At 44.7% G+C, this 71,663-nt stretch overlaps 1 protein-coding gene and 1 pseudogene across 3 annotated transcripts; one reads left to right on the forward strand and one right to left on the reverse strand.

The window, feature by feature from the left end:
- Positions 1–11,366: 11,366 nt before the first annotated feature.
- On the forward strand, positions 11,367–47,295 carry AZIN1 (antizyme inhibitor 1). Of its 3 annotated transcripts, XM_047783488.1 has the most exons (13): positions 11,367–11,506; positions 16,492–16,629; positions 24,448–24,592; positions 32,413–32,610; positions 35,380–35,553; positions 36,436–36,608; positions 39,278–39,412; positions 39,890–39,971; positions 40,292–40,366; positions 41,214–41,373; positions 43,176–43,291; positions 43,755–43,969; positions 44,919–47,295. In XM_047783488.1, exons 4-13 carry the CDS (start codon positions 32,509–32,511, stop codon positions 45,025–45,027), a joined length of 1,341 nt encoding a protein of 446 aa, XP_047639444.1. In that variant the 5' UTR covers positions 11,367–11,506; positions 16,492–16,629; positions 24,448–24,592; positions 32,413–32,508; the 3' UTR covers positions 45,028–47,295. The 3 variants fall into 3 exon arrangements, with proteins under 3 accessions (XP_047639444.1, XP_047639443.1, XP_047639445.1); XM_047783487.1 differs by lacking the exon at positions 24,448–24,592; XM_047783489.1 differs by lacking the exons at positions 11,367–11,506; positions 16,492–16,629; positions 24,448–24,592 and adding an exon at positions 33,340–33,520 and having other exon boundaries at positions 32,471–32,610.
- A 10,952-nt stretch (positions 47,296–58,247) lies between these two features.
- On the reverse strand, positions 58,248–59,065 carry LOC125128782 (uncharacterized; annotated as a pseudogene).
- Positions 59,066–71,663: the final 12,598 nt, after the last annotated feature.

The raw sequence follows: 71,663 nt of genomic DNA on the forward strand, positions 1-71,663 counted from the left end.
TCACTCACTTGGCCTCTGGTCCCTGGCTGTTGGCTACAGACATTGGTATTTTACCAGGTAAGCGTCTCCATAAGGACACTTACAACATGGCAGATGGCTTCTCTCTGAAAGTGAGTGAATGACGGAGGGCACTTAATATGAAGCAAGCCCCATTCTTCCTGGAACATAATCTTATCACTTTTGGCAAATTCTACTTGTTAGAAACAAGCCAATACGTGTAGTCCACATTCAAGGAGAAAGAGTTACACAAGGATGTGAATATAGGAGGCCATTTTAGAGCCTGCCTGCCAGGATTATCTGATAGTTACAGGCTTAGACACTCACACTCATTCCTTTACTTTTGTAGCCAGTTCACCTAAATTGGCAATTCAATAACTACTGAATCCACTGAGCTGGGCACAGGCACAGGTAAGGCACAAAGAAGGCAAAAACCGCAAATCATTGCATTTGGAGTGGATAAGCAATGAGATCAGCTGTATAACACAGGGAACTGTATCTAGTCACTTGAGATCGAACATGATGGAAGATAATGTGAGAAAAAGAATGTATATATATATGTGTGTGACTGGGTCGCTTTGCTGTACAGTAGAAAATGACAGAACACTGTAAATCAAATATAACAGAAAAAATAAAATCCTACCAAAAAAAAAAAAAAGTAACTAGATATTACCAAAAGTCTCCTGGCATCATCCCTGTTGAGAGCCACTGGTTTCATCCAGTGCCTGGAAAATATAATTTTTTTTTTTCTTTTTAGGGCCACACTTGCAGCACATGGAGGTTCCTAGGCTAGGGGTTGAATCAGAGGTACAGCTGCCAGCCTACACCACAGCCATAGCAACACAGGATCCAAGCCGCGTCTTCAATCTACACCAGAGCTCATGGCAACGCCAGAGCCTTAACCCACTGAGTGAGGCTGGGGACTGACCCACAACCTCATGGTTCCTAGTCAGATTCATTTCCACTGTGCCACAATGGGAATTCCTTTTTTTTTTTTAATATGCTTAATTTAATGTTCACCATTATTATTATTGGCCACTGAAATCTAGTCTCCTTAGATGGTCTCTGGCCCATGTTCATATCTTGCCAACCCCACCACCTAAGAGTTATTTCTACTTCTAGTTTCCTATGTACTAGCAGGACTCTGATTCAAGATATGTAGAATTATGGTACTGTCAAGAGCCTGATAATACCTAGAAATGTGTCTACTCTGCCACACTGAACAGATAGACCCAACCCTCTGAAAATGTCACAAACAAAAGAGAACTGTGGGAAGGATGGAACTGAGAGAGGAGTTAACCTGAGGCAGTCTGGGGCTAAAAAGAGAATGGAGGTCAATGCTGAAAGGGCTCAAGAGCACTAGGAAGATGGTACCATTCAACCACTGCAATAACACATGAAAAGAAATAATTATATATAGTCCTATCAACATGGGGCTCACAACTCCTTGACTGTAGACCTGTTCTGAGATGAAGTGTGTTTATGGATATAAAAATGCCTAGCCTATGACCTGGCACATTATAGGCTCTCAATAAAGATCATCTAAAGCTGTCAAAACAAACAAACCAACACCAAGGCAAAAACCAAATTTACCTAGAGGGAAAAGTCATAGAAATTTCCAGAGAGCAAATTATGCTTACATTGATTCTTAAAGAGTAAACATGAATTTATCAGGAGACAAGATGGCCAAGTTAGAATGATTATAATTGGGACTGTGGTGTTCTATGTACTGAGTGGAGTGGAGTGGAGTGGAGTCCTATTCTATTCTATTCTATTCTATTCTATTCTATTCTATTCTATTCTATTCTATTCTATTCATTTTATTGTTGGCTGCCTCTACAGAATGGGGAAGTTCTTAGGCCAGGGATCAAACCCAAGCCACTGCAGGGACAACACTGGATCCTTAACCTGCTGAGCCACAAGGGAACTCTCTCATGTACTAATTTTAAAGCTGAGTAGAACTGTGTTAGGCATGAAGAAAATATTACCTAATTTGAAAATCTCCAATGTTATAAAAACGTGAAATAGGAGTTCCCATCATGGCTCAGCAGTAATGAATCTGAGGATGCGGATTTGATCCCTGGCCTCTCTCAGTGGTTAAGGATCCGACAGTGCCATGAACTGTGGTGTAAGTCACAGATTGGGCTTGAATCTTGCGTTGCTGTGGCTGTAGTTGTGGTGTAGGTTGGCAGCTGTAGCTCTGATTCGACCCCTAGCCTAGGAACTTCCATATGACTTGGGTGCGGCTCTAAAAAAAGCAAAAAACAAACAAACAAACAAAACAAAAAAGTGAACATTGAGCAATTCACAGAATTTTTTTTTTCTTTTGCATTTTATTGCCATACCTGCAGCATATGGAAGTTCCTGGGCTAGGGCATGAATCCGAGATGCAGCTGCCAGCCTACACCACAGCCACAGAAAAGCCAGATCTGAGCTGCATCTGTGACCAATGCCATACCTTGCAGCAATGCCAGATCCTTAAGCCACTGAGTGAAGCAAGGGATTGAACCTACATCCTCATGGATACTAGCTGAGTTCTTAACCCACTGAGCCACAATGGAAACTCCAACCCAGGATTCTATCATTTGATTTCAAATACACCTTTTGAAATCCTAATATTTTAACCCAGTCTTCAGATATTGATATCCATTTTACTAAATTAAATTAGCATTCCTAAGTTTCATCTGTTTTCTAAATTTTTTTTCTTTCTTTTTTTTTTTTTTTTTCCTTTTTAGGGCCGCACCTGCAGCATATGGAAGTTCCCAGGTCATATCAGAGCTGCAGCTGCCAGCCACAGCCACAGCAATGCAGGATCCAAGCTTCATTTTCGACTTACACCACAGCTCACAGCTCACAGCAACACAGGATCCCCAACCCACTGAGTGAAGCCAGGGATGGAACCCACATCCTTATGGATACTAGTCGGATTCACTTCTGCTGCACCACAACAGGAACTCCAACCTAAAAAAATATATATTTTTTTGTCTTTTTGCCATTTTCTTGGGCCGCTCCTGCAGCATATGGAGGTTCCCAGGCTAGAGGTCTAATCGGAGCTGTAGCCGCCAGCCTACACCAGAGCCACAGCAACGTGGGATTCGAGCCGCATCTGCAACCTACACCACAGCTCATGGCAACGCCGGATCCTTAACCCACTGAGCAAGGCCAGGGATCGAACCCGAAACCTCATGGTTCCTAGTTGGATTCGTTAACCACTGAGCCATGACGGGAACTCCTAAAAATATTTTTATGAGCACAATGATCAACTAAAAGCTTGCATGAAACAATTCAGAAATTTCTTTTAAGATAACAATCTAGAATGCGCCTAGGAAAAAACACAAAGACTATTCTCTCACTTTCAAAGCTATTATCCTATAAAGCTGAAATTCTAGTTTTATATTTCATTGTTGATTTTATGGATTCTGTGAGCTTTGTAGGCCCCCATAGTTGACCCACAGTCTAGGACCTTCTTGCTTTCTTCTTCTATACATTCAGTATTCTGGATACTTAGGATTATGAGGATGGCTGAACTTCACATAAGCTGGTTTGACAGTTGACCAAAGTGGCAAAAATGACAGAATATTAAGGAACTTTTCCAAGGGCTTCTCACCTCATGACTAGGGCCTTCACTGCAGAATAGGCAATCCCATATTCTTCCCTGCAAGTCTGTGTTACTCTCTGGGGCTGTCTTACTGTCCAGGCTTTGGCCTAATCTAATCTGACTCCCCCGACCCCGGTGTAAGCAACCAGAGGGCAGAACAAGTATTTAGAATAATATTGATTTTGCTTTTCTGACCATTGATCTCTGACAACTAAGAGGTTTGGCTCATCATTTTAATATGGTATTACCAACCAAATGTTGGATCCCAATGCTTGATCGTCATGTAACTCAGCTGCCAGTGGATACAGTGCCTGGGAAGTAAGAGGCATGCCACAACACAGACCCTCTGTGTTGAGTCATCTCCCACTCAAGGGCTGTTGCTGGCAGCTGGATATTTTATTTAGGAATCAAAACGCTGTTAAGCACTATTGTTTTTATGTACAAAGAACAATGACCAAAACTGTTTTTTTTTTTTTTTAAGGCAGTCTTGATGTTGTACTATTACAGTATTCCTCATTTTCTATTCCTTCACTTTCGTTGAAAAGCAAACACTCTTTTCTTGGTAATTAGGCACAGAAGTCCACATAGACACCCTAGTTTTTCTGGGGCAGTTCATCTCCATTTTCATGACTATCATTTAAAATTTTAAAAATATGTATTATTCATTCTTCTCAAATTAGACACGGGCATTTTCATTTCTTTTTTTCTCCCCCACTGTAGCCTATGGCTTTCCCTGGGGAGGAGGAAGAATCAATAATGGCCAATCACAGCTACAAAGTATCCTACTTTTAGTATGAACAAGCAAAGCATTATAAAGAAATAGAATTTCTTCATTGTTAAAATGTAATCATCATATTTAAAGGTAAAATAATGCTAAATTTTGCCTTTTTTTTTTTTTCCTTAGGGCGGCACCCTTGGCATATGGAGGTTCCCAGGATAGGGGTCAAATCAGTGCTACGGCTGCCCGCCACAGACACAGCCATGCCAGATTCAAGCCACGTCTGTGACCTACACCACAGCTCACGACAACACTGGATCCCCAACCCACTGAGTGAGGCCAGGGATCGAACCCACAACCTCATGGTTCCTAATCGGATTCATTTCCGCTGTGCCATGACGGGAACTCCAAATTTTGCTTTTTTAAAAAAAATATTTAATGAATATGTTTGTTTGACTTTTATTTTTTGGTTAAGTAAGGAAAGTGTCTAAGAGGTCCCTCTTCTCCAACATCCTCCCAGGGCAGATGTCCCCTCTGTATCTCTGAGGGAGTCCAGTGAGACAACCTATAGCACTGCCTATTACTACATTGTTACAAAGTAATTAGAGGTCTATGTGTAAGGCGCCCTTCTGGGTGTTCCATCAGATTAGAAAAAATAAGAATCAAAATCCCTGCCATAAAGAAGTAGAATACCACTGTACAACTATAAATGGAATAAAATTCATTGAGAAAAAAAAGAAGCTTAATACCTTGTTCACAAAATTCAGACAATAATTACAATAACATCAGACAAAAATGAAAAGGGCCGTAGAAAGGCACAAACCAATCACTCATGGAAAGTCAAGGGGAAAAATGAGATAGCATGTTTTGCCAATGGAACCCATGGTTACTAGTTCTGCTGTCTGCATTGATTGCAGTTTCTCTTGTCTACTTGTAGGGCTTGACATAGTCTATACACCAGCCCAAGAGGCAATGTAGTTGAGGGGCCTGAAGCTGGGTCTTGGGCATTTAGACATATTGGATATAAATCTGGACCTTCTCTTTTTTACCTGGGTGACCTTGCTAAACTTCTGTTTTGACTATACTGTACTTCCTACTATACTTACTACAGAAGTAGTAACTTCCTATACTTCTGTTTTTTTCATTTGTAAAATGGGCATGGTAAGACCTATCTGATACGCTTATTGAAGGATTAAATAATAATATAAGGGGCTGTAACATAGTATCTGGCACTTGGTGCATAAAAAAATCATACATTTTGCTTTTACTTTTTAAAAAATGTTTCCCTCTGTTTGTTTTCCAATACATCTCTAACAATTTTTTTTCTTTTTTGACCACACCTGCAGTATATGGAAATTCCCCAGGCCAGGGATTGAATTCCAGGCACAGCAGCAACTTATGCCACAGCTGCAGTAATGCTGGATCCTTAAACCACTGTGCCAGGCTGGGGATCAAACCCTTGCCTCAGCAGAGACAGCACCTAATCCTTAACCTGTTGCACCACAGCTGGAATTCTGATCTCTAATATTTTTATTATTCCTAATAATATGGTATTTTCTAGACCTCCTCACTTTTTTTTTTTTTTTTTTTTTTTGCTGCACCTGCAACATGTGAAAATACCCGGGCTAGGGATAGAACTTGCTCCATAGAAGCAACCCAAGCCACAGCAAAGACAAGACCAGATCCTTAACCTGCTGCACCACCAGGGAACTCCTAGACCTCCTCACCTTTATGGTTATCCTCTTCCAGACTATCTGGCTTTTATTATCCAGTACATGTGCTAGAACTTTACAGCAATAAAACTGTCCCCCAAACAGAAAATCTACAGTTGGGGTCTGACCAAAATAGAAAACCAAATTGCTACCTCCCTTCTGACCTGTACTTTTGTTAATGCATTAATTCATTGAATGTCCACGATTACTACATTCAAGTTGTTTTGGTTTGGTTTTCCTTTTTAGCAATTCCACGCATCTTTATTGATTCATGGCAAGCCTGTGGCCATCTACCTTCCCTGGTACTATTTAGATAATGAACAATCATGCCGCTCCCGTCCTATACTTGCACAATTGATTTTTTGAACTTAAATGAAGACCTTTTCCTTTCTTTCTCTTGTGTAGGCCTGGATTCTTGGTTGCAAGCTAGCCGGTGCTAACTTAAGACAGATGAACGTCTCTGTTGTTCTAACTAAAGAGTAAGAGAAACGGACAACCGAGTGCTGACTCTGCCTTCTTCATAGTAAGTAGCGGCTTCACTTTCTCATGCAGATTTCTCCCTGGACCCTTCTGCCAGCAGCTCCTGACTCATCGTGCCATAATTTGGGCTGTAGGTGAAATGATTCCCTCATCTCGTCCTCCCTCCAACAAACATGCGTCCATTGCTTTTGAGCTGCTGCTGCTCCCAACACAGAGTGAGAAGCTGTCAACCCTAAAACAGGTTACTGTGACCTGGGAAGCCAAGGTTGAGAAGATGGCAATTCCCAGCAGAACTCAGGGTGTGGCAGGGAAGATGTTCTCCCAAACGAACAAAGAATATGCTTTCTAAAAGAAATGAAGGTGACTTAGAATAAGCCAAGTAAGGCCAAGATAACATGAAGATTTTCAAACTTACTGTTATAGATGGTTGAATGACACAAAAAGATTTTTGTGAAATCAAGTAATTATTCTCCCTATTTTAGTAAAGAAAGAATTAATCCTTTATTATCTTTACTGTATGAGCTTTTCCCCTTTTAGTTAATATTAAGTAAAACAAATTTGATATGTTTATAAGAGAATTTGTAAAACTTTAGATTAAATGACAAAGTCATCTAAAATTCCTCATTAAATAGTGGCCCATACTTACTTTTATTAACCATCATTTAGGTGTTCACATGATATCACTGAAACTAGGTTATTTATTTTTAAAAAGAGCAAATCATAATTCAAGAACAGATTTCAGAAATCCTAAACCAAAAAGTTTAGATTTTCCAGGCAATCCTTTTGAGATAGAGAGAATACAAGCCTATCTCAGCCATGTATTACCCAACAAACAAAACACGTACCAGATCATGCCTGAGGGCAAAGTAAAAATGAGATTAATTTTCCAAGGATTTCCTAACTTGCAAGGATTAGAGGAAGATATGAGGGTGGAAAACTCATAGGTCACATCCATTGATATTTAATTTGTAAAACTGGATTACTGCTTTGCCCTCTTACATAGGTTTCAAAACAGTCCTCACAACAGTGAGTGATTTGTTATTTCTGAAAGTATTAAAAGACTTGCTTATCCAAGAAACCATCCAAATCATCTGGAAGAGGTAAAATGCTGACCCATATCTAATGACATACTCAGCTAGTAAAATGAAAATAGAAAAAAATTCTTTTCCCTTACATGTATCTAGGCTCTATCACCCTTTGCTTGCCACGTATGACGTCTTATAGTTCAAATTATCCTGTGGACAAAGATATGGGTGATGAGCATGAGTGACTTCAAGTCAGTGCTGGAATGCAGGGCACCTGGACTAGAATGCCACATAACCCTACTGACCTGATCCCTAAATTCTGTGGGAAAAAAAATTAATAAAAAGTCTTCCTCCAAATTAAGTGATTCCTGATCTGAGGTGAAGATCAACTTAGGTAAAGGAATTGTAACTCTAAAGGATTATAATAACAGATTCTTAGCAAATAAAGGATAGCATCTTATAGCAGATCTGTTCAAAGAGAGCATGGTTTATAATCTGAACTATGTGCTCAGCAAAGAAATTTGGAAACGCTAATTTTCACTAGTCCATAAAAGTCATAGCATCAGATTCTCGATCAGCAAGTTAGCTTTTTAGATTATCAGTGCACAAAAAGATGTGGTGGACAAGTGAAATATCATAACATTTTATTTTCACTTTTTAAGAGCTGAACCTTCGGCATATGGAAGTTCCTGGGCTAGGGGTCCCATCAGAGCTGCACCTAAGGCCTATGCCACAGCCACAGCCACAATGAATCAGAGCTGCATCTGCAAGCTACATAGCAGCTGAAGCAAGGCTGTATCCTTAACCCACTGAGCAAGGCCAGGGATCAAAGCCACATCCTCATGGAGACTACATCGGATTCTTAAACTGCTGAGCCACAGTGGGAACTCCCATAGAGTCTTTTTAGGGCTGCACCTGTGGCATATGGAGGCTAGGGGTCGAACTGGAGCTGCAACTGCCGGCCCATGCCACAGCCACAGCAATGCTAGATCCGAACCTTGTCTGAAATCTACACCACAGCTCACAGCAACTCAGTATCCTTTACCCACTGAGTGAGGGCAGTGATTGAACCTGCGTCCTCACGGATGTTAGTCAGGTTCATTTCCGCTGAGCCACGAAGGGAACTCCTCCCATAAAGGTTTTTTTGTTTGTTTTTTGTTTTTGTCTTTTTGCCATTTCTTGGGCCGCTCCCTCGGCATATGGAGGTTCCCAGGCTAGGGGTCGAATTGGAGCTTTGGCCGCCGTCCTATGCCAGAGCCACAGCAACTTGGGATCTGAGCCGTGTCTGCGACCTACACCATAGCTCACGGCAACGCCGGATCCTTAACCCACTGAGCGAGGCCAGGGATTGAACCTGCAACCTCATGGTTCCTAGTCGGATTCGTTAACCACTGAGCCACGATGGGAACTCCTCCCATAAAGTTTTAAAATTGAAATTTTTTTGGTGGGGGGGCACCCACAGCATATGGAAGTTCCACAGCTAGGGACTGAATCCGAGCCACAGCTGTGACGTATCAGCTGCAGCAACACCTGATCTTTAACCCACTGTGCCACAGCGGGAACTCCCAAACTTTCTATTTTCAATCCCACTGATGCTAGAGTAATCTTTTAAAAATATCTTTGATTATATCATGTCTCTGATCAAAAGGTTCCAGAATGAAGTCCAAGCTCTGATCCCTTCTTAATCTCATCTTTTATTTATTTTTTTAGAGCCGCACCTGTGGCATATGGAGGGGCATATGGAGGTTCCCAGGTTAAGAGTCCAATCAGAGCTACAGCTGCCAGCCTAGGCCACAGCCAGCAGGATCCCATCCGCATCTGTGACCTACACCACATCTCATCTCACCGCAACACCAGATCCTTAACCCACTAGGACAGGGATCAAACTCACAACTTCATGGTTCCTAGTCGGATTCATTTCCGCTGGGCCAGGACAGGAACTTTAATCTCATCCTTCTTAATCTCACCTTTTCAATCTCATTTGCAACCATACCCCACAGCTGGAACCAGAAAACTCACTCACAGTTCTCTGAATTGGCCCATTTCTGGGCCTTCTCTCATGTATTTCCCTTGTGGAATGTCTGCTCTCAAAATCTGGCTCTATCTTTCCCCAGCAGCCTTCCTCTTAGCTGCAATCATTTCCTCCTTCCACTAGGTTCCATGCAGCATTTTATCTATTTATCTGTCAACAATTTAGTTATTTTATGTAGTTGTCTTATTTCCCCTGCTAGACTATAAAGCAAGATCTCAAGTGGTGTATTCATTTCTAGCCTTCCTCTCTCCACCAGGGGGTCTAGTAAAGTGCTGTGTTTATAAATGTTCTGAGGCGAAAGAATTTTTAACGAATGAAAATCAAGAGCCAGCAGAGCGAAACACGGAAATGTGAAATCAGGAACAGAGTCCACAGCTTCTGATTTTTACGTATTACTTTCATCCCAGAGCCCATATTTCAGCGTTGCTACCTTTCCACTCAGGAATGCTCTCTCTTCCTTTGTATCTGAAGATTTATTAAGCAACCACAGTGCCACTCAAAAAGTAGAGACGGTGGGAAGTACAAAAAGAAAAAAGTCAGGATCTTCATTTCAACTTGATTTTGGAGGGATGTCAATACATATTTCATTTGTGCCCTTAAATCTGAATTGCAAGGCGTTAGTCAGGGTTTCCGATCAGCAGGGCGAAGACATTTTTTAAAAGATGAGAATAAATTAAAAGTTATGTATGTCCTCCTAGGTTCGCCAGTAAAGTAAGTTTGTTATGGAGTAGTAAAATTAAAAGCACCGCGAAATGAGACTTAAGGGATTAATGTGCTCTTGTAAATCAGCAATGCCCTCTCCAACACTGGTCCTTCATTAATGACTTAATGAATGACTGCACCAACTCTTTAAAAAAGAAAGGCATAAAAGCCACACTCCTTTAAAAAAAAAATTCCTACTGCACCACACTGCAACAAGCGAACAGCGGGGACATTTCCACGCGGTCGTGAGCCTCTGCAACCACCCGAACACTGGGCAAAGCCGTCCTGGCCACTAGGAACTCGCTTCCAAAAAGGAGCGCCGCATCCCGCGGGGGCTGGAGCTTCACCCTGGAAAGGCAGTTCTCAGGCACAGCCTACTAAGCCCCACAATGCGGATCGCTCTCAAAGGGGGAGGCTCGGGGATGGCTCACACAGGCCTCCCTTTCACCCTCACCAGGCAGTGCACGCGGCGCACTCGAGAAGCCCCAGAGTGCGCTCGGCGCCGCGGCCGCTGGACGCAGCTCCCAAAGCTCCCGGGCCCAACTCAGGCGTAAACGTAGGCGCCCAAGGGGTGGGGGCGCGGGTGATGCAGCACTCAGGGATAACCTCTTCCCTTCTCCCCCGCCCGCCCACGACCGCGCCGCAGGCGTTCCACGGGTTGGGAAGCTGCAGAGGGCGAGAAGCGCTTGGAGGTCCGCACCTGCACCGCGGGGTCGCGGTCGCCCCGCCCCGCCCCTTTTGCTCCCTCCGCGCCTTCCCCCTTTCTCTTCCGCCCCCTCCCTTCTCTCGCGGCCGCTTCCCTGCTCCGCCCCGCTCACGCCGCAGCCCGGCCGGCTGTGACATCACTAGACCCCGCCCCCTTACCATAAATACTGGCGTCTCCAGTACCGCCTTCCCACACACTCTGGCTCTTCGCTTGGCTGTGGTGTTTCTTTTCTCTCGCCTGTTCTGCTTCTTCTCATTCTTTCTCGCTCTTCTGCTTTGCGGTGTGACGAGGCCGAATCCTCTCCGCACCCAGCCGCCGTTTTCCTTCTGACCGCGCTGTTGTATTTCTCTCTTTCGGCCGCCGCCGCCACTGCTACACAGCTGGTGTCGGTGCCGCGCTTTTCCCCCGACGTCGTCCCCGCAGCCTATGGCCCAGGCCGCCTTGGGTATTTCTGCTCAAGGTAACCACATCCCTCTTTAAAAATTCCGCCGAAAAAGAGAAGACGCTTTACCCGACTCTTTGGGCCGTTATCTCACGTGAGTACCGACTGGAGAGGCGCGGGCGGGGCCGGGGCGCTGGGCTGGCCTCGGGCAGCTGCCGGGTGCTTTGGGCTGGGCCCCGCCGCCGGGCCAGCGTCTCCGCAGCGCTCCGCGGCCGGCCGCCTCGAACATGGCGGACGGCGGCGTGTGTGGCGGCTGCCGGTGCCTCCGCGGCGGCTGCGGCGCGGCGGGCTGGGGCGGCGGGCACGCCTCGAGGCCTTTGGGCGGACGCCGAACCGGGACCGAGCCCAAGCCGCCGCTGTTGGGGCAAGGGGGCGTGTGCCTGTGGGGGCGCGCGCGGGGGTCTTGCCCCCCGGGGGTCGGCGTCTCCTCCCGGCGGCGTGCGGCCCCCACCCCGCTCCCGTGGTGCATTGCTGTTTCCGGGGAGGGGGCCGGGCACAGCCCGGAGGGGCCTGGGTCCCGTCGCCCGGCCCCGAACGGCGCCGCGCCTTCGCCTTCGGCAGCCCGGCGGTCGGCACGACCGGCTGCAACCGCCGCGGCCTTAGGTTATGAATGGAGCGGGGCGGGCCCGGCGCCGGCCTCCTATGACAGCTGCCGGAGGAGGACGGGTTCTCGAGGGTGCGGGGAGTGCGGCCCCCCTCTGCTGGAGGAAAGCTGACGCCGCCAGGGGCCCGGCGGCGGGGAAGCCCCGGTGTCAGGTAGCGAGCGCGAGAGGCCTTTGGCCCCTTCTGGAAGCCTCGGGGCTGCCGCTCCGCCCCCCTGCGGCGCTCTTGATTGGGCCGAGTCGCCTTCACTCACCCCAGCCACCTCCTGGAGCCCTAGGATTAGTCACTATGGCTTCGTTTTCCTGTCCGCGCCACGGTTCCTGGGCAGAGAGAGGGAGAGCGGTAGTCTTGGGTGCCTTATCAAGTACTGTTTTAGCAGTTAGTGGTGGTGTCGTGTTTTAACTCAACCCAATGTATATCCTGAACGTTTGTTTTCTAGGCTAAGCTGCTAGTTAACGGAAGCCTGAAACGGTCGGGGACATAGTTTTCAACCCCTAATGTTTCAGGAGATTTAACTGGATTTTGTGGTTGCGTCGTGGTTACATTTTAAGGTGTGTCCCGTTGTGTTTTCATGGTTGAGCCCCCAGCTTGAATGGGAACCTGAGGAGTCTCAAGAGAGAAACTGATGATCAGGAAAAGTTAATGGAGACAAGCCTGGCAGAAATCCTGCTAAAGATTGCAGGGCAAGGCCCTGATGATCTTTTGATTACTTTTGCAAATGTAGGCGAGTGCAGGTTCTGAAGGCAAGTAAGCCCTGAGGAGTTTACATTAAGTAGGAGAGATAGGCTACTGATGATTTTAGGTGATAGTACGAGCCCTAATCGTGTAATCAGCGCCATTACTCTTGCCGCCCAGGTTTAACTTAATTTTTCAAACTAAAGAGGCAAGATTGTACCCTCACGTAGAGTCAATTAACAATTAACACTTTGCTTTATTTGTCATTGAACTATCTAGCCATCAGTCCATCTTACTTTGTATTTCAAAGTAAATTGGGGACACCAGAAAGAACCCTTCACCCTTCCAGCTTGAGTATGCACATATCATTAAAGAGAATTTCAATACTAAGTATTCTTTTTAAGTAATTGTTTCAGTAAAACTCACATAACAGCAGAATGCTCAAATCTTAAATGTACCATTTGGTTTTTGACAAATACAGCTGTGTAATCCAAACCTCTATCAAGATGTAGAACATTTTCACCCAACCCAGAAAGTTCTTTTTTCCCCTCAAACTCCATCCCTCTCTACCCATTGAAAGAGGCAAGCATGATTCTGACTGTTTATTAAAAAAAAACAACAACCTCAATTCTAGTTCTCCCTGTGCTATTTGACAAGATGTAGCAAGACATTTTCTTCAATTAAGGAATTTGGTTGCAGTGTTGTATCTGATCCAGTAATATAAACACCATTCTAAATGAGAATACTTTCTTTCCCTAGATCTCCTTTTTTACAAATTTTCATTTACCCTCTCATGATTTATTTATTTATTTATTTATTTATTTTTGGTGTTTTAGACCACACCTAAGGCATATGGAAGTACCCAGGCTAGGGGTCAAGTTGGAGTTGCAGCTGTCAGCCTAATCCACAGCCACAGTAACAGGGAGATCCGAGCTGTTTCTTCAACCTACACTGCAGCTTGCAGCAACGCTGGATCCTTTAACCGACTGAGCAAGGCCAGGGATTGAACCTGCGTCCTGTCCTCATGGATATATTAGTCAAATTCTTAACCTACTGAACCATAACAGGAACTCCACTCATGGTTTATCTTAGCTATACGAATGGACATTCTGTTTATTCTGTGTGTAAAAGGCTTTGTTAGCCTCCCTCTCCTTTCTTTCTTTCTTTTTTTTTTTTTTAAATGATGGCATTCGGAAGTTCCCCGGGCCAGGGATTAAATCCCAGCCGCAGCTGTGACCTAGCCAGATAATTTTAACCCACTTGCATCGGGCTGGGGGGTCAAACCTGGTGCCTCTGCAGTCAGGTTCTTAACCCACTGTGCCACAGCAGGAATTCCTGATACTGCTTTTATTTACATTGAAATGTACCTTTTAGGGTTGTGGCTCGGTGGATTAAGAATCCGACTAGTATCCATGAGGATTGGGGTTCAAACTGGCCTTGCTCAGTGGATTAAGAATTGGAAATTGCTGAAAACTGCGGTGTGGGTCACAGATGTGGCTTGGATCTGGTGTTGCTGTGGCTCTGGCATAGGTCTCGGATGTAGGTCTGATTTGACCCAAGCCCAGGAACTTCCATGTGCCGCAGGTGAGGCTGTTAAAAAAAGAAAGGTTCCTTTCCAAGTTGATTTCGTTCTGTTGTCTTTTTTGTTAGGTAGAAGTGTTTGAGAGATCCCGAAGAATGTTCTTGAATGTCTGAAGTTGAATGGCTTTAACATTTCATAACTGCAGTTGGGTCGCGTTAAACAGAAAAAGAACTATGGATATATGGGGTTTATGTGTGTGAAAATGTCTCAGCCAGGATAATTATCCTATTCCTTAGGGTAATTGAGAATAAACTCTATCCAGCATGAGTCGGCTTTTAATTTATTTTTAAGACTACCTGGGTGTGGAACCTTTGTTTTGGAATACTTAGCTGGAATCTAATGTAATGTTACATGTTGGCATGGTTCTTCCCTCATTTTCCATAAGGTGTCATTAAGCATGTGAGCAGATACCCCAAATTGAAACAACATTTTCCCTCTCTCAAGGGTGCTCCATCCTAGTTGAGATGAGAGATAGGCTTGAGATGTGCCTAGAGTGCTTTGAAATCTCAGATTCTTAAAATTACTAACTTTCATCATTTTTTTTTTTTTCTGGTCTCCTTACCACCCGTCTTCTAGCAAATACTGTTAGGTTGTATTACTTTAAAAGTAGCAATCATTGAATTACAAATAGAAGTAAAGATGTAGTGGTTTAGTTTAGAGGTGATAAGTCTGTCCAATCAAACAGTAATAGGTAAAAACCATTTCTAAAATTTGCTTTGCAGAGTTCCCATCGTGGCGCAGTGGAAACAATTCCACTAGGAGCAATGAGGTTGCAGATTCGATCCCTGGCCTCACTCAGTGTGTTAAAGGATCTGGCGTTGCTTTGAGCTGTGGTGTAGGTCGCAGATGAGGCTTGGATCTGGTGTTGCTGTGGCTCTGGCGTAGGTCAGCAGCTACAGCTCTGATTGGACCCCTAGCCTGGGAACCTCCATATGCCTCGGGTGTGGCCCTGAAAAAGACAAAAACAACAACAAAAACAAAACAAAAAACCGTACCATTTTGTGCCAAGCATGTTTGCATTCATATGTTGTTCCTAGTTACAGTAGAGTGACTTAGATCTGGTAGGTATGAGGAGGAGGTAAACCATAGGCGGTTGTATTAGCTAAGTCACAACATGTTTTTTTATCTTTTTAAATTTTTTTAGGGCCGCACCTACGGCATATGGAAGTTCCCATGCTAGGGGTCGGAGCTGCAACTGCTGGCCTTCACCGCAGCCACACTGGATCCTTAACCTACTGAGTGGGCCGAGGATTTAACCCACATCCAGATACTAGTCAGGTCCTTAGCCCACTGAGCCACAATAGGAACTCCAAAATGTTTTCCTTACCTTCTTAAAATGTCATAGGATTTTATACTTGAGCAGAGAAAAACTTGAAATTGGGAGAGTAAAACAAGTATTCTGAATCATTTCAGACTAATGGATCATGCTAGAGTATTTTACATTTGCAGCCTTGCATACACACCAAGTTGGTGAGGGTACTTGGACACTTTTAAGTTTTAGGCCACTTAGAAATTCGGGTTTTAGAGCACAAATACAAATAAAAACAAAATTAGATGAAGGCTGGAAACTGAGTAGGAAGATGAGAGCAACTTGGTAAAATGACCATGACCTCAAATTATGTGAATTTTGTATTCTTAGCAGATTGGAAGTGCTTATTACCACATAAGGTACTTATCAAGTACTTCTTGGTACTTTGATAAAAATCCTTTGAAAACATCATTTCATGTAATGTGACCCTTTTTTGGCCACACCCACAGCATGTGGAAGTTCTCAGGCCAGGGGTAATCTGAGCCAGGAACGCCTATGTAATGTAATTTTAATGAAACACTTTTAAAACTGAAACTTCTTCCCATAGTTAATTTTTGTGAATTTAACCTCGAAACACAAGCTAACATTTTTTTTTGTCTTTTGTCTTTTGTTGTTGTTGTTGCTTTTTCTTGGGCCGCTCCCACGGCATATGGAGGTTCCCAGGCTAGGGGTCGAATCAGAGCTGTAGCCACCGGCCTACGCCAGAGCCACAGCAACGCAGGATCCGAGCCGCGTCTGCAACCTACACCACAGCTCACGGCAACGCCGGATCGTCAACCCACTGAGCAAGGGCAGGGACCGAACCCGCAACCTCATGGTTCCTAGTTGGATTCGTTAACCACTGCGCCACGACGGGAACTCTAACATTTTTAAACATAGTACTTAATATCACTACTTTTTTTTCCTTTAGGGCGAACTTTCTGACCAAGTATACAACTACCCAGAGGGCCTAGGAGAAGTGCTGTATAGAGAGCAGTTCGACTTCAACGCTGAGCCACCTTGGGAACCTAGCTGATGATAGGGGGGTTCCATCTCCTAACTTGTCCATGTAAGTATTTTCATATTTCACAAGAGTGGTGGAGGGTCTTGTAAAATAGAAGTAAAGGAAAGTTCTTGTTGCTCAGTCTCTTTCAGAACTTATATTTACTACTTAAAAGTGCAGTGACTCTTAAAGTTGATTCAGTTGTGTGCATTGTTTAGTAGTGACTAGGTCACTGTATTACTGTACTTAAGTACATACTGTGGGCTAAGTTTTAGGAAATCTTACTAGTCCAGATTTAAATATAAGTTGGGGAGGATTTGGGTTTTTTTAAATTAGATGTGGACAGTAGTTTATCACATTATTGAATCACATCATTTAATTTGGTGGATTGAAAAAAAGACATTTTTAATTTTTTAATTTTTTTTGTCTTTTTAGGGCTGCACCCACAGCATATGGAGGTTCCCAGGCTAGGGGTCAAATCGGAGTTGTAGCATCTGGCCTATGCCACAGCCACAGCCACACAGGATCCGAGCCATGTCTGTGACCTACATCACAACTCACGGCAGCGCTGGATCCTCAACCCAGTGAGGCCAGGGATTGAACCTGCGTCCTCATGGATGCTAGTCAGATTCATTTCCACTGAGCCACCAAAAAAGACATTTTGAAAAAGAGCAGAAGGTTCTGTTTCCCATTCCACTTACTGAAGCTGTATCCCAGAGCATGGGATATAGGAGGTGACTCTAGCTATGAGCATCTTGACAGATACAATGTTATTTCTAGAGTTTATATTCTTTTTCACAAAATGACTTTGTATAATACTTACCTGGTGGAAAAACTGGTTGTTTTTAGAGGACTTGCTGAGAGATGATAGATGTTGTCTCCCAACATCCTGCCTTTCCCAAGAGATTTTCAAGGATAGTTTCTTACTATACCTGATTTTTTTTGCTTTTTAGGGCCACACCCGAGGCATATGGAAGTTCCCAAGCTAGGGGTCAAATTGGAGCTATAGCTGCCGCCCTACACCACAGGATCTGAACCGTGTCTTAGACCTAACCACAGCTCATGGCAATGCCAGATCCTCAACCCTCTGAGTGAGGTCAGAGATCGAACCTACATCCTTGTGAATCTTAGGTTCCTTAACAGCTGAGCCACGGAGGGAATGCCTCTTTTGAGTGTTTTAATTGCCCTTTGTTTATGCACTGTGGTCTTTTGAACAGTAGCATTAGCATCACCTAGATAGACTTGACTTTCAGCCCCCACTCAAACCTGAATCAGAAATCTGCATTTTAGCCAAGTATATTATATGCATATTCAAGAAAAGTAAAGTTACCACCAGTTCAGTGCTAAACCAGTTTCTCTTAATTTTTGCTAGTTATCTATTCTGTTTCTAGCATATCTGATTTTCTTCCACGTTGGCTTGGAGATTTAAAGCTTTTCTGGGTGGGGTGTATTTGAGTCCATAGTGGGGAGTGGATTCTTTGATGAAGATTTAAGAGCAAACTGCAAGGCCTTATTAAAGAAAAGGCTTCTTCTATTTCAAGTCTCTTTAATAGAAACAACTTTGTATTATGTTTATTTCTGTTAGCATTTCCTCTTAGACTTGAGAAATAAGCTGATACATTAATAAATGATTCTGCCAAATCAGGGAAACTCTTCTTTTTCTTTTTAGGGCTGTACCTACAACACATGTAAGTTTCCATACTAGGGGTCAAAATCAGAGCTGCAGCTGCTGGCCTATGCCACAGCAACACTGGATCCAAGCCGGGTCTGTGACCTATACTGCAGCACATAGCCATGCTGGATCCTTAATCCACTGAGCAGTGCCAGGGATCTAACCCCCATCCCTCATGGATACTAGTGTGTTACTGCTGAGCCACAACAGAAACAGTCCGTTTAGGATAATGAATATATTTTAGAACACAAAAAGTCTATAGTTTCCCCCTCTTTTTTTGTGTGTGGAGTGTAGTGTGGATGGGCACAGATAGAAAATGCAGGTTCTGGCAATCAAAGTGACTGACTTACTATACCCAGGTATAATGTGTATTATGTTAAATGAAACTATTGGTGCTTTGCTATAAAGCTATAGCCACAATCCCTTATTCATATAATTCCAAAATCTGAAAGTTAAAAATTTTTATAGCTTCCTTGATGTGACTTAACTTGATTTGGGAACAAAACGTTGACCTGAATCTGAGTTGATTTGAGGCTATTTTTATTTTGACTTATCCCATTTAGTGTTAATATTCCTAAATTTTGCTACAGAAATATTCTGGACATGTTGATTCATGCCTCCTGGAAGGTGTTATATAATATGTTTAAAGTATGTGTTCTAAACTGCCATTCTAAAATCTTGAGAAATTTTGAATTCAGTGAGATATCTGGCCCCAAGATTTTCTGGATTAGAATTAGTAAAGATGGCAAGAGAGTCTACATTTCAGAAATGTGCATTTCAGACAGCAATAGGAGTTTATGATACTAGACATTTGAAATCCTATTTAGAAAATTGGAAATCACTGACAGGACTTAAACATGCTAGTCTTCATGGAAAATACTTGGCACATAGCATTGCAAGATGTGTGGTTACATTAACTCTATTTGAACTGTGTTATACTCCATTACTCCAGTAGGATTTCTGTGCAGGTAGTCTAAACTCTAGGATTTGGCTTCATTTATATCAAGCAACCACCTGAATTTTTTGCTTTTTAGGGCCGCACCTGTGGCATGTGGAGGTTCCCAAGCTAGGGGTCAAATCAGAGCTATAGCTGGTGACCTACATCATAGCTCACCGGATCCTTAACCCACTGAGCAAGGCTAGAGATCGAACTTGCATTGTCATGGATGCTAGTCACAATCATTAACCACTGAGCCATGATGGGTGGTTATCTTAATTTTGAGATAGTTCATTTCATTATCTGGAAACTTTCTAAGTTGCTTACACAGTAAGGTTTTTTTATTTTTTTTTCTTTTGAATATATTGTGTGGTATAATGTGTGAGCACTGTAAAAATATCTTAAATGCTTAAGCTAATAATAGATTAAAGACTATTCCAGAAGAACAGAAGCCAGCTATTTTTTGTTGGCAGATCTGGTGCAGCCATTGAATAATCATTAATTAGCGTATACCTTTTAATGTTTTGTATCTAAGAATGGGAAATTGGTTTGTTTAAACAGACTCTAAAAATTTTAATATTCTTGTTAATATTTACATGTGCTTTAAAAAGGGCCTGCTTTACCTAGATTTGAATTGCTTTAAGGAAATAAAATATTCTTTATGAATTTACATGGTGGCATTACTTCATGTTTCACTGTTAATTGAATAGAAAAGGTAGGTTTTTGGATCATCATGGAGAAATGTCTAAGTTTTGGTAAAGATTCTGTGATGCAAGCAAATTTGGCAGATCTTTTATTAATGGTTGTTGGTGCTCTTTGACCACGAAGATGAATAAAACAATCATGGAAATACACAGATTTAGAGACCAGTTTTTAAAGTATGTATATGCATACAGTGATGGTGATGCTTCATCACTTGTGTAAAGTAGCAAAAATCATTTCATATAAACCCAATGGGAATAATAGCATGTTAATGGATAAAAGGGGCCCTAGGAAACGTAGTATTTATTCTTTAGGTAAATGTAGACTCTTTCCTGGGAGGGCCAAATAGATTGGAAAGCAGTGTAGATCCTTTTTTTTTTTTGGTCTTTTTAGGGTCAAACCCGAGGCGCATGGAGGTTCCCAAGCTAGGGGTCAAATGGGAGCTACAGCCGCCCAGTCTGTGCCCTACACCACAGCTCATGGCAATGCCAGATCCTTAACCTGCTGAGCAAGGCCAGGGATCAAACCCCATCCTCATGGGTACTAGTTGGGTTCATTAACCACTGAGCCATGACGGGAACTGCAGTGTAGACCATGGGATAAAGTGGTTCTTACATTGATTACAGAAGGTTGTAGAACTGAGAAAATTAATAGTCAATACCAATCTGTGTTCCATTATACTCCCCTTCTTTGGTTTTATTTCAGAGTTTTTGAGTTTGGGTACTTCATTGCCTTCAAAAAAGCATTTGGAGATGTATCTTATGTAAACTAAAATCTAGGTAAATGGTCAGCTATTGTTTTAGGCTGGCAAGCATAAAGAGGCTGTTAATATAAGTAAAATGCTCTCACATGCTGGTAAGGCCTAGAAAACAGATACTCCTGTCCTTTGTTTCCACTCCAGGGTCATCCATGTACACTTAAGCAATTTGTCACAAGCTAACAGATTTGGTCCTTTTCTACAACCCAGTGAATAATGTGAAGAACATTTTGTCAGGAATGGAAAATATTTGTTCAGCAAACTGAGTTGGAAAGATTATTAGGCTGTTGAAGTTCAGCCTGTCCAGGCCATACTCAGCCACCATGAGGTCTTAAATACCTGTAACTGAGTGACTTGGAACAGGAGCCAAGATGATAAACCTTTTGGAATGCTCTGCTCTATGCTTTTTGCATTTTGTTCACTATCTTAAGTACACATTTTCATTTCTCTAGGATTTACTTGGTGTACAATTTTGTTACCTTTTGTTCTTTCTCCTCAGAGTTACTTGGGGGTATCACGTTTTTTTGTGTTTTTATTTTTATTATTATTTTTTGTCTTTTTGCCTCTTCTGGGGCCACTCCCACGGCATATGGAGGTTCCCAGGCTAGGGGTCTAATCGGAGCTGTAGCTGCTGGCCTACACCACAGCCACACCAACTCGGGATCCGAGCCGCATCTGCCACCTACCCCACAGCTCACGGCAATGCCAGATCCTTAACCCACTGAGCAAGGCCAGGGATGGAACCTGCAACCTCATGGTTCCTAGTCAGATTTGTTAACCACTGAGCCACGGCGGGAACTCCTTTTGTGTTTTTAATCTGTGATGTGTGTGGACTTGATCTTAAGAAGTTTAAAATTTTCTTAAAAAACAGCATCCTATAGAGCTACTCTGTTCAGTCCAGGTAGCTACCAGCCACGTAGCTGTATACATTTAAAGAATTAAAACTAAATAAAATAAATTCAGTTCCTTAGTTGCTTGAGATACATTTTGAGTATTTGAAAACTATATGCTGCTAATGGCTATTGTTTTGGACAAACAAAAAACATTTTAGTCATGAAGTTCCTGTTGGACAGCCTCACTCACTCTAGGATAATTGTTACTGTGAATGTGAGTAGTATTAGCCATGTTAATCTTAAAATATCGATAAGAATCATAAGAATTATATTCTCTTCAGATTTGTCTAGTAAAAACTTCCTTAACTGTAAGAGTTTTTCAGTTTTATATATATATATTTTTTTCTCTTTTTTTTCTTTTTTTTTTCTTTTTTTTTTTTTTTTTGGTCTTTTCTAAAGCTGCACCTGCAGCACATGGAGGTTCCCAGGCTAGGGGTCTAATCGGAGCTGTAGCCGCCAACCTACGCCAGAGCCACAGCAGTGCCAGATCCGAGCTGCATCTGCGACCTACACCATAGCTCTTAGCAATGCTGGATCCTTAACCCACTGAGCGAGGCCAGGGGTCGAACCCGCAACCTCCTGGTTCCTCAGATTCGTTAACCACTGAGCCATGACAGGAACTCCCCAGTTTTATATTCTAGTTGAATTCTTTAGTAGTCCGGCATGTTTTTAGGATCCAACTCCCAGCTATGACTTTATGTGCTATACAGGCTGAAATTAATTTAGATTTATGTTGAATATATGACTTTAGATTATTTTTTATCTAATTTGTGTTTTTACTACAAAGATCCCTCTGCCTAGGTTATGAAGAGCTGCTAAATAAGTATGGTATTTTCTTAGCTCATCCTCTAGGTAAAACATGATTGGCATGTTACATTTAGCATGACGCAAAGTAGATTAAGATTAACCTATCCTAGTATGTTCAACATGGACACAATAACAGAATAAATAAATAATACTCAAATTTGTTAATCTTGAATTGATGAAGAGCTCCAGCAGGTAATTTTTTTTTTTCCAAAAACAAAAAAACGTTGGAAAATGAGCAGAAGGCTTGCAAACAACTTTTCACTAACAACCCAGCAGTTTCTAGGTCCCAGGTATGTGGCCCTAGACTACTGCTACTACCTAAATTGCCAGTCTGCAAGACAGACTCTCATGCAAGAATGTCGGGTAGCATGCTGCTTAAGTTCTTAAGGTGTAGATCAGCTAGTTTGCAGACCACAATTTGAGTAATGCTCCCTTTGGGTACATAAATGATGGCAAGAAATTATAGTGCTTATAATAATACAGCAAAAAAATGGGAAATAACCCATAGGTCCTGTTTGGATAAATATGTGACTTATCTACAAAGAAAGTACACAGCAGTGCAAACTGACTTGACTCTATCCATATCTATCTGCATGAAGCACTTGAAAATAAAGTTGAGCAAAAGAAGTCATGGTAGGCAAACAGCTGATTCCATTCATAGTGCAAAACCAGTAAAGCCAATGTTCTAGGGGCATATAGAGGAATGTTGACTAGAAAAGTATGAACATGCTTTTACTCTAGAGGAAATGCAACAGCTGCTACTGGGTAAAGATGTATAGGGGATTCTAAGGTATTCACTTGTCCTTAACCTGTATTTACTGCAATAATTATAATGCATACTTGCTTTATATGATGAGAAGTTTTACCCTTGGTGAGGTGTTAGTGAGATTTGCACTAAGGTAATCAAAATAGTAAAGTGCATTTATTTCAAGGCTTATTCCCTTTGCTGCACTAGGACAGCTAGAAAGCTTGAAATTAATATGATTATTTAATTTATTTGTTACTTTACAGTAGTTATCTGTAGTGTTACTACATTCTAATTACCATTGGGATTTACTTCTGTATGGGTACATGCATACTCAAGAAAAATTTTAGTTGTTTTTTTTTTTTTAAGCAAAAATCTTTTTACCTTAATTTGAAGAATGGAAATGTTTTGTGTTATGTCTCAGGCTGTGTTGTTAAAAAAAAAAAAAAAATTACTTTTCACATCAAATAGTCAAGACTTTTTCCCTAAAAAGGGAGCCTGATCTTGTCAATTTCTTATACAAAGTACATTGTTGTGAAAAGCCTGTGTTTCCATTTTCTCATTAAGATGTATTTAGAATCGTGAGGCATTTTATTGGGAAGCCTTTATACAAGCATTTCAAATTTAGTTTGTTAGGCTCATTTATTTCCTTTAGGACTCTCCCCCCTTGCCCCCGTATATTTCATGTATATTCTTACCTGTTTTTAAAAAAATAATCCTTCAGCTGTCAGTCACCTTTGTGTTCTTCCACTAGAGTTACGTTTTTTTCAACTTTATCACTTAAAAAACTTCATCTGTTTATTGCCATTACTGGCTTCACTCTTGCTGTCAACTAAAGCAACCCCTGTCCTGATTATCCAAAGTACATCATTTATTTATGGTCCAATACAACAAAAGTTTATATGGTTTTATGAATACACAATTTGTTGAAACTTCTTTCTGACTACCAGTTATAGTATGTAGATTTCCTGAAACTACCCTCCTGGAAGCCTGCTCCAGACCTTAGGTTTGTAGTACCAAAATCATCCTTCTCTTGTATCCAGTTATTTCTAAAGGTATTCTGTGTGGTAAGTAACATTTTTCTGTCAGATGTGGAATGCCAAGATGACTTTCACAGCATTGTGTCTATTTTAAGCTGAGCTGAGTGTTAAGTTGTCAAATGCCTATGTAAAAAAAAAATAAAGGTAGAAGTGCCCCTAGGCTTCTTTAGAGTAATAGTAGTGGTATAAGTTTCAAAATATCTTTAAGTTTTCATTTTTAATGAGTAAAATTTCTTTTAGAAATTTGGTGATGTGTTAAGGTTGGGTTTCCTGCTTAGATGTCTGTGAAACAGTACTCTCAACCTTTCAGCTCTCCCTGTTCTACTTCCAGGGAGGTCTTCACTTCAGAAATCCAAGACATATTCATCCAGCTTGGTGTCAAGTGGGCTGTTGCTGCCAGACATTATCTTGTGATTATTTGAGAGATGTATCAGTTTCTTCTGAAGTACAATCAACTGTAGAAGCCCTTGTAGCAGGTGTGTAACACGGCAAGTGTCCAGCTGCTGCAACCATTCCTCTTGGAGCTGCCCTCTCGATGGCATGAGGACTCAGGACCTCGTGAAAGGCTCCAGGGAGCAGTGTGCGGTTTTGGGAGCTTTTTCTTTCCTTGGCAGCTCTTTATGAAAAATGTATCATCCCCAAACACCAATATGAAGGTGTAAATAAGGAATGTTAAATATTTTTCTTCCTAGCTGTGATGTCCAAGAGGAAATCACCTATTACATAGTATTGTGATTGCAGCAATTGTTTTAGTGTGAAACTGAGATTCTTTTCACTGTATTTTAAGGTGTTTGGTTATGAAAATAGCCTAAAGGCTCTTACTAGTAGAGAGCACATCCTAGTTAGTGTCATTAAAAATGAATTTTGGAGCCTTTATTAAAAATAGGTTTGCTCTTAAGTTACAAAGCATTTTGAAGAGAGCCCAAGATTTACATAGAAATGTTTGGCATTACCTGGGTTTGAGTCTGCATTCTTTTTTTTTTTTTTTTTTATCTTTTTAGGGCTGCACCTGCAGCAGATGGAGATTCTGAGGCTAGGGGTCGAATTTGAGCTGTAGCTGCACGCCTACACCACAGCTCACGGCAAAGCTGGATCCTTAACCCACTGAGTGAGGTTGGGGGTCAAACCCATATCCTTATGAATACTAGTTGGGTTCTTTAACCACTTAGCCATGATGGGAACTCCTGAGTCTGCATTCTTAATGGAGAGGTTCCTGGAAATTCCCTGTGGCATGGATTACCTTGGTGGATCTGACATACAGTATAAACTGCTCACCCCCAGTACATGCACAATTTTCATTCTGTCTTTAGAACATGTGTGTCACACATTTTTGGTTTAGCATTATCACCAAGTAACTATTTATATATTTATTTTTTTGTCTTTTTGCCATTTCTTGGGCTGTTCCCTCGGTATATGGAGGTTCCCAGGCTAGGGGTTGAATTGGAGCTGTAGCCGCCAGCCTATGCCACAGCCACAGCAACACGGGATCTGAGCCGCGTCTGCGACCTACACCACAGCTCATGGCAACGCCAAATCCTTAACCCACTGAGCAAGGGCAGGGATTGAACCCACAACGTCATGGTTCCTAGTCAGATTTGTTAACCACTGAGCCACGTGGGAACTCAAATCACCAAATAACTTTAAATATCTCTTAAATTTTAGTCAATTTTGGGGGAGCATTTTTAGGGCTGCACCCTTGGCATAGAAGTTCCCAGGCTAGGGGTCAAATTGGAGCTGTAGCCGCCAGCCTATGCCACAGTAACACCAGATATGAGCTGCATCTACGACAGACAGATCCTTAACCCACTGAGCGAGGCCAGGGATCGAACCTGAATCCTAATGGATACTAGTCAGGTTCTTTACCGATAAGCCTCAACAGGAACCACAGTCAAATATTTTCTTAGTGCCTTATAAAGCAGAAATGTAGATCATAACCCTTTTGCAGCAGTGGAGCTTTAAACTATTTTTGCTTACATGTTAAGAAAATTTCAGGAAGACTTCTTAGGGTATGATTGTGAACTGCTTTTTTCCAGCTCTTGCAGTGAGATTAGGGATAGAAAGTACATACTTAAGAGCAGCCTATACTTAGCCACCTACTTGAGCCTTTTCAGTCGTTCAAAATACGGGGTTCCAAGTGACATTTCCTTTGAGTAAAGGGGTTTGTTGGCTCAAAATGTGTTAGAAACCCTCTTTCCTGAAGGTCTTTGTGTTTTTGTGGGTTCTTTTGAAGAATTATTTTATTCCTGGGCATAGCTTTTAGTGTTTAACTGATAGTTGAGCTTACTTTTACAGTGATCACTTGCATATCAAGGCTTTGGGCTCCTTTTGAGAATGTGAAAGATGAATCATCTTTTTCAGCACACTTCAGGGAGTTCTTCCCTGTCATCACCATAACCCTTAGGTTTAGAAATTCCTCATTCGTAGAATCTGCCTTTGTCCATCTGTTTCTTAGCACCTCCTGTGCGTTAGGAAATTAGCCTTCTTCCTAGGGAACATCTGAGAAAATAAATCAAGATAAAGCTCACTTATCTCCACATTTACCATCTTTTATGTATATAGAATATTAGTATTTATTTATTTTTATTTTTGAGGGCCACTCCTGCAGCATATGGAAGTTCCCAGGCTAGGGATCTAACTGGAGCTACAGCTACCAGCCCACACCGCAGCCATGGAAATGCCACATCTGAACCATGTCTGTGACCTTCACTGCAGCTCACAGCGACGCTGAATCCCCAACCCACTGACCAAGGCCAGGGATGGAACCCGCATCTTCATGGATGCTAGTCTGGGTTAATTTCCACTGAGCCACAACGGGAACTACTCTTTTTGTTTTTTAAGTGGCAGCACCCACATCATTTGGAAGTCCCTGGGCCAGGGTTTGGATCTGAGCTGCAGCTGCAGCAACACTGGATTCTTAGCCTGACCTGGGTCAGGAATAGAACCCACACCTCTGCAGCCACCTGAACCACTGCAATTGGATTCTTTGGGCCGCACCTGCAGTATATAAAGGTTCCCAGGCAAAGGATCAAATCAGAGCTGTAGCTGCTGGCCTACAGCAGGGCCACAGCAACACAGGATCCCAGCCGCATCAGCAACCTATGCCACAGCTCATGGTAACGCCAGATCCCTAACCCACTGAGCAAGGGCAGGGATCGAACCCACAACCTCATGGTTCCTAGTCAGACTTGTTTCCATTGCACCTCACTGGGAACTCCTGCATTTGGATTCTTAACCCACTGCACCCCAGTGGGACTTAGTATGAGTTTTTATCAGTTATTATTGTGGTGCTCAGTATAATTAGGTAAAAGAAAAAATACTGCATTTACGTCTGTTTTTAGGGGTTTCAGGTGTGTTGGTCTCAACCTTTTTGTCAGGTACTGCCAACTAGGAAATTTTATTTTATTGTTCTATCACAGTCCTTTTGTCAGGTAGCTAGAGATTGGTATAAATTAACCCAAATGGTTACTTCAGAAGGGAGAGTTAATATTTCAATGATGCCCCATTCTAAATGTACTCTAAATCTTTCTCCTTTAGAGCAGGGCGTGCTTTCCCATTTTTCTTATTCATGTTGGTAGTACATTTATTTGTCAGCTATTTTAGTTTGGCCATTTATTGTTTAAAATTATTTCATTTCTACAAGTCTGTAGTGACAGTAAGCAGGTGGTAAATGGTTGCCTGAGGAGGAGTTGCGGATTTATTGCAAAAGGGACATAAATTTATCTTTATGGTGTTTGTGATTACACTGTTACATTTGTCAAAATGTGGGTGCATGTTATTGCATGTAAACTGTTAATAAGATAGATGAAAAGAAAACATTTTCAAATACAGGGTTTACCTGAAAATTTGGAGAAAAGGTATGGAAGGAACAAGGTCGAAATGTGGAAAATTTAAGAAGGAAGGTTTAAAAGGCCATGAGTGGGCATGATAGGATGTTTTGGTACCATATGTGAATAAACTTATTACATAGAGCGTTAATGAACAACTATGGGAATTTATGCCTGAGAAATGGTTATTTGATTATAGGGGTATAATTAAAGCTCTATCAAAGAGACTGAGTTGTGTTGGATTTCCAAAATAAGGGAGTTCTGTGTTGTCTAAGAATAGGAATGCTGGGAGACAGGTTTTTCCTTTTAACATACAGGAAAACTTCATTTTATTGCAGTTGGTAGTAATGCGTTGTTTTTCTTTCCTTCCGTCCTTTTTTGTGTGTGTGTGTGTGTGTGTGTGTTTTTAGGCCCGCACCAGTGGCATATGAAAGTTCCCAGGCTAGGGGTCGAATTGGAGCTCTAGCTGCCAGCCTATGTCACAGGTATGCCAGATCTGAGCCATGTTTGTGACCTACACCATAGCTCATGGCAGTGCCAGATCCTTAACCCACTGAGCGAGGCCAGGCATTGAACCCAAATCCTAATGGATACTAGTTGGGTTTGTTACTGCTGAGGCACAACAGGAACTCCAATAATGCATTTTTAACAGGTTGAAGTTTTGTGGCAACCTTGTGTTGAGCAAGTCTATCTGTGCCATTTTTCCAACAGCATTTTTCAATTGAGGTATATACATTGTTTTTTTTTCCCACAGTTAGTATAGTGTAAACATAAATTCTGTATGAACTGGGAAATAAAAAATTTTGTATAACTTGCCTTAGGGAGATGATTGTTACAGTGGTCTGGATCTGAACCTGCAGTATGTTTGTGTACTGCAATGTATGTGCCTGTAATTTGATCGTCAGCATTTCTAGACTAGCCTAATTAGTTCTGTGTTTCAGTGTCTTCATGAAAAATGAATGATACCATCATTGGTTTTAAGGGGTTAAGAGAATGTTGTACAAAATATTTGGCACACTGCTACTAAAAATGTTTGCTTTTAGGAGTTCCCATCGTGGCTCAGTGGTTAACAAATCTGACTAGGAACCATGAGGTTGCAGGTTCCAACCCTGGCCTTGCCCAGTGGGTTAAGGATCCAGTGTTGCCGTGAGCTGTGGTGTAGGTGGCAGATGCGGCTCGAATCCCGAGTTGGTGTGGCTGTGGTATAGGCCAGCAGCTACAGCTCCGATTCAACCCCTAGCCTGGGAACCTCCATGTGCTGCAGGTGCAGCTTTAGAAAAGACCAAAAAAAAAAAAATTTGCTTTTAGATATAAGCTAGTTTAGCAGGCAGAGTGTTGAACCTGTTAATTATGAGTTTGAAAATAGTTGGAAAAAATATCCTTATTGTTATGACCATAATCATACTACTCTAGAAAAAGCTATCAAGAGTATTCAGGTTAGACTAGGGTGAATGGACCTGATGTTTTTGTAACTATTTAGGATTCTGATGTTAGAGGAAAATTAGCCTTTCTAAAAACACTGTAGCTACAGGAAATTTGAGGTTCATCTTGTCCTGGCTTTAAAAGCTAGACATGAAGGAATTCCTGGTGGTGCATTGGGTTAAGGGTCTGACAAACTAGACTTTGCATTTGGTAGTAGTTGCCTGTGATGGTCCATAATTGTGAACCCAAGGTTCCCAAGTAAATATTGCATATAGAGTAGAATATACTTAGGAAAATCATGAGCTGAAATACTAGGTTAAGGATCTTGATTATTTCCCCACCCCCCACTTTTTTTTTCTTTTTTATGGCCACACCTTGTGGCATATGGAAGCTCCCAGGCTAGGGGTTGAATTGGAGCTGCAGCTGTTGGCTTATACCACAGCCAGGTCCAAGATGCATCTGTGACTGCGCTGCAACTTGTGGTGATGCTGGGTCCTTAACCCACTGAGCAAGGCCAGGGATTGAACCTGCATCCTCATGGACACTGTGTCACCTGACACAGTGCCCGCCCCCCCATCCCTCTCCTGTGCCCCACCCCCAGCCACACAGGAACTCCTGATTAAGTATTTTTATCATGAATAAATGAGTAGCCTTTATCTGTTCTGTTTGCTTTAGTGCATAGTTGAATATCCACCTAAAATTCATGTTTCAAATGGTCTTAAAATAAACTTAAATGTGTATCCTCAAGCCTAAAATGTCTACTTTCTGGGCACAGATTTGTCATTTTTGGTGTAACAATTTTTAAGTAATGTCCAGGCTTTGATTTTACTTGTATAAGTATTAGGTCTTAACATAGATGCACCTAAGTTAACTCCTTGGATGAAAGTGTCTTCACCTTGTCATTTTCTACCATTGCCTGAAAGAGCTAAACTAAATGTAGTTGATTTCTTGGAAATAAAGCTGTTAGTGTTTTTAAAATATTATTTTACATGAAATTTTACTAGTGCTATGGCTTATTGATGAGTTTGTTTTGGCAATTTCTAAAAGCTGACACATAAGAACCATTGAAATGGAGTATATTTTTAGGACAAGGGCCGTCACCCAAGGAGAACTCTAACATAGAGCAGAGGGAGGGGAAAGGGAAAAAGGGGGAATCGAGGACACAGGAAAAGCTGTGCAGGTTTTAAAATAGTTGCCAAAAGCTAGCTGGCAACTATTAACTGTAGCAGACAGAAGTCAGTCCCAGGCAATAGGTAGCATCCTGTCTATAGGACCTGTTTTTTTATAGACTTTATGTTGTTAAATCTTTGCCTAAAGTAATCTAAGGACCAGTGAATTCAGCAAAGAAGATAAACTTAGGTCAGTATATGCTAGTCGAGGATATTGGGTGATCTGGAGAAAGGGGGAGAGGACTTGGGTGATCTGGAGAAAGGGGGAAAGTTTGATTGTGGAAGGGTTGGATTTAGTCTGATGCCCCCTTAAAAATTAGAGTTCTTAGTAAACAAGTGGTTCAGGACGTATAGGTCCATGGCTTATACCTAGTTTCAAATTATAATGGCATTCTTGCATATCTGACAATTGGCAGCTTAATTTTTAGCTCTTCTCAGTCAACACTTATAACAAGTGTTTTTATTTATATACTGTAAGAATCATTACCTTTTTTTTCTTTTTTTGTCATATGGCATATGCATTTCCAGGGGTCAAATCTGAGCCATAGTCGTGACCAGCAACTGCTGCAACCCTGAATCAAACTTCTGTCCCAGCACTCCAGAGACTTCCACTGATCCCATTGCACCACAGTGGGAACTCTTAAGAATTATTTTTATTTTTTTATAACAGTCTTGAAGTAGCATGCACAGCTTGGGGTTGGGTGAGGGGTGCAGCATATTCCCCCCCTCCCAAACAGAGAGAGAGAGAGAGAGACACACACACACACACACACACACACACACACACACACACACACACACACGCACAGCTTGGGGTTGGGTGAGGGGTGCAGCATATTCCCCCCCTCCCAAACAGAGAGAGAGAGAGAGAGACACACACACACACACACACACACACACACACACACACACACACACACACACACACACACGAGTGCGTGCGGCATTTCCCAGGCCAGGGGTTGAACCTGCTACCACAGCAGTGACAATGCCAGATCCTTAGCCACTAGGCTGCCAGGCAACTCCTGCACAGCTGTTAAATAACATAGCCAGGACCAGGTCTTTTGACTTCTAGTGTAGAAACCAAATCAACGCACATCATAACTTGATTTAGGTGGTTCTATTTTAGCTTTTGGTGGGGTCTAGGCAGTCTGGGTCAGATTGTTGGCAAGTCAACCTCTAGGAGCTCCTGTTGTGGCACAATGGGATAGGCAGTGTCTTGAGTGCTGGGACCCAAGTTCATTCCCCAGCCTGGCATTGCCACAGCTTTGGCTTAGGTTGAGGCTGTGGCTTGGATCTAATCACTGGCCCGGGAGCTCCATATGCCAGGGGGCAGCCGAAAATGGGGGGTAAAAATGACAGTCTCTACTTTGACTCATTCCTAGTACTTAGATATCATCTACTCTTGAATTTTACTTAGAAGACACTTATTTGCAGTTACCTGGTAGCACACTGATAAGTGGCAGGCAGTGTGTAAAGTACAGACTATTTTGATTTCTTAGCTGCAGATATTTATTTCGCTAGCTTTCTGTACTTAAAATGAATAAAATTGTATGTTACGAAGAACCACAAAACAAGACCAATAAAACAGACTACGCCTGCAACTCTGTGTAAATAAGATTGACAGTTTTGACTTGTAATAAATCGTGCATATGTGTGGATTATCTTTTCAAGAAATTGTTTTTTAGATATGTAAGTACACATTTACTTGCTTTAAAATGGGCACTAAAAAAAGTTTATTAGTGATCCAGTGTTTCTGAAAGTTAAATAATCACAACAGATTCTGCTAAAGTAGGTACTTATTAGCATACTTTGATCAACAACACATACATTTTTAACTAATGAAATAACAAGGCTTTGAAATAACTTCTCTTTTGACAGTTTGTTGCATATTCTAAGGACCCAGACGTAAGGCTTAGCGGCCCGTCTCTTGTTTTTCCTGGTTTATGACTTTCGGCTTTGTGGAATACGGCTGAGATGAAAGGATTTATTGACGATGCAAACTACTCCGTTGGCCTGTTGGATGAAGGAACAAACCTTGGAAATGTTATTGATAACTATGTTTATGAACATACCCTGGTAAGTGTGTCATTCCTCAAAATAGTATTAAGTTTTGAAATCTAGAACATTAATGCTTTGTTTACAAGATCTTAATCTGATAAAAGTACTTCGTTCAGATTTAACTTTTCCAGGTCTTGACACCCCTGCTGCCTTTGAGTAGTGAGGCTTTCTTTATAGCTCATGTTTAAAACAAAAACAAAACAAACCAAAAAACCTCCTACAGCCTTTTCTATTTATTTGCTTTTTAGGGCCACACCCACAGCATATGAAAGTTCCCAGGCTAGGGGTCCAGTTGGAGCTACAGCTGCTGGCCTACACATACAGCCACGGTAACATGGGATACGAGTTGAGTCTGCAGCCTACACCTTAGCTCATGGCAATGCCAGGGCCCTGACCCACTGAGCGTGGCCAGGGATTGAACCCACATCCTCATGGATACTAGTTGAATTGATTTATATTTCAGGTAATCTTGGCTGTATATATGTTAACAGAGAATTTATACTGGATGTTTATTCTCCACTGCCCTAAGTATCAACTAGTATGAAATCATATTTACTGCTCCTTAAGATCATTTTTGTTCTGTACTTGCTGATAGAAGAATTATTTTTGTTTATTGCCTTACTGATAGAATTTGTTTTTTTGGAGCTAATTTCCTATATGTCTCAAATTTGAAGAATTGTTATGATGTTACTGGTGTTCAGTAATAAGATACCCAAAAAACTTCTTTACTTCTCTTGACCTTTACAGATGTGCTCAAGTCTCCTCACACACCAGCAAAATCCTGTTTTTTCTCTCTTCTGCCATCAGAATTCTTTTTTAGGGGGAATGAGGGAGAGTGAAGTGATACTTATCCTACTGTTAAATCTATTCTACAGCCAAGCCAATCTACAGTTAATTCTTTCATGTCTCTGAGAACCTCCTATTGCAAGTATGGCGACCTTTTATAAACACTCTATAGGTCAGAACATTAGGGATGGCAGCATGTCTTTTAAGGATGGATTAACTTTGATACCACTGTCACACATGACTCATGATTTCTAATCATGCTTATTTCCTGGTTAGTAAGTTCCAATAATGTTTGTCTTCAAATAATGGTAGATTTTAGAGTAGAAAACAGCAATATTGTCTTCATGGCTTTTTGAGCAATATTTGGATGCTGTATGTTCTAAACAAGATTATTTTGTCTGACATCTGACATTGGGTAATTTTATATTCTGGCTGACATGCATAGTCATCTCTGTACCCTTAGAGGAGCCCCAATGTTGAAATAATTTACAGATTTCTGCCAGATCTCTAATTAAAGCCAGGTGGTTTTTTGTTTGTTTGTTTGTTTTCTTTTCGAGGAAAGAAACAGCCTTACTTAGTATACTTCTGTATTTAAAATTTTAATTTTGCCTGCTCATAGACTACCAACTTTATCTCCTTAAAAACGGGCTTCTTAAAAAAAAAAAAAAAGGGGGAGTTCCCGTCGTGGCGCAGTGGTTAACGAATCTGACTAGGAACCATGAGGTGGCGGGTTCGGTCCCTGCCCTTGCTCAGTGGGTTAACGATCCAGCGTTGCCGTGAGCTGTGGTGTAGGTTGCAGATGCGGCTCGGATCCCGCGTTGCTGTGGCTCTGGTGTAGGCCGGTGGCTACAGCTCCGATTCAACCCCTAGCCTGGGAACCTCCATATGCCGCGGGAGCGGCCCAAGAAATAGCAACAACAACAACAAAAAAGACAAAAAAAAAAAAAAAAACCGGGCTTCTTGGGAGATCTCATTGTGGCTCAGTGGTTATGAACCTGACAAGTATTCATGAGTATGTGGGTTCGATCTCTGGCCCCACTGAGTGGATTAAGGATCTAGCACTGCCGTAAGCTGTGGTGTAGATCGCAGATGCGGCTTGGATCTGGTGTTGCTGTGGCTGTGGTGCAGGCCGGCAGTTACAGCTCCAATTCAGCCTCTAATCTGGGAACCTCCATGTGCTATGGATGAGGCCCTAAAAAGCGAAAAAATGGGGGGGGGGGGGCGGGCACTTATTTTGTTACCCTTGTTTTGCTGTCTCTGGGGCAGTTCATAGTGGAGATAGAGCCTTTTGTTGAGCATTCCTGGTTTACTCACTGTATTAGGAAATCAGATACTGAACTGTTAAAGTAGGATTATTATTTTATAAACAGGAAAGCATTGAAGGAAATAGGTAGTCTCCTGCCTGTCCACTCCTCAAAAGTAAAATTGAGGCAGTTTTCTGAATATTGAAAATCTTTCTGAAATAAAACTATAATTGATAATGTTGGGGGGGAGGGGCGCTGCCTGAGGCATGTGGAAATTTCTGGGCCAGAGATCAAACCCATGCCAAAGCAGTGATCCAGGCCACTAAGGTGACAGCGCCGGATCCTTAACCTGCTGTGCCGCAGGAGAACTCCAAAGTAGAGAATATTTTATAGGCCAGCATAGCCACAAATCTGGTTTACAAGAGAATGTCTAAGAGTAACAATAATGCCATTATGGAGTTCCTGTTGTGGCTTAGCAGGTTAAGAACCTGACATAGTATCTGTGAGGATGCAGGTTCGATCCTTGGCCTCGATCTGACGTTGCTGTGACTGTGACATAGGCCGGCAGTTACAGCTCTGATTTAACCAGGGAACTTCCACATGCCCCAAGTGCATCAATAAAAAGAAAAAATTAAAAAATAAGAAAGAATGTATAGATTCTCCTTTGTTTGATCTACTTAACTTTTTAACAAGCCTTATTTATAATACTCTGTTTTCAGTAGTTCTTTATGTTTCTCTTTTTTCATGTCCATAATAGACAGGAAAAAATGCATTTTTTGTGGGAGATCTTGGAAAGATTGTGAAGAAACACAGTCAGTGGCAGAACATAGTGGCTCAGATAAAGCCATTCTACACGGTAAAGTGCAACTCCACTCCAGCTGTGCTTGAGATTTTGGCAGCTCTTGGAACTGGATTTGCTTGTTCCAGTAAAGTAAGTAATTTTCATTATTTTGTTATTAAACTGCAACATGGCTAATTTTTGTTGACTTAGAGCAGTAGGAGAACAATTGCAAGGAATTTTCACTTTGGGATAGGTTTTTTTAACTCTAATTTTTCAGCTTAATATTGGAAATTTAGAAACTTTCAAGTGTACCAATGAAAGTTTCAGTTAGATGAGACAATTCCTCAGAGATACTGTGGGTTCGGTTCCAGACTACTGCACTAAAAAAGCAAGTCGCATGGATTTTTTTTTTTGTTTCCCAGTACAATCTAAAAGTTATGTTTACACTATGCTGTAGTCAATTAAGTGTGCAATAGCATTATGTCTAACTATATACCTAAATCAGAAAATAATTCTGTTGAAAAAGGTGCTAATAGACTTGCTAACACAGGGTTGCAACAAATCTTCCATTGGTTAAAAAAAAAAAAAAATCTGAAAAGAAATGAGTATGGCTCTACTTTTTAAAAGGTTTTTAACAAGAGTATATAGTGTAAGCATTACCAGAATATGAACTGTGATGTTAAATAATTCTAATTTAACCTTATATAATTTGAATTTAATCAGAAAACAAAAGTATAAAAATACTAATTGAAAAGTAATGGCGGAATTCCTGTTGTGGCACAGTGGAAACCAATCAGACTAGTATCCATGAGGATATGGGTTCAATCCCTGGCCTTTCTTAGTGGATCAGGGATCCGGCATTGCTATGGCTGTGGTGTAGGCCGGCAGCTGTAGCTCTGATTCGACCCCTACCCTGGGAACTTCCATATGCTGTGGGTGCAAGGGTGCAGCCATAAAAAGTAAAAGCAAAAAAAAAAAAAGAGTAATAGAATGTTTGCCTTTTAGATGACACTGTTGAAAATCTATTTTTAGACTGAAATGGCTTTAGTGCAAGAATTGGGTGTATCGCCAGAAAACATCATTTACATAAGTCCTTGCAAGCAAGTGTCTCAGATAAAGTATGCGGCAAAAGTTGGAGTAAATATCATGACATGTGACAATGAAGTCGAATTAAAGAAAATTGCACGTAATCACCCAAATGCCAAGTAAGTGTAAAACTAAGTACATGGGAGTAATACTACTTGGGGTTTGAGTTTGTCTTTAGCCTGGGCAGAGGGGGCATTTACATAGAGCAGTGGTATAAACTGTAATCATTGTAACTTATTTGAAGTTCCTATATGGAAAATGCTACTAGCGTTTTATTGGCTGACTACTTCTAATACTTTATGTGGAGATGGGATAAGGGCATTTTGGAATATGAACTTTTAATCTTTAATTCATGGAAGAAAATTTGGTGTGATAATCAAACTGGGGCCACAGCTATACTTTCATAATTACATTAACTATGCTAGTTATTTGTCCTGTGGTAATGGGATGTTTCACTAAGTTTTTTTTCCTGGCTAGTTAAGAGTTTAATCTGCCCTTAGCCGAGGTTTCTTGAATGGTTGTCCTTCGTGTCAGTGTATTAGGACCTAGTCCACAGATTGTGGCGGTTTCTTAAGGCCCACATTTCTCTTCAGTCAGGAAGTGTAATGTTTTGACTTGTATCCTGCAGTCACCCCAAGATTTTTTACCTGGCTGCATCCACGCCATATGGAAATTCCCGGGCCAGGGATCAAACCTGCGCCACAGCTGTAGGAACTCTGGATCCTTAATTCTCTGTACCAGAAGGGTGCTTACCCAAGATTGATTGATTTTGTCTGTTTAGGGCTGCACCCATGGCATATGGAGGTTCCCAAGCTAGGGGTCAAATCGGAGCTATAGCTGTCAGCCTATGCCACAGCTACACAGGACCCGAACTGTGTCTGCAGTCTACACCACAGCTCACAGCAACGTTGGGTGGATCCTTAACCCACTGAGCGAGGCTAGGGATCTAACCTGGGTCCTCATGCATACTAGTTGGTTTCATTAACCACTGTCCCAAGATTTTTTTTTTTTTTTGTCTTTTTGCTATTTCTTGGGCCGCTCCCGCGGCATAAGGAGATTCCCAGGTTAGGGGTCTAATTGGAGCCGTAGCCACTAGCCTACACCAGAGCCACAGCAATGCGGGATCCGAGCCGCATCTGCAACCTACACCACAGCTCGCGGCAATGCTGGATCGTTAACCCACTGAGCAAGGCCAGGGATCAAACCCGCAACCTCATGGTTCCTAGTCAGATTCGTTAACCACTGCGCCATGACGGGAACTCCCCAAGATTTATTTTTAATAGAAAACTTTACTCTTTTTTTTTGGCTGTGCTCATGGCATGGCAGCCAGGGGCATTAAACAACATCTGAATACATTTTCTTTCTTTTGATGGCTGCCCATGGCATATGGAGTTCCAGGCCAGGGATCAGATCTGAGCTGCACTTGCCCCTCTGCCACAGCTGTGGCAATGCCAGATCCTTTAATATTAACCTGAATCCTGCCATTGCCACCGATCTTGTTATACCACAGCAGGAACTTCAAGGCATTTGTTTCGCCTTTTTGGAGAAATTCTAGGGACCTTCTTGTCTCTCAAAAAACTTCCTCAGAGTTCCGATTGTGGTGTGTTGAGTTAAGGATCTAGCATTGACTTTAAGTAGCATGGGTTCAATCTCTAGCCAGGGAACTTCACATTGCCATTTAAAAAACAAAAACAAAACAAAAGCCTGAAAACTTCCTGTGAGACAAGATCCTATGCCAAAACCTGTTGGAGAAAAACAATGTGTGGGGCCAGACCCAGCCCCAAATCTCATGAAGTTTACAGTCTCTGCATGCATACAATACATAGTCTTAGATGCTCCTTTAGTACGTAAATATTTTGTAATATACACATAAAGAATGGTGTATAACAGGAGAGTAAACTTTTTACATTTTGATTATTTTTTAGCTCGCAAAAATAGTATGAAAAATTTTCACACTTTTAAAATATTACCTGTATATTCTAGATATTTTGGCCTGTAAACTTCCATATGCTGTGTATGTAGCCAAAAAAAATCTCCCTGTTCTGTGACTTTCTGGTGATAAGCCCTGATTTGGGGTGTTTACTGTGATAAATCATAAATTGAATGGTATATTATTGATAAAAACCCAGTTCTACCCATAGGTAGGGTAGTTTTGTTTTTACAAAGAGCATTTTTATGTAATTATTGTTTTAATGGTTGACAGTTAACTTGGAGATTGCTTGACAGTCTTAATCACGGTGTCATGGTTTGGAATGAAATACCAAATAGATTTGAATCAGTAGTCTAAAAGACTGCTGTTGAAACACATAAAATAACTTAAAGCTTCCCAATCTTTTTGTTGGATGTACAAGATTGATGGGAAGAATGTTTAGAATAAGTTAGCTAGCTAGAAAACAGTTTAGGAAATCTGGAACGTTTAAAGCCCTGATATTGAAAAATAGTGATGGCATTGCTATTGAATTTAGTCTTTCTAGGTGGATTTATGGACTGATGAAATTTGAAAGTAATGTCTTTCATTACAGAGCCCAACCCACTCTTGCTGCTACAACAGAATCTTAACTTCCTGCATTTTCCAAATTCCCATCCTTGAAAGCTTCATGCTTTAGGCCCTAATTGCTAGTTTTTTCTCTATACAGGATTGTATTTCATTAGGTTCACTTGATTCATCCGTCGCTGGATTTTGGAGCACTGACAACATAATCAACACACTTCCTACAATCTTCAGGCTTCACATGTGCTGATGATGATGTAAACCAACTCTGCCCCAATCATCTTCCCCTTCTCTTAGGGTCTTACTACATATTGCAACAGAAGATAATATTGGAGGTGAAGAGGGTAACATGAAGTTTGGCACTACCCTGAAGAACTGTAGGCATCTTTTGGAATGTGCTAAGGAACTTGATGTCCAAATTATTGGGGTTAAGTGAGTATTTGTATTAAACTTAATTTTGTAGTGATCATCTTTGTCTTTCTGCTTATTGATTTAGGATTTCATTTGCATGAACTCCAGTAGATTCAATTTTCCACATACTGCAAGTGCAGCCAAAAAAAAATTGTTTATAAATTGTGGTTTTTAATTTTATGATCCAGTCATTGCCTTTAGTCTAATACCAGCCTTTCTAAAAGACTTAGAACCTGGTGGCTTAGCAGGATCTGGCATTGTCATTGCTGTGGCCCTGGTTACAGCTGTGGTACAGGTTTGATCTCTGGCCTGGGAACTTCCAGAGGCATGGCCAAAAACAATTTTTTTAAAGGCTGGTATTGTAACTTGTGCTTCTCATGCTTTTAAATATTTGGTAAGATTAATATGAATGCTTTTTGTGAATGAGAGTTGAAAGGAATTATAGGAAGGGCCTCTAAAAGTTGTTACAACTTTGAATTTATTACTCATTTCTTTCAGATTTCATGTTTCAAGTGCTTGCAAGGAATCTCAAGTATATGTACATGCTCTATCTGATGCTCGATGTGTGTTTGACATGGCTGTAAGTTTTTCTCATATCATTTTGCTATTTTAAGTCAGGATGTTATTTAGTGGTTTTGTATCTCCGCAGTACTTGCATACTTATTTTTGGACATGCACTTTTAAAAAATGGTTGTGAAGGTATGATATAGTAATTTTCTTGCCTATGTCTAAGGATAGTACAGATAACATCAGGAAGAGAGCATACACAACATTGAATTAATCTGCTTCTGTTAGTAGAAAGCAGAAAGTTTACAGTATTATTTACCTCCTGGGAGGGTTTTTCGTACTTTGGAAAAGGATTTAAAGATTTTTTTCCCTTCTCCCCCCTCTCATGTATAGGGAGAATTTGGCTTCACAATGAACATGTTAGACATTGGTGGAGGCTTCACAGGAACTCAATTTCAACTGGAAGAGGTAAACTTTGTTCAGTAAACAGACATACTGGAATAATCTCTTTACTGTTGTTGTAGATTTGTAGGCTAGAGTTTTTATAGCAGGTACTAAAAGTTGTAACATTTGATTTTAAGAAAATGAATAGGCAAAGAGAAGACCTAGCTAACTTTGAAAAATTGAATAGACTTTGAACTCTGTATAACTTAAAGAGAAAGTTTGTTTCAGTACTTGATGACGTAAATGAATTCATAACTTGAAGAGCTTGACCTGTTTTATCCATATATACATTATTCCTTGTCCTAGGATATAGGAACTGATTTGAAAATTTTCTCCTTTGTTAATTGACTGTAGAAACATGACTTGAAACAATCATAGTCACCAGTAGCTATTTGCCATTGGCATTAATTAATTGATATTTTTTTAAAGTAATGCCATCACAGAGTTCCTGTTGTGGCTCAGCAGGTTAAGAACCTGACATAATCTCCATGAAGATGCATGTTCCATCCTTGGCCTTGTTCAGTGGGTTAAGGATCTGGTGTTGCCACAAGCTGCAGCACAGGTGTCAGATTCGGCTAGGATCTAGTGTTACTGTGACTGGGGCATAGGCCTGCAGCTGCAGCTGCAGCTGTAATTTGACCCCTAGCCAGGGAGCTTGTGTATGCTGAGGGTCTGGGCATAAAAAGAAAAAAAATTAATGCCATTCTGATAGTTAGAAAATAAACTTTGATGACTTGAGTTTTGCTAAGCTTCATGGTCTATAATTCAACTACTTTATTTTCCTAGAAAATTTAATAGTTAACAATCTCTCAATATTTGTGAATTATCTAATCCAATATTGAAACTATAATAAGGGGTTTAAAATCCATAGGTTAATCATGTTATCAGCCCTTTGTTGGATGTCTACTTTCCTGAAGGATCTGGCATTAAGATAATTTCTGAACCTGGAAGCTACTATGTGTCTTCTGCATTTACACTTGCAGTTAATATCATTGCAAAGAAAGTTGTTGAAAATAAGTTTTCCTCTGGAGGTAAGTTACAAGTTTATAGTTTTGTTTCTGTTAATAGATAATTTGAATTAGTTTTGAAGATGAATTTATCAGATACTGCTCAGGTATAAATATACTATAGGGCATGTCATGGATTATAAAGTCATGGATGGTCTTATTTGCAGTTTTCAAAGTGCCCTAGCCAAGGTTACACACACTCTGGAAGACTTTTGGAATCCAACTCTTCTTTTTGTTGTTGTTTTTGTGTTTGTGTATATTTTATTTTTTATTTTTATTACTCAATGAATTTATCATATCTGTAGTTATATAATGAACATAACAATCCAGTTTTACAGGATTTCCATCCCATGGACTCCAACTCTTTTTTTTTTTTTTGTCTTTTTGCCTTTTCTAGGGCCACTCCCATGGCACATGGAGGTTCCCAGGCTAGGGGTCCAGTTGGAGCTACAGCTGCCAGCCTATGCCACAGCCACAGCAAGGCCAGATCCTAGCCACATCTGCCACCTACCCCACAGCTCATGGCAACGCCAGATCCTTAACCCATGAGCAAGGCCACGGATCAAACCTGTAACCTCATGGTTCCTAGTCGGATTCATTAGTCTTGACAGGAACTCCCAGAATCCAACTCTTCTTTTTTTTTTTTTTTGCCTTTTCTAGGGCTGCTCCCACGGCATATGGAGGTTCCCAGGCTAGGGGTCTAATCAGAGCTGCAGCCACTGGCCTACACCAGAGCCACAGCAACGCAGGATCCGAGCCGAGTCTGTGACCTACACCACAGCTCACGGCAATGCCGGATCCTTAACCCACTGAGCAAGGGCAGGGACCAAACCCGCAACCTCATGGTTCCTAGTCGGATTCATTAACCACTGCGCCACGACGGGAACTCCAATCCAACTCTTCTTGATGCTGGTGTATAGATAGGCTTATTTTTTGATAAACTTCCTGTTAATCATTACAACCTTAAGTGTATAATTTAATGAATGAAGGCTTATACTGTCATTCATATCAAAATACTAGTAGTTTTCATATCTTAAAATTGTCTCTTGGTTTTATTCTCTTGTTAGATCATCAGTTTGGGCTGCCCTTGAACTTTATATAAATGGCATCATAAAACATACTCTTCTCTTTTTATTTATTTTTATTTATTTATTTTTGTCTTTTTAGAACCACACCCATGGCATATGGAGGTTCTCATGTGAACCCGCCTCCTCATGGATGTCAGTTGGGTTCTATAACGCTGAGCCACAATGAGAACTCCTATACTCCTCTCTTTAAGTCAGTTGAGTGTAATGTCTGGTTGAACCATTTTGGCTTAATGTTTATTACCAGTTAATATTCCACTATGTCATGAGTGTACAGTTTATTCATTCTTCTTGCTGATGGATATTGTTTGTGGCTATTAAGAATAAAACTGCTATTCTTATAAGAATTGTGGATACTTTTCATTTCTTTTAGGCAAATGATTAAGAATAGAATTTCTCGGTCATAGAGTAGGCGTTCAAAATTTCAAAATGGTATTCCCATTTTACCCTTCCACTGGCAATGTATATGTGCAAGTTCTGGTTGTTCTCACCTTTACTGAGAGAACTGGTTGTGGTTTTAATTTGCATTTACCTGGTGACTAATTGTGTAGAGCATTTTTCGTGTGTTGGTTATCCTCCTTTGTGAAGTGTGTTCTGTATTTTTAGGCTGTATTAAGGTATGTCGGTATTTATGTTTTGGTGAATGTGAACCTAAGTTCTATAAATACTAATTCAAACTTTGATAACACCTTTTAGATGATTTACTATACATTCCTTTTTACTTCCCTTGTTTTATTTCAGTAGGAAAAACCGGAAGTGATGAACCAGCCTTCATGTATTATTTGAATGATGGTGTTTATGGTTCTTTTGCAAGTAAACTGTCTGAGGACTTAAATACCATTCCAGAGGTTCATAAGGCAAGTTTTGTTTTTTTGTTTTTTGGTTTTTTACAAGTAATGTAAAAACTGCTTACATTACGTTACATTGGCAGGTGATGAATGGAGCTATTATTTTGGAGAAATATTTTAAGATGAGAGAATGTTGCCCCTTTTGATGATTTACATTTCTCTGGCTGAGTCCCTTATAGTCTGCCTGAAATGGAGTTGAAAGGGGTTGTAATGCCCATGGCTCCAGGCCTTTTTTCCAGGGGCACATTGGCTCTGAGATAACAAAACGATGTTCTTAGCCACCCTCAAATTCAGTGCCTGCCTGAGTAAAAAAACAGAAAGTTCTCTTGTAGCTTAGCTGGGTAAGGAATCAGCTTCATCACTGCCACAGCTTGGGTCCCTCCTAGGGCATGGGTTTGATCCTTGGAGTGGAAACTTACACGTGCTGCAGCCATGGCCAAAAACTAAACAAAACAAAACCTTTTTCCTACAGAAATACAAGGAAGATGAGCCTCTGTTTACAAGCAGCCTTTGGGGTCCATCCTGTGATGAGCTTGATCAAATCATGGAAAACTGTCTTCTTCCTGAGCTGAATGTGGGAGATTGGCTTATCTTTGATAACATGGGAGCAGATTCTTTGCATGAACCATCTGCTTTTAATGATTTTCAGAGGCCAGCTATATATTACATGATGTCATACAGTGATTGGTAAGACGGTGTTATTATTTTAGGGTAGATTGGATATTTGAGGTGACATAATTCTGTAATGAATGCACATCTTTTTCTTTTTCTTTTTTTTTTCTTTTTTTTTTTTTTTTTTTTTTGCTTTTTAGGTCCGCACCTGAGGCACATGGAGGTTCCCAGGCTAGGGGTTGAATCAGAGCTATAGCTGCCGGCCTACATCACAGCCACAGCAACCCACAGAGTGAGGCCAGGGATCTATCCCGCACCCCGTGGTTACTACTAGTTGGATTCGTTTCCACTGAGCCACATTCGTTTTTTTTGTCCTTTTGCCATTTCTTTGGGCCGCTTCTTCGGCACATGGAGGTTCCCAGGCTAGGGGTCGAATCGGAGCTGCAGCCACTGGCCTACGCCAGAGCCACAGCAACGCAGGATCCGAGCTGCATCTGCAACCTACACCACAGCTCACGGCAACGCCGGATCGTCAACCCACTGAGCAAGGGCAGGGACCGAACCCGCAACCTCATGGTTCCTAGTCGGATTCGTTAACCACTGCGCCACGCCGGGAACTCCTGAATGCCCATCTTTACAGTAATAGCCAAATGATTATTATTATTATTAAGGGCCACACCCATGGTTTATGGAAGTTCTTGGGCTAGGAGTCTAGAAATCAGAGCTGCAGCTGCTGGCCTACACCACAGCCACAGCAATGCCAGATCCGAGCCGCATCTGTGACCTTCACCACAGCTCACAGCAGTGCTGGATCTCTATCCCACTGAGCAAGGCCTGGGATCGTACCTGTGTCCTCATGGTTCCTAGTCGGGTTTGTTGCTGCTGAGCTGTGACGGGAACTCCATAAAATGATCTTTTAAGAGTGATTGGAAGACCAGTTATATTTTATAGTCCTATTTCAGAGTCCATTTGTTAAGTGGTTTGTGGACTTTGCACTTAAATCTAAAATTCTTCTTTTATGTAGGTATGAGATGCAAGATGCTGGAATTACTTCAGACATGATGATGAAGAACTTCTTTGTGCCTTCTTGCATTCAGCTGAGCCAAGAAGACAGCTTTTCCACTGAAGCTTAAACAGGCATTAATACTTCTTTAGATCTGAAGTTGCAGGTTAAGCTTGTCTGGTCTACATTCCAGTCTGGAAAAAAATGAACCATCTTATTCTGTTAATTCTCTTGGAAACAAAAATATTAGTAAATAGCTATTTGGGACCAGACAGAATCAGCTCTCATCTATAAATTCACAGGGGCTAATTGGGAGATTAAGATAATGTATCCAGATTTAAACTTAACCAGTTTGCCCTACCCCTCAAGCATTTAAAATAAAATATGCAACAAAATGGATGACTTAGTGGAGATGGAAGCCCATTAATTGGGTTCCCCATTAAACCGTTTACATACAAGTACACAGTTTTTATACTAAGGATTCGTGTTAAAAAGTCTTGTAAAGTTAATGTCTTTCACCCAGAGATATCAGCTGTCAGTGGAAGACCAGTGTGACTTCATTAGATACGTTTAGTGTATTTAGAATGTGTAAATTTGTGCTTTGAACTGTAGTTTATTAAATGTAAAATTGCATCATAGTATTTGTTGTATTTGACCTAATGTAACCCTTGTATGATTGCAATAAAATTTTGTGTAGATTTTACTGTTTTTTCAGGCTAAAACTGGGAAAGGGGCTAGCTAGTGTAGGTAGTTTTGAAATAGATGTGTATATGGACTGTTTTGAAGGTTATTTTCCTTTATAGCCCATTTTGAGTTTAGTTTGGCTCAGTACACTTTTCAGTTATTTAATTAGTAATTTAAGCAAAATGTTTGGTAAATCATTGTGAAGTTCAGATTCATTTTGGAGAGTTGATGTGCAGTAAGCATGATGTTAACAATTTTAACACCAAAAATGTTACTTCTGCATAAACCAATTGTAGTTAATAGGTGTTTCTGTATAGATAGAATGCATAGAGTACCTTAGTAAATCTTTGAATCACAAATCTTTTGGCTGAAATGGAAGATTCTATTAAATACTTTGAATGAACTTTGGGGGAGGGAAATAAAATTGCAGAAAACTGCAGCATACTAAATCTTAAAGAAGGGCTACATCTATATCCAGAAACCTGCTCTTTTGCACGGAATATTATTTAAATTCAGAGTTGTGAGAGGGTTGGGGTGTGGTACACCCATTTTCAATTTCTCAATTGCATTGAATTCAAACTTAGGGTTTGTTTTACACCCATTTTCAATTTCTCAATTGCATTGAATTCAAACTTAGGGTTTGTTTTTTAGCCATTCACTTAGTTTCTAGTTACTTCCCATTTGTTCAGCTTAGTGTAATTAGTTTTAATTCTTTTCATACTAAAATTTTATGGTGATTGGGGGAAGGGATTTAAGCATCACTAACCTGACAGTTGTTTCCAGGAATTTGCTATGTTCACTGCTAGTGTATTAGTAATCCTAGACTCAGAATCACAATAGTAATAAAATAACAACAGGGGTCATTTTTCCTAACTTACTCTATGTTCAGATGTGGAATTTCTGTCTTCCAAGAGGAAATGTGACTTCACTTTGGTGCCAATGGGCAGAAAATTCTACGTGTGCTACATAGGAGAAGTTTGGAATGCACTTAATAGCTGGTTTTTCGCCTTGGTTTCAAGGTGGAAAGAAATTGATCATGAATCTCTAATAAATTTTGATCTCTTAAACCAGTAGGTGCTTAATAATTTTTGATTTAATTCCCATTTGAATTTTATGGGTTCTATTAAAGAAAATCAGGACCCCAATCCATTGTCATCTAATTAATTACCCTTGAAGTTTTCCAAGGTATAATGTGGGATTTTATGCAAAATTCCAAGCTACCATGCCACTTTTTTTTTAGCTGTAATGAGGAGGAATTTCTTCCCAACCTTGTTTACATGTTGTGCTTTTTTAGTCCAGAAATGCCAAATCTTTTAAAAGATGGTACAACTTTTGAGTCCTGGCTTGACGATACAACTTTGAGCTTTAATGGCATGTAAGTTTTGCCGTATTTATAGGAGAGTTATTCTCTGTATAACAGCTCAGAGTTGCAAGTATGACATGTGAATGATACAATAACTTTAAGAAATGTCTGTGTTGTACATTAAGACTGTTTGCCATGAATCTGAAGTTTGAACTTATGTATTTCAATTTGGTATGCTAAAAAAGTACTGAATTAATGTATCGATCTTTTTTTTAAAACAATATTGTAATCTCAGTTCAGAATTTAACTGAAAATATAAAACCCAAATGATTTCTATATGGTAAATTGAACTGTGTAAAGGTAACTTGTGTGATTCTGAATACACAGATAAAATGTTTTTATTCCTCCTTATGTTTTAGTTTTACTTTGGCTTCTGTCCTAAGAGTTCAAATTTTACGTATCAGCTTTGTGTATATTAATTTGCAAGCATTCTTTCAGAATTTTACTTGCTTTATTACATAGTAAATAATTGAATCTGATAAAATGACTCTGGGTATGAAACAGTGAAGGCTTTGATAAAGTCCAGACATGTGTGTGAGCACAAAGATTTATATGTGGGCACTGATAGCATTGAATGCAAATTTGGGTGAAGAAAGCCACACTGTTTTCTTTTTTTGTCTATTGTTGGATTTCCTCTTGATTTACTCTGGTAGTTATTAGCAACTTGGCCGATAAGGTAGTAAAGAATGCTTGCTTAATTGGCTTGAAAGTATGAATCAAAATTTTCTTAGTCTTCCATATTCAGGTTGCGAATAAATCCTACAACTACTTTAGTCCCTGCCTCATCCATCCTGAAGTATAGGGATAGAAGTCTGCTACAGGTATTCATGGGAATAAATCTGGCCCGGGGTAAGAAACAAAAACTGGCTGTAGTCTTTACTGGCACCTTCAGAGCCATCTCTAACTACTTAAAGCAACAAGCTACCAGCTTGAGGATGGCTGGCTATATTTTGATAGCAAAAGTAAGTTACAGCTGTGATTTTTAGAACCTGTCCCAAACCCTGGCAGTTGAACAAAGAGAAGCAAAAATAGAGGACGAACAGTGGAATTTAAAGCCTAACCTTTGAGTTCCCTGGTGGCTCAGGGGATTAGGGTCCAGGTTGTTAATGCTGTGGCCCTGACAACTGTAGTGCAGGTTTGATCCCTAGCCCAGGAACTTTCACATGCCGCATGTGTGGCCAAAGATCCTAATTTAAGGACTCTGCTTCCTCATGTTACTTCTATGTGACACACAGTCAAATCAGGAGCTCAGTGTCCTACAAACATTCATTTTTTACACTTAAGGGAATGACTCAAATAGATGGACTTTTTTTTTTTTTTTTATATAGGGCCTAACCTGCAGCATATGAAAGTTCCCAGGCTAGGGTCAAATCAGCTGCAGCTGCCAGCCAATGACACAGCCATAGCAACTCCAGATCTCAGCTGTGTCTGTGACCTGTTACCACAGCTCACGGCAACCCCAGATCCTTAACCCACTGAGTGAGGCCCAAGGACCTGCATTATCATGGATACTAGTCAGATTTATTGCCCCTGAGCCATGGTGGAAACTCCAGATTAAGGAATTTGTCCCCAAATTTTATAGCTAGGATGTGTCAGATCAGAGTGGAGGTTTGAACCTAAGATTTGATAAACCTCTGTCATTTGATTGGGTTTCCTGGACACAGATGGAGACAGCTGCATAAAAAAGCTGAGAGCTGCTCGTAGGAGATAGGAGGCAGGACTGGGTAGTGGTAGAAGCTGATCCATAATGCAATTTGACAGGGCCTTAGCTGATCCTATGGGGATGGCTCTTCAGAGTTGAACCAAATTGAGAAGCGGGGCTGGAACTTTGGGGAATTGGCCAGCCATTGGCTACAAGATGCACTTGTGAAGAGGCAATCTTGGACAAGTCGTTCCCTTATGACAAATCCTCAGCCATGAACAAAGCTGTGAACTAAATCCACCAGCAGCTGGTAGCTGGTGGGGGCAGGGGATGGTGCAGAACCACAATTTCTGCTTAAGGTACGTATTAGTTTTCTAGGGCTGCTGAAAAAGTACCACATACTTTGTGGTACCACATATGCCAGAAGTCCCAAATCAAGGTCGGTTCCTTCTGAGAGCTATGAGGGAAAGATCCCTTCTAAGCCTCTATGGCATGTAGACAGCTGTCTTTTATGTTAACATGGCATTCTCCTTGTATATATAGATCTGTTTCCAAACACCCACCCACCCACCCCCTTGTTTGTTTTGTTTTTAGGACCACACTTCTGGCATGGAAGTTCCCCTGCTAGGGGTTGAATTGGAGCCTATACCACAGCTACAGTAACACAGAATCTGAGCCGTGCCTGTGACCTATACCACTGCCCACAGCAACGCTGGATCTGCAACCTATTGAGGGAGGCCAGGGATTAAACCCGAATCCTCATGGGTACTAGTTGGGTTTGTTACCACTGAGCCACAACAGGAACTCCCCAAACTTGCTCTTTTTATGGAACTTCCTGGGCCAGGCAGAGATGGAACCCACACCACAGTAGTGGCCTGAGCCACAGCAGTGACAACGCCAAATCCTTAACCTTCTAGGCCACCAGGGGATTCACAGTTAGCTGTTTTCATCTCAACATTGCAACCCCGCTCCTGGAAGGTCTGACTTCATGAACACCACCCAGCATTTTACCTCTGCCACTCACTTCCAATCATTTTTAAACCTTTTATCTCAGTTCCTGCAGGTTCCCTCTGTGATTCTAGAGGGAAACATCTGGGGAGACCGTCTGAATTTGGTTCACCCTCAGGTACACCTGCAATGCCTGAAAATAGATTCAAAGGGATGTAGCAACTCTGCCACCTTCCAGATGGTTCTCTAGGGGAAGGTGAGCCTGAGTTCAGGCTCAGCTGGAGGTGAGAGAGCATGTGCAAAATTAGTTTCTTCAACCTGAGTGGCACATTTTTATTTATAACTCAGTCTCCAGACCAGCAGCGCAGAAGGCTCTCACCTCTCCTGGCTTCAGCCTCCTGATATACCCACATGGCTTGACCTAGAAGATCTGCAACACTGAACTGCTCCAACACAGCAGGGCCCAAAGGCAGGCCAAAGAGCTTTCTTTAGGGCTGGTGCTCCATATGAAGTTCCCAGGTTAGGGGTGGAATTGGAGCTGCACCTGTCAGCCTACTCCACAGCAACTCAGGATTGGAGCATCTGTGACCTACAACGCAGCACATGGCAACGTGAGATCCTTAACCCACCGGGGTGGTCGGGGGCACGGATCAAACCAGCATCTTCATGGGTACTAGTCAGATTTGCTACCACTGAGCCACAATGGGAATTTCCCTCATCTGAACAGTTTCAGTGGTTTCTAACTAGTCTCTCTGCTGCCAGGGTCTCCCCTCAGGCCACCATCCTTACGGCTGCAGAGTGAGCTTCTGAAACTGGCCTGATTAAATCACTAATCTGCTCAAAAATCTCCCTTGACCGACTTCTAGGCCTGGTCAGCCTTTAAACCAAAGGTGCCATCTCTATTCATCCCACGAGATGCCGCAACACCACACAGCATGGCTCCCTCACAGCAATGCCCCAGGGAGAGTTCATCTTCATCTTCCTTCCTTCATCTGATTGTTCATTTATTCTCCAACAAATATGTTTGGATATTTTGAGGCCAGGCACTCTTCTAGTCCTGGGACTGCAGTAAACAAGACAGCCCCAAATCTCAGCCCACATGGCACTTCCATTCCAGGAGGCCACCTAGAGCCTTTCAACTCACTTCTGGATTCTAAGAGACAGGCCAACCCTGGCAGATCTCCAAGCCTGCTACAGTTAGTGGACTGACCCTGCAAGTCCCCCGCATCCCTCATCTGGGATGCTGGACTGGGAAGGAGTCAACACCTCTGTAACAGTCACACAACCCCAATTATACATATCAAGCAACCGCGGATGGATCTGTGTCGCACAGCTCCCCAGCTTTCTGCTGGTGAATTCCTTGGAGACAACGCCAGGTCCTTAATCCGCTGCCTCACGGCGGGAACTCCTCAAGATGCTTTTTCTGGGAGTTCCCTCCGGATTGGATGCGTCTCTGGAGCGCTGGGATCCAGGTTCAATGCGGGGTCCTGCACAGTGGGTTAAGGATCCAGCATTGCTGCGGCTGTAAGGTAGGTCGCAACTGCAGCTCGGACCTGATCCTTAGCCTAGGGACTCCATATGCACCCCCACCCCCAACCCGGGCGGCGACGAGGGGCTTTTTCTGGCAAGGGCCCAGGTACCGGTGGCTGGCCTCCGCTCTGGGTGCCAAAGGTGCAGACCTCTCACACCGGCTGGGCTCAGGAAGGGCTCCAGGGTTGCGCGCTAGTGGACAGGTATGCCCACTAGATGGCGCTCATGGATTACCTCTGCTCATAGTGCCTGGCAGTTGCACGTTTTTCAGTGTAGGTAGCTGATTTCACATAGTGCTGAATTCTGTTTGTGAATGTCACGCAAACCTCCGTCTCTGTCTCTGCATTGCTACAAGTGGGTTTTGAGGTAGAGCAGAGCCAGGAGGAAGAGGTGATTCTGCCTCACTTTTCCTTCCCTCACTCATATACCCACCCCCATTAACAACTTTTGCCACAAATCCTAAAGTACAGGTTTCCAGTTATGACAACTGCTGGGGCTGAGCCCACTGACAAGTTACCATGACAACTCTGAGCCCGAGGGGGACACTCGTTCCCGGGTGTGAAACAGTATAAAGGCTAGAAGACATGGATGAGCAAGGAATGTGGTTGTTAAACTTTGAATGTGGCTTTTTCCAGGTGCTTTTTGAACTCCTTCACGTTAGGATGTCAGGTCCACTAATGACATGCCTGTGGCTACACAAAGCCAAGTTTACTTAGCTTGATGCATCCAAGAAACCCACACACCAGACAGTCCTTTGGAGCCTCTTGGTCTTTGAGGGTCAAGATGGGCTTTTTGTAGGATAAGGAGCCCAGCTCAAAAATCAAGGTACGATTAGGGCTGGTTGGTTGGGAGAAAAGGGACTTTGGTTGATGAGTTCTGGTTCAAAGAGGGATTTTATTTTTTTATCTGTGGGGAACATTCCCTTTGTGGCTGTGGCTTTACTAGATCCATGCGATTTAGAGGTTAAGTTTTTGGTTTTTTTTTTAGGGCCATACCCACAGTGTATGGAAGTTCCCAGGCTAGGGGTCAAATGCGAGCTGTAGCCACCAGCTGGATCTGAGCCTTGTCTGCAACCTACCACAGCTCATGGCAATGCCAGATCCTTAACCCACTGAGTGAGACCTGGCATCAAACCTTATGGATACTAGTTGGGTTCATTACCTCTGACCCACAATAGGAACTCCTAGAAGTTAAGATCTTGAAGGCAGTCAACTGGTTTCTCTTCTGCCAACTTTTTCACATCCCCAGAGCCTGACACATAACAGATGCACTTTTGGGGGGGCTTGATAAGTGAACTCACACACACTCCCTCCTTTCTGTGCTTCTGGTTCTCCTCCTTGGCTTGTCCTAAGATGATTGAGCAGATAAGGTGGTGGATTCATGGAACACATATTCATGAAGCACTTACTTCACGCCGAGCACTGGACCTGGAGGTGGGAGCACCATGATGGGCAAACCAGGCACAAGAGTTCCTGTGGGAAGCAGGCATGGATCGAATCAACAAATAAATGTATGACTCCAAAACGGAGCAGCTTTGAGGGAGCAGCACTGGTGCTAAAGGGCCCTTTCCTTGGTCAGGAAGACTTCTTGGGGAAATATGGGAGTGAAGAGTGGGAGTTAAGTAGGTGAAGAGATGGAGGGAGAATGTTCTGGGCAAGGGGTACAGCAAGTGCAGGGCAGAGACTCCTGGCACTAGCCTTGTCAGGACAGGGCCCGCTCCAGCAGAGAGGGCTCTGCAGGCCTTTTCATAGATTTTTATTTCTATCCTAAGAAAGATGGGGGTGGGGTGCATTTCAGAGCTGTCAAGTGATATTGCCAAAAGCCTAGGAGAAGTGGTAAACCTTGGCAGCTGCTCCTGGTGGTCCTGGGCCGTGAGTGAAGTAACTGAGTCTATGTTTCAAAGGAGCCTGGCCTCATTGTGCAGAAAGGACCTGAGTAGAGCAAGAATTGGATTGGCAGCCTGCTTAGGCTCTGGCATTGGGACTGGATGGTGGTGCCGAGGAGGGCTGCTTCAGAGGTAAATGGGCAAGACGTGTTGAGGTGGGTAAGGATGGAGGAGGAGGAGAGGGAAGATGCCTGAGCTTCTAGCTTGTTTCACTAGATGGCCGATGGGCTTGGTCAGGACCTGGGTCACAAAAGAGGACCAGGCTTTGAGTGGGTCATGGGTAGGGTCTTGGACACGTGGCATTTGAAGTAAATTTGGGGATTGAGTGGAGATGTCAGCAGGAGGCTGGATATCCAGTCTGGAGCTCAGAGAGAGGTCCAGCTCAGAGGCTGCAGAACATGTGATCACGGCTCAACCAACGACTCTTAAGTTGAATGTCTTGATTCCCAGGCCCTTCTGGACAAGATACCGTAGCATCTTTTTGGCTGCATAGGCCCGTGGATGGCGGTGTTTGTTTGGGGGGAATTTGGCTGCTCTCAGTGGGGTCCACTGGAACAAGCATAGCCTTGGAAGAAACAAAGGCAACCGCACAAGTGCTGAACTCCATTGGTTTGAAGGTGGTGGCTTGGTGTAGGGAAGGTGTGGCCACATCCAAAAATCTAACCCAACCTTATCCTACCCTTTCACACCACACCCCACATTCAATCACATCTCATCAACTGGCACCTCAATTACCTGGGGCTACCAAGCACCCAGAGTGTGTAAGAGACAGAGGTAAATGGGAAAACACGAGCTCACGGCAGAGACATCATCAGACCCTTGATGTGCCCAGAGGTTAGTGCATCTCTCTCTCTCTCTCTTTTTTTTTTTTTTTTCGTTTTTGGTTTGGTCTTTTTAGGGCCACACCCACGGCATATGGAGGTTCCCAGGCTAGGGGTCAAATAGGAGCTGCAGCTGCCAGCCTACACCACAGCCACAGCAATGCGGGATCCGAGCCGTGTCTGCAACCTACACCATAGCTCATGGCAATGCCGGATCCTTAACCCACTGGGCAAGGCCAGGGATCAAACCCGCATCCTCATGAATACTAGTCAGATTTGTTTCTGCAGAGTCACATTGGGAACTCCCAGTACATCTCTTCAAACTCAAAATTCAGAATGGTCTGGGAACTCAAAAGTTTTTTGGTTTAGTTTGGGGAAAACTCACTCATTTAACCTCAAAACCTGACTGAAGGGACGTGTTTATCTTACTTGATGTGAATAGTCCTACATTTTGCTGGAGAAATGTGGTGTGTTTGATTACAGAGTGTTTGTTGTTCCAGAGCCTGCAGCTGGTAGTGATGGTGGTGGTGTTACCATATACATATACTGTGAATAAGTCTGAATTCCAGACACATTCCTTCAGATTCTAGAAGGTGGTTAGTGGACCATTCTAGTATCAGTCTTTTACTACTCAGGGGAGCATACAAAAGAATTTAAGCATGTTAAAAATGATGATCATGAAAGTGTGCAAAGCATGATCCCATGTTGGTAGAGCCAACGTTTGATTTTTGAGCACCCAGAACACTGCTAAACCGTGTTCTAGACACTGAGGGTGGAGCAGTGAACAAAACAAGGCCTGTGAGTTCTCAGAGCTGACAATGTTACATTTTAAAAATTCCAGGAGTTCCCCTGTGGAAGTGGAAACAATCTGAATAGTATCCATGAGGATGCAGGTTTGATCCCTAGCCTCACTCAGTGGATTAAGGATCTGCCGTTGCTGTGAGCTGTGGTGTAGCTCACAGATGTGGCTTGGATCTTGGCGTTGCTGTGGCTGTGGTGTAGGCCAGCAGCTGTAGCTCCGATTGGACCCCTCGCCTGGGAACCTCCATATGCTGCAGGTTGGGCCCTAAAAAGCAAATTAAATAAATAAATATGCTGTAAAGGATGCGCGCTTGCGCGCGCGCGCACACACACACACACACACACACACACACACACATACACAAATTTAAAGATATGAAGCCCTGGAAGGGCAGTCACTAAATTCCAGAAGTGTTTATTTCTAGATACAGGCATTAAGAGTAATTTTTTTCTTTTTTATCTCTGCATTTCCAAATTTTCATGCAATGCTCAGGACTTATTTTTGAATTTGTTTCTTTTTTTTCTAAGAATGGGATCGTTAACTGACCAGTAATTTCTACCAGCTCTCCTCCTGGCAGGTGCGGATGGAGTCTCTGTGCAGTTCCGACACCCTACTAGCAGAGGGCGCTGCGGTCGCGGGGCTCGGGGCGGAGCCGCCGCTGCGCTTTTCTCCCCAGCAACACCAGCCGGCGCGCAGCTCCGGAGGCGCGGCCTCCCGGTTTCCCCTGCCGGGCCTCCTCCTCGCCCCGCCTTCCGCCCGCCTTCCACCCGCCTCCCGCCCAGCAGGGGCGGTGGCCGCCGTGCCGCGACCTCGCCCGCGCCTCGCCCCTTGGGCCCCGGCCGACCCGGGCGCGGCGGGCGGGGCCCTGGCTCCTCGCAGACCTACCCGCGTGGTGCAGGAGGGAGGAGGGAGCCCGGCGCCCGGCCGCGCCCGCCCGGGCCGCCTGCCCCCCGCCCGCCCCCGGCGCCGCCCTCCCTCTGCCCCCGCCCTGCCGCGGGGTCGGACGGGCAGCGGCTGACTTGTACTTTGGAGCCGGATGGGGAGACGTGACCGCCGAGACACGGGCTGCGCCGGGAACAGGCGCGGGGGCGGGAGGGGGAGGCCGAGTTTCTGGGCACCTGGCGGCCGGGCGGATGGGGAGGGCAGCCGCCGCCCCCTCCCCCCGCGCTGAGTTCCCAGGGGAGGGGAAGGGAAGTGGGCTCCTCCCCGCCACGGGGCCCCAGCCCTGGGCCTCGTGTGTGCGCGCGCCGGCTCTCTTTCCTCCGCTCCTCTGCCCCGCCGCGCCCGGGCAGAGTCTGGTTTAGAAGGGCGGCCACGTTACCATTCCTGTCCGCTAAAGGTGCTCAGGCCTCCCGGGACGGAGAAATTTATGCAGTAAGATGCAGCCGCAATTGAGTCTTGGCCTCTGTCCAAGCTCAGTTTTCTATTCTGTAAAATGGGAAAAAGAATACCTATCTCCCAGTAGGCCCGCAGGTTTTCACACCGGGAAGCTTGTGATGCTCCGAGGAGATGTGCCCGGGAGAATTCCAAAGGAGAGCAGAATTATCCCATTCCCAAATCCAAAAAAAAGGGCCATCTCGGCATCTCTACTGCATTTCCTAAGCTGTTTAACAATCTCTCGCCCTCGTTTTGGCCAGGAAAGACCACCAAACACTGATTACCCTTCATAGAGTTTCCTCTTCTGTAATGGGGATTAAAAGGGAGGAGAGTGCACAAGCATTTCAGTGGCCGTCTTACTCTTTGGGTTAAATGCCCCAACCCTAGGATTAAGTGTGGCTTTTCTGGAGCTCTGATTGTAAACAAAGCTTAAGATGAAATACCCTGGTCCTTTAGCGTCAAAAGGTGGGGAGGGTTCATCCTACTACATTTAAGATGCAGATTCCAAGCCCTTCTCAGCTACTTGCTACTGTGGCTACTTTACCAAGTATTGAATGTCGCTCAGCCTCAGTTTTCTTAGCAGTCAAATGGGAACACAGCATTGCTTTGTGGTGATAGGGTCAGGTACCCAGGGCGAATCTCTGACTTTCGCAGACCCTCATGAGTCAGTGAGGCAGCATTGTGTTGTCATTTGTCAGGAAATTCTCCTTATAGCTCTAGATCCTCCCCAGGCTTCAGGCTGTATTTCTGCGGCTCAGTCCTGGGAGAGAACCACTGGTCAGCCCCTTGTTAATTGATGTCATCTTCCAAGCAGAGAGGCAACTGCCAAGCTCCTCAGCCTGCCTTTCCTCACCCCTGGCCTCAGATATGGTATCAGGGTCCTCCCCAGGAAAATGGGGGAGGACAAATGCTGAGAGAACTGTAAGGTCCAGACCTGGAGATTTCCCCTAAATTTATGAAAGGAATTACTAGCAAATCAGGAAGAAGAAAATGCTATGGAAAACTACCCCTGTGCTGGGGGGATTTATCTCAAGGCCCTCACAAGAACCCGGGCAGGAATCATCACTGCCTTTTTGCCTTTAAGGAAGCAGAGGATCTGCTGCCCAGGTCCCCAGTCTGTCCTTAGCTGGGCCCTCCTCCACCCCAGAGGACTAGTGAGTGTCTCAGGAGAAGGTGCTACCTCCACCTCGGCCTCTTCCACTTGTGTGTTGGAAATGGCCGCAACTGCTACTGACACCGGGTTCTCTTGCCAGTGAGTTTCCTGGTGGTTATCCCTGGCTTGAAAGGCCAAGTGGCTCTTGGGAAACACACAGAAGCCTCCCCCTCCCTTCCTGTTGGAAACTTTGGCCTCAGACGTGGAGTGGATGCCTGGGAAACACATTTCAGCTCCAGCCTCAGGGAGTCCAACTGCTCCTGGAGCTCTGCCAAGGCCGCTCTCAGGGATTGTGGGAGTTGGGAAGTCTGAAGGCCAGGAGGCCCCACTCCCATGTGGGCCTCATCTGGACACGCTCGCTGGTGACCATCTGTGTGAGTGGTTCTCATCCCTGGCTGCCCTTGGAAAGAAGGCCGATGCCTGGGCTCCACTGCAGACCAGTGAAATCCCATTTCTGGGAGGGGGCCCATGCTCCAACACTTAGGTTTTCTGAAGCATCCCAGGCTAATTCCCATGTGCTGTTGCCGGGGATGAGAAACACAAAGGGAGATCAATACCGACAGTCAAAGGACAGAATAGCCAAGTAGTTAAAATCTGAGCAAAAGATTTAGATAGCAATGAATAGAAGCCACCCAGGGCAGGAAGATGCCCACAGCCCTGGCTGGGCAGGACTGTGGAATTCTTGGAAAGTATCTATCCATCAGGGAACTGGCATGACTTGGTGCCTAGGGGCAGAGGGCAGAACCCTGTGGCTCCAGGTCCCTGCTTCTGAGAGCCACATCTGTGCTACCTGGCCAGGCCCCTGATGTGCCTGTGTATTCCTCTAATGCAACTGCATTGCTTGCTATTCTGGGAACTCATCCTGCTCTTTCCTCCCTCTTGGGTTTTGGTTCCAGGCGTTTGTTTCCATCTGAAACATCCTTTCCCCATCTGTTAAATCCTTGCTCTTCAAGGCCCCTGCCCTAATGCCAGCTCCACCAGGAAGCCTCTACCAGGGCCTCTGTAAGCACCTGTACCCCATTTCCCACTCTGTCACTGCTCAAGGTGTGCCCAGGCTATCTCCCTGGCCAGATACAGGGAGGGCGAGGACAATCAGACCCCTCTGTGCCCTTTCCTCCCCTTGCCTGTCACAGGGGGTGGGGGACATCTTGCATGGAGGAGCCACACATTTCCTGAGTGCTATAGAATTTATCCCTGTTTCAGGACAGGGTGGACAGTCACAAAGACAAATCCTCTCTGCCCATGCCCCTTCCTGATAGCTCCCTAGCCCGTCTGCTCCATTTCCTGAGTGCCACGGGCCCTTGTGGTTAGCCGGCAGCGACAGGAAAGAGCTGGGGCCAGGCCTTGACCCGGAACGCGGTGTCCACGGCAGGGCAGCGGAGTAGCTTTCCCTGGGGAGGGAGGGTAGAAAGACGGAGGCGGGGGATGAGAATGTCGAGGCCCCAGATGCTGGTGTAGTCTCTTCCCACCGAGACCCGGCGTCTTTAGAAGGCGAGGTAGAACCCTGCGACCTCGGGCGCCTTGGAGGCCAGTGATGGTGCCACGGAACCGCCTTCTCCCGACACCGAGGCGTGTGCGACACGGGGAGGGGGAGCCCCGGGTGGGGGCCCGCGCAGCCCAGGGAGAGCCGCGAAGGGGAGCGGGACCCGGTCGCGGCTCGCCGGCTGCGGTGACGGTGGGAGGCTTGTTCCCCCCTTTGTCGCCCGCCACTAGCCCGCGCCGCAGGTGACTCTGGCAGCTGCCAGTCGTCTCCGTGCCGACACGGCGCCCCCGCCACAGCCTCCTTCTTGGGCTTTTCCGGCTCCGAGCGCCTCAAACGACCTCGGCGGCCGCCTGCCCGGGCCGCTCCCCGTCCCGCCCCCCGGGCCGCGCGGCAGGGCTTTCTGATGAGTCAGCGGGAGCCCGGGAGCCTCCAGCCGCCCCGGGCATCTGCTCCGGTGACGCACCGTGACTCACGGGCGCCCGGGCAGCCGCAGCCGCCGAGCGCGCAGCGCCGAGCTGAGGGGCCGAGAGCAGTCCCCCGCCGCGGCCGGGCGTCTCCCCGGGGCGGGCCCCGCTCCACACCCCGGGCCCCGGGCCCCGCACCCCACACCCCGCGCCGGGCTCCTCCCGCGCCCCCAGTGCCGCCCTCCCCCAGCCCTCCCGCTCCCGCCCGCCCGCCTGCCTCCGGCACCTTCCTCCCCCCTCCCTCGCCTCTCCGCTCCCTTGGCCCAACTCCAAGCTGACATCAGACGCTGGCCGCCCGGCCACCCTCTGAGTCAACAGTTTCCGAAGCCGAGCCCGCTGCCAGGGGCGGGGAGAAAGCGCTGCCTCCGGGGGAGGCGGTGGGGAGCGGAGGCGGCTCGGCCCTGGCAGCCGCGGGAGGGCGGAGGTGGGTGGGGACGAGCAGACCTTTTACAAGAAGTCACGGGGTGGGGGGCTGGCTGTGTGGGGAGGGGGGGGGAAACAGGGAGGGTGAAAACCACCCAGCGGAGCCGCCGGGGCGGGGAGGAAACCTGCGCCAGGAGCCACGTGCTGGAGCCGGCGCTGGGTGGGTGGCTTGGGGAGCGGTGGGGGAGGGAGAGGCCCTTGCTGGGAAAGGCCCCAGGCCACGTTTCTGGGGGAGGAGAAGAACCGCGGGTGGACACCCTGGGCCCCAGGCCACCAGGGAACCTTCACGTCCGTCTGGATAATGCGGCCCAGATCCCTTTGATGGGAGCAGCTCTGGCCAAGCCCTGCCTGCTTGGGGTTGGACCTGAAGAAATGCACTGGCCTAACCTAATTACCTTTTCGGACCTCGGTGGGACCGCGCTGGGGCTGGGACGGGAGGCTCTCCCACCTCACACCCCTCAAAGGGGATGTACGTCTAACTGTCGAAGAATTGGAGAGCCTAAGTAAACCCAGGGTGGGTGGCTGTCCAGGGAATTTGGGGGGAGTAGTAGGAAGAAGAAAGGAAGCATGCAAAAGAAGGAAGAAGCATTTAAGCACGTGATAAGGACATAACTGCAGTCCTTGGAAAGGTGGATTTCCTACTCCCTGGGAATTTAAGCCAAAATCCCCTCAGCAGAGAAAATGGATTAGCTGCAGGAAGGAATGAGACACGTTGAGGAGTCTGGGCTTCTTCGGAGCGGTAAGAGGCCAGAGGCTCTGGGTGCTGTGGTCTGCCACCGTCTGTTCAGCAACCCCCTTGAGAGGCTGCCTCCTGTGGTTCCAGGATGCTCAAGAAGGGCTAGAGACCCTTTAAGAAGCACCCACCTGCAGTGGCCTAAGTGGCACCTAGAAGCTTCTTTAAACCCTTATGGTTTTTCCTGCCTAATCAATCAGGAAGGAAGGGAGAGGAGCCAGGAAGTCAAGGTGGCAAACCTCCACAGGTGCCTGGGTTTCCTCCCCTGCCCTCCATCTCACCTCACTCCCCCCACCCATGGACACCCCCCATGACCCCCTCTCCCCGCCCCCTGCAACCAGGAGCAAACACAACTGCCACTGGTGGGCCCCCTGCTGGAATTTATTCTCAGTCTCTTTTCCAGCTTTGCCATGCTGTTCTTTCAAAGCCACGGCTCAACAAGTGATGCCAGCCCAGGGAGGGGGTGTCGTCCGTGTCTCCTCTTGCAGGCGGAAGCAGCACCACAGCTGGGAGAACAAAACCTGTTTGGATCTGTCCAGAGCTGTTCGTCAGTACTGCCTTCCAGGACCACGTGAGCTGCCTCTTGCCCCACGTGACCCTCATTCAAACTCAGGGAGAACGAGAGCTCCCGGGCCCCTTCTCCTCGGGCAGCCTAATCCCACGTGTGCAGATAGGTGGCTCATTTCTGCCAGCTCAAAATAACTCTGAGCCAGACTTCTGGGAAGCCCTGTAGGCCAGGCCTCTGCAGAAGAGTTAAAAATGACAGCTCCGGGGAACCAAGGGGTCTGATTTGCTGAGGGGAAGACGATGCTAGAGTCCTGTGACATCAAAGGGCAGAAATACTGGCTAGGGATGGGTATGGAAGGTGTTAGTAGCAGAAGGTCCTGGGCCCTGTGTGGTTGCCCTTCGGGGAAACTGGTGGACTGGACCGGCGGGGGTTATCCTGGGAGCTAAGGGCAGGTGCAGGAGGGGAGCTGTGGCCGGATACGTAAGCCGCAAACACTGCAACCCCCAACTTCCACTTTTTTTTTTTTTTTAAATGCATACTGAGAACTCTCTTGGTAGGAGCTGCCTCCTCCACTGTTTCAAATTCTGATTTCTCACATCTCTATCAGAGAGACAGTTGCCGTCTCTGTGAAGCTCTCTCTCATCCCACGGCGTGTGGGCCTAGGCACTTGCACTGTAACTCTTCCCAGGCTTTGCTTGGCCTGAGAGGTTTTGCTGTTTTCAACTTCCCTCTCTACCCAGAGGCCTGCTGGGAGGCCCCGAGTTTCATTTTTGCAGCTCCCTCTTGGCACAACTCCCGGGGAAGTGAGTTAGCTGTCAGCTCTGCCCTCTGCCCCACGCTTGCTTGGCCCGATAGCCTCCTTTGTGTCTAACGGCGCTTCCTGTTTGCTGGGTCTCGTTTCATGAGAGCCTCATCCTGGGTTTTGACCCAACCTGCTCTTCAAGTGACGGTTTGGCCCAGCCTTTGGGACCCTAGCTCCTTATCCTAATTGACTCCTGGCAGCTCTTTATCAGGAGGAGCCTAAACGCCTTCCCTTAGCAGGTGAAACTAGGGCAGAGGGTTGGTGGACCCTAAAGTGGGCCTCACTAAAGCCAGACTGCTCATTGTGTATACATGTACACCCAGGAACACAGGTGGGCCTCACTAATGCTCACATGCCATGTGTAAATCCACATTTATACAAAAAATAAATGGGGCGCATCCCTTCACAAAACATTTTTCAAAGTATTCCCTTAGATGTGAGAGTCCTTGTATGCATTTGAGGGCTCATTTTCCTCGCACCTTTTGGGAAACCTTTATATTGAAAGTGAAATAACAGGAGTTCCCGTTGGCCTAGCAGTTAAAGACCTGGCATTATCACGTCACTGCTGTGGCTTGGGTTCGATCCCTGGCCTGAGAGCTTCTGCATGCCGTGGGCATGGTCCCTCCGGAAAAGTGAGATACAAAATTAGGAGGTGAATTAGCAGAGATTCTGTATCACTGTAGATGCCAGAAAAGTTGGAAATGAAACTGAGCCAAACTAGGAACACCTGCCTCCAAAAATTTGTCCTAACTCCTCAAAACATCTGGCATCCCTTGGTAGCATTTATCACTCCACTAAGAAATCAGCCTTCTCCAGGTGAATGTGATCTCACAGTGGAGCAGAGAGCAGTGGACTCTGTAGAAAATCTTGGCTCCATCTCTGGCTGTGTCTGAGCTCTGCTACCTTGGGCCATCTGCTGATCTGTCTGTGCCTTGATTTCTTTTCCTGTAAAACTGAGATCTTTATACCTACCTTTTTAGGGCTCCTGTGAGGCCCAGAGGAGGTAAGTGACACCCAGTGGGCACTCTGTAAGGGTAGCTTAAAATGTTTAGACTTTCTGGGAGTTCCTGTTGTGGCTGAGTAGGTTGAGAACCCGACTCATATTCATGAGGATGTGGGTTCAATCCCTGGCCTTGCTCAGTGGGTTAAGGATCTGGTGTTGCCATGAGCTGTGGTGTAGGTCGCAGACATGGCTCTGATCTGCCATTGCTGTGGCTGTGGTGTAGGTTGGCAACTGTAGCTCTGATTCATCCCCTAGCCTGGGAACCTCCATAGGCCTCAGGTGCGGACCTTAAAAAAAAAAAAAAAAAGAGCAGCACAATCTGCCAATCCATTGTGGGTTTGGGGCCTAAGAGAAACCTGATAATGAATCAGTCTGAGGCCTAATCAGTGACAAATATGACCTTTGCACAGATACTAGGTGTGTTTGAGCTGCTGAATGAGTTTTTAATACAGGAGGTGTTGGAAAGAGCCGAATAAATACTTATTCACTGAGTCAATCCTAAGTGTTGAAAGAAAAATACAAAGTTTATTTTTTGTGCCCCTCTACCATGTGAGATGTGACCCCGAGGAAAAACACTAAATCAGACCCTGCCGTAACGGATCATGGGACCCAGAGCCCTGTGCTGGGCCCGGGACACTTGCTTCTGTGCATGGGAGCACATCATGTTCCCAGGAAGCAGGTCAACTGGTGGCGTTGGACACCCTTCAGAAAGGGGGTGGAACGGTACTTTTTACTTCACCCCAGCTCTTTCTGGCCCAGTGGACACCAATCCAAGGAACACATGGTATATTAGTGTCCGAGGAGGGCGCAACCAAGCACCACAAGCTGAGGATCTACTTTTTTTTTTTTTTTTTTTTTCAGGCCACATCTGCGGCATATGGAGGTTCCCAGGCTAGGGACTGAATCGGACCTACGGCTGCCAGCCTCCGCCACAGCCACGGTAACACCGGATCTGAGCCAAGTCTGCGACCTATGCTGCAGCTTGTGGCAACACTGGATCCTTAACCCCCTAAGCAAGACTAGGGATCGAACCTCCAGCCTCATGGATACTAGTTGAATTCTTCACTGGATGAGTCACAACGGGAACTCCCAAACTGAGTATTTTCAAACAACAGAAATGTATTTGCTCAGAGTTCTGGAGGCTGGAGGTTTAAAATCAAGGTATTGGCAGGGCCCTGCTCCCTCTGAGACTCTGGGTAGAATCCTTCCTTGTCTCTTCCCAGCTTCCTAGCTTCACATAGCTGGCAATCCTTGGCATTCCTTGGCCTGCAGCTACATCACTCCATTCTCTACCTCCATGAGCACCTGGGCTTCTCCTTGTGCATCTCTGTCTTCGTACGGCAATCACCTCTTTATAAGAACCCAGTTATGTTGGATCAGAGTCCATCCTAATAGCCTCTTCTTAATTTGATTACACCTGCAAGGACTCTGTTTCCTAATAAGGTCACATCTACAGGTAGTGGCGGGAGGGTGGGTAGGAATTCACAGTATCTTTTTTAGGGAAAACAATTCAACCCATAACATAGTAAGAGTGACACCTTAGATAAACAAGCTGCCAGGTAGCATGGGGGGTGTAGCATGGGGCATTCTGCTCCATGCAGGTGAGGGGGCATGTTGGGACAATAAGTTGGCATCTATCAGGAGCCTCAAAAACATTCACATCCTTTAATCTAGTGATTCACTACTAGGTATCCAGCTATAGGAAGTCATCAAAAATATTGGTAAAACTATGCACACAGCTATTCATTTCAATATTGTTTGTAATAATTGTTAGAGAAGTTCCCATTCTAGCTCAGTGGAAACGAACCTGACTAGTATCCATGAGGATGCGGGTTTGATCCCTGGCCCTGCTCAGTAGTTTAACGATTTGCCGCTGCCTTGAGCTGGGGTGTAGGTCGCAGATGTGACTCGGGTCCCGCATGGCTCTAGCTGTGGTGTAGGCTGGCAACTGCAGCTCTGATTTGACCCATAGCCTGGGAACATACGCTGCACTTGTGGCCCTAAAGAAAAAAAAAATGTTAGAAACAACTTCAACATCCAACAGTTAGGGATGGTTATTAAAATAAGCCACATCTACATGAGAGGGGTATTACAGCCTTTCGAAATGATTTCCAGAAAAAAATTAGTAACGTGGGGAGAAATGAAATAAAATGATATATTCAGTATATTGCCAACTTTATAAAAAATACACAAGGAAGGGAAAAAAATCAACATAATGCTAATAGTCTTCCTCCTTATGGAAAGATTGTGAGTGATTTTTCAAAATTATTATTATGGCATTATGTATGTTCTTTGCATTAGCTTTATAACCAAGAAGAAAAAAACCCTGATGTTGTTTTAAAAATAGAAATATACATAGTTTCCTGGAATATACATTCCAGGAATGTTCTGGCTGGAAGGAGAGTAGCAGCTGCTGGTCTGATTTCTGTGTGTATAAGCCACAACCGTAACCCTCTAGTATTTCTCCACATGTATTCGGATGGCTACTTGCCTCAGAATTACCCATGATGCTTATTTAAAAATGCAGAGTTCTAGGCCCCACCCCAGGCCTACTAAATCGGGGTCTCTGGGCTCAGGGCCCAGGAATTTGCATTCTCACAGGTTCTGCACACTTGAGTTTGAGTTCCCCTGGCCTTAGAGGCTGTGGACAATGCAGTCATCAGAAATCCACTGTGGTTTGTCTCATCAGTCATTTTTGCTTTGAAGAATAAAACCAAATGGAAGTTGTAAAGTGCACTCTTGCCTGTGCCCAAGAAGGGAGGCTGCAAAACACAGTATTCAAAAGAATAGAAAATTCCTACCTGTATTTTAACTTGGAATTCAGTAACAACAGATTGTGTTTCTTAATTTATGTTAGGCAAATAATTGAAAGGGGTTACCATTCCCAGACTCTTTCTCTAGGTTGGAATTCAGAAAAGTAGTTGCAGGGAGTTCCCATTGTGGCTCAGCAGGTTAAGAACCTGATTAGTATCCATGAGGATGCTGTTTCAATCCCTGGCCTCCCTCAGTGGGTTAAGGCTCTGATGTTACTGTGAGCTGTGGTGTAGGTCACAGATGGGCTCTGATCCCATGTTGCTGTGGCTGTGGTGTCAGCTGGCCACTGCAGCTCTGAGTCAACCCTTAGCCTGGAAATTTCCATATGTTTCAGGCGCAGCCGTAAAAAGCAAAAAAAAAAAAAAAAAGTTTTTGCAGAAGGATCCACAGAGAAAGCTTTGCTCCATTAACAAGTGGGTATTCCATGTGCTGTTAGTTGAGAATTGTAATTACAGACATGATTACTCTTAACTCACAACCTGAGGTTGCCTTTATTGACTGGCTTAGGGGAGTGATATCAGAGGACAGTAGAAAGTTCTCTACCTCGAGGTTGTGCTGGCTCAGGACAGGGGCTGGCCCGGAATGCCCTTCCAGCGCTGTGGTGCCGTGACTTGTCAAGACTGAACGGAGCTGTAGCTTGTGTCCAGGGAGCCTGGCAGCTGTACCATTAGCCATCTCATCCCTCCTTGAAACTCAACACAGCAAAGAGGCAATAATGCAGGGCATTAGTTCACACTTGTTGCTTCTGGAGTAGGTCACAGCCTCCTAAAGAAAAGATGAGCTATCCTGAGAGCGAAATATCCCAAGAATGAAGACAGCTACGTGTGGGAGCCATCAGAAAAAAAGAACTGAGAAGACAGCAGCAGCTGTGAAACTCTGCGTCTAGCCTCCGGGAAGGGGCTGCCTTCCCTCTCTGCACCCTCACACGTGGCACCTGACCCCCTCTGTTTGGGAGCAGAGGAAGGCGACAGGAGGGGGGTGAAGTGCGTGGCACCTTTTAATAACACCTTCCACTTGTGCTTTGTCATAATCCCCAGCGCTCTGGCAGGAGCGGATGGCCCTGCAGTGGGAAATGAGACCTGGATGGGTAGGGCTGTCGCCAGCTCACCAGCTCCCAGCAGTCAGAGGCTGAGAGCCCGGCCCTGGGGAGCGCAGGGCAGGAGGTCAGGCCAGCTCCTCCTCCCAGCGCCCTTCTTTCCCGCACAGGGAGGGAGCAGGCGAAGGCGGCAGAAGGGTTAGGACCCATCGACGAGGAAAAAAATGTAAAAGGAAGCCCCGCATCTTTCGTACAACATGTAATTAACTCAGCAGAAGATGCCAGGGATTCATAATGGGAGCCGACAGCGGGGGAGGAAGGCTCTGACAAGCATGAGATTTCTCGTGGGTTTTTTTTTTTCCTTAAATTTAATTTTTAAAAGAACACGAACAGTTGCAATTATAATCGTGGACCTTGAGTGATTGTGTCTCCCCAGCAACCAGCCAGATCGTGCTGTATCCCACCCCACCCAGGCAGGATGAGCTGCAAGGGCCTTTCCGCCTCAGCGCTCTCTCCTCCTCCGGCCCCCCGGTGTCCCAGGTGGGCCTGTCAGCCTGCCTGGTGGGAAACCAGCCCCAGAGCCCTCTCTTCTCCACGACGGCCGTCCTTGGGGTCACCCTGGTGTCCAGCCAGGGTCACCCTTCTGGCAGAGCCCAGGCCTCCTCCCGAGGGCCCTGCCCTTGCAGGGTGGCTGCATCTGGTGAGGAAAGGAGGTACAGCTGGAGAGGAAAGACGGGGAGCTCCGGGGGGTTGGGGGGTGGCTGCAGGTGGGCACTGCCTGGACTTCCGGCAGAACAAATGTGGCCAACCCTTTCCCAGGCACAAAGGGCTCTCTGTGAGGGACACGCCCAGCCCTGTGTGCAATCTGGGAGGCTCGCGTTTCCTAACACAAAGGAGGCCCGTTCCCAGACGGCCTGGGTGTGGCCTGAATCCTGCTGGGCAGGGTCCATGGACTCTGGTGACCCATCTGGGTGACTTCAGTCCTTATTATGCTCCGGTCTGCACGTGGGCAAGGAGGGAGGCCTGGGCAGGCCACTCAGCTCCACAGGACACAGGCAGCGGCCTTTTCTTCTCCTGGAAAAGAGCCTTCCTAGGTCCTCCACACACACACACACACACACACACACACACACACACACTCTCTCTCTCTCTCTCTCTCCCTCTCTCTCTCTCTCTCTCTCTCTCTCTCTCTCACTCTCACTCACTCATATACTCAGAGTCCACATGAGAGGAGATCCCAAGCTAACCATACTTAGACTACCCAAGTCTATTGTGCGGACACATGCCCCTTCCCCCAAGCCATTACCTCGGAGAAATTAGACCAGGCCGCCAAGAGATCAAGCCCGGCAGTATGTAACAAGAACCACTGTACTGACCACAGAGATAATTATCACTTTCTTTTCAGAATTCAGAGGCTCTCCCTGCCACTAAACGCCTCCTTGGTGTGACCCTGCTATGCCTGAAAAAAATAAAAGAGAGAAACCCTTGGGGAGGCAAGCTGGCACGGACAGCATGTTGAAAGGGTGTGGGCTGATGTGACCCTTAAGTTGAGCTTAAGGGTTACCTCAGGTGGCTGTGCTGTGCCATGGTGTGTTGGGTCAGGGAATTACTTAGGTCCTCAGACCTCATGGACTTTGTGTCTTAAAATGAAAGAGTTGGGAGTTCCCAGCGTGGTGCAGTGGAAACGAGTCCGACTAGGAACCATAAGGTTTTGGGTTCGATCCCTGGCCTCTCTCAGTGGGTTAAGGATCCGGCATTGCTGTGAGCTGTGGTGTAGGTTGCAGACGTGGCTCAGATCTGGCATTGCTGTGGCTGTGGTGTAGGCCAGCAGCAACAGCTCCAATTAGACCCCTAGCCTGGGACACTCCATATGCTGTGGATGCAGCCCTAAAAAGACAAAAAATGGAAAAAGAGGTGGAGTAGGATTTTTACGGTCTCTTCAGCAGTTAGTCAGCCCCGAGAGCCACAAGTCCACATAGCGTCCACACGGCTCCTATGGCCCTGCTGCTGCCTCAGGTGGGTCCTGCAGCGGCTGCAGGGGTGGGCAGCGGGGCAGGCATGGTCCTCCACCACCGGTGAGGCCGATGGTGACAGATGAGAGGTGCGCAGTCTTTGAAGGAAGGGTCTTTCTCTGTCCTGTTCACACTGTGCTGTGAACTATGAAAAGGACATGCATTTATTGAATGTATATTTCTTGGGGACCCTCTAGGAGCCAGAAAATGAAACAGACAAAATGCCTTGCTCCTCAAGAGCTTAGGTTTGACACCAAAGCATAAGGGCTGCTCCTCTGCATGTATTTCCTAGGGCAGCTGCTGGAACAGAGTACCACAAACTGGGTGGCTTAAGCAGCAGAAATGTATTTTCTCACAGTTTTAGAGATTAGGAACCCAAGGATAAGGTTGGTTCCCTGAGGGGCTGAGAGGGCAAATCTGCTCCAGGCCTCTCTGCTTGCTTCTGGTGGCTGCTGGCAATCTTTGGTGTTCCTTGACCACGGCTCCATCATTCCGCTTTCTGCCTGCCTCCTCGCATGGTGTTCTCCCTGTGCGTCTGCATTTCCAAATTTCCCCTTTTTATAAAGACCCATCCCATTAATTAGAGCCCACCCTAAAGGGCTTATTAACTTGACTATCTCCGAAAGGACTCAGAAGTCATATTCTAAGGGACCAAGAGTTAGGACTCCAACATGTCTTCTTTTGTAGGTGGAAGGGGGGGAGTGGGGGGGGGAGTAGGGGGGGTGGTGGACACCGTTCTGGCCCTAACAGCCTCTACAGAGAAGGGTAGGAAAGTATGGAGGAGTCCTTGGCCTTGGAAATGCCTGCTGTCTCCTGCTTCCGCAAGGTCTCTCATGGAAGAATCTGATTGGTGGAGCCTGGGTCCTGTGCCCCATCGCAAGGCAAGCTGGGACATTGGCTTCTCTGGCTTCTCTCTTGGGGAGGGTAGACATCTAACTAACATGGGATTTTACCCAGACCCAGGGTAAAGGAGTCATGCAAAGGTGACCACAAAGCCCAAGCGAAATCTACTAGGCGGATGCTTTGCGGATGCTTTGAGATTTTCTCCGAGGGGACCCAAGAGCAGACAATGAGAACAGTGTCCATGTTACACGTCTCTCCCTTAGTGTCTAGTATTGTGCGCTGCTCAGTGCAGGGACCACATGTTGGTGACCACGAAGGACATCTGGCAAGTCTAGATTATAGCCAATGTGTATTGTTCGATAAGCATTTCTCTAAGCTTCTTAGAGGCATTGCCTCATTTAGTTCTCATAACAGCCTCATGAGGTAAAGATGATGACCAGCCCCCTTTGACAGATGAGAAAACTGAGGCACAGAGAGGTTAAGTAACCTAGCCTAGTGGGTAAGAGAGCTAGGATTTGAATCCAGCCATTTCAATCTGAGACAGAGCTTAAGCACTGTACCCCCTAAGGGATGGAAGAAGATGATGAGAGATGGGAGGAAAACCTCCCAGCCAGGGTTCAGGACAGGTGCCGGAGTGCTATTAAGCCACTGCCCAGCTGTTAACCTGCGAGCTCACCGGAGCCATCCCTGGGTGGCAGGTACATTGCCTCACACGCTCTGAGCCAAGGTGTGTGTGAAGTTGGCGTGAAGCACCCTGACAAAGTCCTTGGGAATCCTGAGAGGAGGGAGCGGGGAGAGCAAAACCTGCAGTGGGGTTCAGCCCAGGAGGCCCTGCCTGGAGTGGCTGAGGACGGCCTGCGTCAGAGGATGCAGCCGGCTGGGTGGAGGCTGGCTCCCCTGTGAGGCAGGGAGGGGCCCAGGCTGGGACCTTGCCAAAGCGCTGCCAGGAGAAGGCTGAATGTTCCCAGAGGTTCTTCCCCAGTGACCTAGAGTGACAGCTGGGCCTTGGAGGAGCCAGGTGGCTGCCACGCCAGACCCTCCTTGTTGAGGTGCACATGAAAAGTGTTTTAGGAGTTCCCGTCGTGGCTCAGTGGTTAACAAACTCGACTGGTATCCATGAAGATGCGGGTTCAATCCCTGACCTCGCTCGGTGGGTTAACGATCCAGCGTTGCCATGAGCTGTGGTGTAGGTTGCAGATGCAGCTCGGATCTGGTGTTGCTGGGGCTGTGCTGTAGGCAAGTGGCTACAGCTCTGATTCGACCCCTAGCCTGGGAACCTCCATATGCTGTGAGTGCCGCCCTAAAAAGACAAAAAAATAAAAAAGGTAAGAAAAATGTTTCAAATCCCTGCCACGTGCCTGGAGGCAGAGACTAGGGACCCTTGTGTCTGCCCTGGGGGAGCCTTGGCCATGACCTACTCCTGTGACCCTGGACGAGGACTGCTATTTCTAAGACTCTGGGGAGGCAGGAGAAAGGTGGGAAAAGGAGCAGGAGACAAAAATAGATGGAACACATTTCCACAGCCTCAAGCTTGCCCAGCTGGAGATGCCCTGTGGCCCTGGCCCTTAGGATTGGGCCTCGAGCCTCACACACTCCAAGTCCCAGGCATAACTCCTAGACTGTCCATACACCAGGGGTGACTGCCAGTCACCAGGGAGCCCCCCTCTCAAGAAAGCTGGGACCAGCCTAACAGCTTCCTTTCCCAAAGGGAAATAGGGAACATGGTGGTAGCTGAGCTTTGCTTAAAAGGAGCCGAAGAGAAAGGTTAAAAAGTATTTTACTTGAACAGTGAACAGCATTGTAACAATAAGGTAAAAATACTTGCCTTTATTCTGGCAAGACATTTCCAAAACACAACGGTAACAAAAATAAGAAAGAAACAGGAAGGAAAAAGAATTATCCACTGGAGCGTTTAATTTTTTTTCTATTTTTTTGGAGAGTTTTTACAGTAGACGACTGTGAAATTTATAGTTAATAAAATAGATCAGTTGCAGAAATGTTTGCAAACATTAGTAATGTTCCAGAGTTTTAAAACCGGGTTCATAGCCACAATAACATAAAAATACCAACGCCTTGCATGTGCCCTGATGTTTGAGTATCTCCCCACAGATAAGAAGCAGAGAGGAGGGACATTCTGAGAATTTAAAGAATGAGGTGGGGCCAGGGTTGCCAGATAATAATACAGGATGGCCTGTTACATTTGAATTCCAGATAAAACAACGACTATTTTGTTAATATAAAAGCGTGTTCCAAATATTGCATGAGACCTACCTATATTCAAAAATTAGGAGTTTTCAGAGTTCCTGTCATGGCTCCATGGTTAATGAACCCGACTAGTATCCATGAGGACCCCCTGGTCTCGCTCAGTGGGTTAAGGATCCAGTGTTGCTGTGAGCTGTGGTGTAGGTCACAGACGCGGCTTGGGTCCTACATTGCTGTG

The sequence above is a fragment of the Phacochoerus africanus genome, chromosome 6 (assembly GCF_016906955.1).
Source record: "Phacochoerus africanus isolate WHEZ1 chromosome 6, ROS_Pafr_v1, whole genome shotgun sequence".
In the NCBI taxonomy this organism is placed as follows: domain Eukaryota; kingdom Metazoa; phylum Chordata; class Mammalia; order Artiodactyla; family Suidae; genus Phacochoerus; species Phacochoerus africanus.

What these genes read in the sequence shown, in the direction of transcription:
- AZIN1 (XM_047783488.1), top strand. Translation starts at nt 32,509, where the DNA reads ATGAAAGGATTTATTGACGATGCAAACTACTCCGTTGGCCTGTTGGAT. An exon ending in ATGTTTATGAACATACCCTG is followed by an intron (nt 32,611 to 35,379) that starts GTAAGTGTGTCA and finishes TGTCCATAATAG; the next exon opens with ACAGGAAAAAATGCATTTTT. An exon ending in CGTAATCACCCAAATGCCAA is followed by an intron (nt 36,609 to 39,277) that starts GTAAGTGTAAAA and finishes CCCTTCTCTTAG; the next exon opens with GGTCTTACTACATATTGCAA.